The 72,089-nt window shown below is 43.4% G+C and overlaps 2 long non-coding RNA genes across 4 annotated transcripts; both read left to right on the top strand.

The window, feature by feature from the left end:
- Nucleotides 1-28,302: 28,302 nt before the first annotated feature.
- LOC127907391 (uncharacterized) lies at nt 28,303-29,407 on the top strand. 2 transcript variants are annotated; one of them, XR_008064320.1, is made up of 4 exons: nt 28,303-28,459; nt 28,796-28,891; nt 29,036-29,131; nt 29,324-29,407. It is a non-coding gene; the product is annotated as an uncharacterized LOC127907391 (long non-coding RNA). The 2 variants fall into 2 exon arrangements; XR_008064321.1 differs by lacking the exon at nt 29,036-29,131.
- A 9,344-nt stretch (nt 29,408-38,751) lies between these two features.
- Nucleotides 38,752-41,024, top strand: LOC127907390 (uncharacterized). Of its 2 annotated transcripts, none has more exons than XR_008064318.1 (3): nt 38,752-39,485; nt 40,022-40,063; nt 40,156-41,024. It is a non-coding gene; the product is annotated as an uncharacterized LOC127907390 (long non-coding RNA). The 2 variants fall into 2 exon arrangements; XR_008064319.1 differs by lacking the exon at nt 40,022-40,063 and adding an exon at nt 39,921-39,962.
- Nucleotides 41,025-72,089: the final 31,065 nt, after the last annotated feature.

The raw sequence follows: 72,089 nt of genomic DNA, 5'->3' as shown, positions 1-72,089 counted from the left end.
AGGACAAGAAGGTAGAGACAACAATACATCACGCGAAACAGCCACAACTGTCAGAAAGAGTGTCCATGATTGAGTCTTTGAATGAAGAGATTGAGATAAAACTGTCTAGTTTGAGTGTTTGTTTCAGCTCGTTCCAGTCGCTAGCTGCAGCGAACTGAAAAGAGGAGCGACCCAGGGATGTGTGTACTTTGGGGACCTTTAACAGAATGTGACTGGCAGAACGGGTGTTGTATGTGGAGGATGAGGGCAGTAGATATCTCAGATAGGGAGGAGTGAGGCCTAAGAGGGTTTTATAAATAAGCATCAACCAGTATGTTTTGCGACCTGTATACAGAGATGACCAGTTTACAGAGGAGTATAGAGTGCAGTGATGTGTCCTATAAGGAGCATTGGTGGCAAATCTGATGGCCGAATGGTAAAGAACATCTAGCCGTTCCAGAGCACCCTTACCTTCCGATCTATAAATTATGTCTCCGTAATCTAGTATGGGGCGAAAGAGGAGTTGATTACGATAGAGTTGTTGTTGTATTCGAGTGCCTGATTTCGGGGACTGTCAGCTTAAGCAGTTTTAAACTTAAATGCACTCATTATAACTTAAATGTCAAACACTTGAATTCAAAAATTTTGTAAATTCATTGAAAATACACTTGGAGTTGTTTTTAAGTTGAAGCATGGAATATATATATATTTTTTTTACAAAACTCGGCTTGTAATCAACTTCACTATAAGTATACAGTGTATTCATGGGTTTCTTAACATTTTATTGTGTTGCAAAGTGGGATTAAAATGTATTTCATTGTAATTTGTTGTCAAAGTGGAAGAAAAATGTAATATATATTTTTGTTTAGATTAATACAATTTTTATAACTAAAATATAGTTGTTGAATCAATAAGCATTCCGACCCTTTGTTTAAGCCTAAATTAGTTCAGGAGTACAATTCAACTTAACAAATCACCTAATATGTTACATGAACTCACTCTGTGGGAAATAATAGGGGTTGACATGATGTTCGAATGACTGAATAAATATTCCTCTGTCCCCCATACATACATACATCTGTAAAGTCCCTCAGTCTAGTAGTGAATGACCACTCCTTCCTCTGTCCCCCCTACATACCACATCTGTAAAGTCCCTCAGTCTAGTAGTGAATGACTAACCCTTCCTCTGTCCCCCCTACATACCACATCTGTAAAGTCCCTCAGTCTAGTAGTGAATAACTAACCCTTCCTCTGTCCCCCATACATACCACATCTGTAAAGTCCCTCAGTCTAGTAGTGAATGACTAACCCTTCCTCTGTCCCCCATACATACACACATCTGTAAAGTCCCTCAGTCTAGTAGTGAATGACTAACCCTTCCTCTGTCCCCCTACATACCACATCTGTAAAGTCCCTCAGTCTAGTAGTGAATGACTAACCCTTCCTCTGTCCCCCATACATACCACATCTGTAAAGTCCCTCAGTCTAGTAGTGAATGACTAACCCTTCCTCTGTCCCCCATACATACCACATCTGTAAAGTCCCTCAGTCTAGTAGTGAATGACTAACCCTTCCTCTGTCCCCCCTACATACCACATCTGTAAAGTCCCTCAGTCTAGTAGTGAATGACTAACCCTTCCTCTGTCCCCCCTACATACCACATCTGTAAAGTCCCTCAGTCTAGTAGTGAATGACTAACCCTTCCTCTGTCCCCCATACATACCACATCTGTAAAGTCCCTCAGTCTAGTAGTGAATGACTAACCCTTCCTCTGTCCCCCCTACATACCACATCTGTAAAGTCCCTCAGTCTAGTAGTGAATGACTAACCCTTCCTCTGTCCCCCATACATACCACATCTGTAAAGTCCCTCAGTCTGGTAGTGAATGACTAACCCTTCCTCTGTCCCCCATACATACCACATCTGTAAAGTCCCTCAGTCTAGTAGTGAATGACTAACCCTTCCTCTGTCCCCCCTACATACCACATCTGTAAAGTCCCTCAGTCTAGTAGTGAATGACTAACCCTTCCTCTGTCCCCCCTACATACCACATCTGTAAAGTCCTTCAGTCTAGTAGTGAATGACCACTCCTTCCTCTGTCCCCCCTACATACCACATCTGTAAAGTCCCTCAGTCTAGTAGTGAATGACTAACCCTTCCTCTGTCCCCCCTACATACCACATCTGTAAAGTCCCTCAGTCTAGTAGTGAATGACTAACCCTTCCTCTGTCCCCCCTACATACCACATCTGTAAAGTCCCTCAGTCTAGTAGTGAATGACTAACCCTTCCTCTGTCCCCCTACATACCACATCTGTAAAGTCCCTCAGTCTAGTAGTGAATGACTAACCCTTCCTCTGTCCCCCATACATACCACATCTGTAAAGTCCCTCAGTCTAGTAGTGAATGACTAACCCTTCCTCTGTCCCCCTTCCATCTGAAGTCCCCAGTCTGGTAGTGAATGACTAACCCTTCCTCTGTCCCCCTACATACCACATCTGTAAAGTCCCTCAGTCTAGTAGTGAATGACTAACCCTTCCTCTGTCCCCCTACATACCACATCTGTAAAGTCCCTCAGTCTAGTAGTGAACCCTTCCTCTGTCCCCCTACATACCACATCTGTGAAGTCCCTTCCTCTGTAACCCCCCTGTACATACCACATCTGTAAAGTCCCTCAGTCTGGTAGTGAATGACTAACCCTTCCTCTGTCCCCCATACATACAACATCTGTAAAGTCCCTCAGTCTAGTAGTGAATGACTAACCCTTCCTCTGTCCCCCATACATACCACATCTGTAAAGTCCCCCATACATACCACATCTGTCCCTCAGTCTAGTAGTGAATGACTAACCCTTCCTCTGTCCCCCCTACATACCACATCTGTAAAGTCCCTCAGTCTAGTAGTGAATGACTAACCCTTCCTCTGTCCCCCCTACATACCACATCTGTAAAGTCCCTCAGTCTGGTAGTGAATGACTAACCCTTCCTCTGTCCCCCCTACATACCACATCTGTAAAGTCCCTCAGTCTAGTAGTGAATGACTAACCCTTCCTCTGTCCCCCATACACACAACATTTGTAAGGACCCTCAGACAAGTCTAGAATTTCAAACACAGATTCAACTACAAAGACCAAAGCTTCATTAAGAAGGCCAGTGATTGGTAGATGGGTAACAATATCAAATCCGACATTGAATATCTCTTTAAGCATGGTCAAGTTAATAATTATGCTGTGGATGATGTATTAAAACCACCCAGACACATCAAAGATGGCCGTCCTTCTGTGCTGAGCTGCCGACCAGGAAGTAAACTGCTCAGGGATGTTACCACTGTGATTTTAAAATATTTGCTTGGCGGGAGGAAACTGAGCTCGGATCAACAACATTGTAGGGAAAATAATAATACAAATATACTGAATAAAAATATTCAAAGTAATGCATCTTGTATGCAACAAGGCACTAAAGTAATACTACATACTAAATCAACAAAAGCAAATTGTTATGGTTTGGGGGCAGATCCAAAACTAAATCTGTAAGTGCCTTCTTCTTCTTGTATGCAAATGTGACGTAGAAGTCCGTCACTGGCCGCGGGCAGCATTTGGTTCTTTAACGCACACACATATTCATCACTCCTCCCTGCGCCATTATAAGATAAGTTAACAATGTGGGTCGACACACAAATTAACTTCTGTCTTGGTGCATGCATTTCACACTTGTCAGTGTTCATATTTGAGAGATACAATAATTATGATACTTATCAATGTTGTGGATGAGCGCATTGTTTGTTTGTTCTGTTCCTCTCTCTCCATCTCTGTAGCTTCCGGGTATGCTGGAAAAGGACCCGAGCTAAGGGAATTGGGTTGGCTTTATAGTGCCTGTCCCAAATGGCTCAGTAATGCATATGGGCATATTGAAAGATATTGTCAGTAGTGATGTAATGTTGTAAATGTTATGTTGTGATATTGTTTAAAACCGTGTTGCAATGTATATCCTTTAGTATGTTTAGTTCATGGAAAATGTAGGTTTGTATTGTTAATTGATTAATTAACCAGGGTTAATTGTTCTGAGGGGAGGGGCTAGCCCTACAAAAGGAGCCACTCTTTCAGTCATAGAGGGCATATTTTGGATTGAGCTGTGGATGGGGCAGCATTGTTTTTAAGCTGTCCCATAAGGTAGACGTTGATGGCAGTACTGTTGTTTTTTTGTTCCGAAATTCACTTGTAAATAAACACCTTTGCACAGAAGAACTTTTGCGATTCCGCCATCTTTTTATTTTGATAGAGGTTAGGTTATCCAGTTTAGCCTTCTGGCCTACTCTACGTGACAGCAACAAGGCACTAAAGTAATACTACATACTACATCAACAAAAGCAAATTGTTATGGTTTGGGGGCAGATCCAAAACTAAATCTGTAAGTACCTTCTTACTGTCCAGCCTGGTGGTGGCTGCATCATGCTTGACATGGTTAAATACCGGGGAGTTTTTCAGGATGAAAAGAAAACATGATAGAGCTAAGCAAAAAATAGGTAAAATCCTAGAGAAACACCTGCTTCAGTCTGCTTTCCAATCAGACACTGGGAGAGGAATTCACCTTTCAGCGGGACAATAACCTACAAGGCCAATTCTACACTGAAGTTGCTTATCGAGAAGACAGTGGATTTTCCTGAGTGTCCAAGTTACAGTTTTGATTTAAATCTGCTTGAAAAGCATTGGCAAAACTGTGTAGCCATAAGTCCCAACATCTTGACAGAACAATGAATAAAATAAAATATGGATAATACAATCCAGGTGTTTCTGAGAAATATACCATAACATATACTCCATGGATCTGTTGTGGCGGAATGCAAACTGTAGTGGGTCAAGGGTCAAGGGTCAAGGGTGTAGAGTGTTGGTGGAGCTGACATGATCCTAAGAAGCGGGTTTGAATGAACCCGTTTGCGCTTCGACTTCGCTCCGGCCGATAATGTAGCGTTTCTCAATACAAGACCCACAACTGTGGGACTGTGCCGTCGACTTCAACAGCTGTTACGACACAGTCGAGTAAAACGCCTTGAATAACTTCACTGATTACATATTTTCTTATCGCAACCCAAATTATTTTGTTTTGTACGTCCCGAATTCAACATTCCTGTGTCGCCTCCCACTGGAGGCATCAGCATTGGTTATGCTCTCATTTGCCCTCATGCAGCTTGGTTGGTTCTGTTCAGATGAGACGAGACGGATTTACTGAGACCACACAGGAGAGAAGAGCCTGATCCCTTCAAGATGTTCACGTCCAGCTACAACCGTTTCCATCTTGTTCTAGACTCTTTTCCACCGGTAGCTGTCGAACATCCGTCAAAGCAGCAATAGGATCTCCATAGTAACTAGGGATACCTGGGTTTAACAGCAGGTGAGTGTTTTTTAACACTACCTAAAGCACTTTTTATATTATTTTACCTTTATTTAACTAGGCAAGTCAGTTAAAGAACAAATTCTTATTTACAATGACGGCCTAGGAACAGTGGGTTGACTGCCTTGTTCAGGGGGCACAATGACAGATTTGTACCTTGTCAGCTTGGGGGATCCGATCTTACAACCTTTCGGATACTAGTCCAACGCTCTGTAACCACTAGACTACGCTGCCCCCCAAAAAGAGAGGAGCTTCTTAAATGTTTACTTGACTTCTTTGTAATTATATCTGAAGATAGTTCCATTATATAGCCAGTATATGAGATAGCTAAGGTTAGGTTAGGCACTTACGAATCTGTTAGTCATGTGTCTGTGTCGCTGGGTTACGTGAGGTGAGTCCACGGCTCAGCTACCTAACCTCTGACCCCTGTCTCAGGTGTCAACCTCAGTCCCGACGGGTCAGTTTGGTCATAAAAGGTAACTTTCCAACAGAGCACTCTCTCTCTCTCGTTGTTTCCATGTCATTTCAAGCAAAATAATCAGTGTGAAAACTGTTTGGCTTTGCAAAAAGTAATCAAATTAAGGGAATTTAGTATTTTTTTCAACCAACTTTTAACCCAAATCCAATGACAAGGTACATTTTATTTGTTGATTTAACGTTGATTTCACGTTTGTTGAAAGCTAACCAAATGTAAATCAAAACCAGATGTTGAACTGACACCTCTTCCCAGTGGGGTAGTTGTCGTCATCCAATCAAAATGATACGATCACCATCTGATGGAGATACGTTGTGTCTACACATTGTGATAAAATGTGTCTCTATTCTGCCCACTGCGTCTGCATTGGTGACCAGATTCCTCTTATCTTCCCACTGCGTCTGCATTGGTGACCAGATTCCTCTTATCTTCCCACTGCGTCTGCATTGGTGACCAGATTCCTCTTATCTTCCCACTGCGTCTGCATTGGTGACCAGATTCCTGGGTCTCTGGCCCCCTCCCAGTTAGGGGGAGTGATGAGCTCTACAGCAGAGTCTCACAACTCAATCGCTGGTTGAAAACTGTTTTTTCACATTTTATTCTCAGCATTCATACAGACTTCCCCTCAGTAAATATTAATCTCAGCATTCATACAGACTTCCCCTCAGTAAATATTAATCTCAGCATTCATACAGACTTCCCCTCAGTAAATATTAATCTCAGCATTCATACAGACTTCCCCTCAGTAAATATTAATCTCAGCATTCATACAGACTTCCCCTCAGTAAATATTAATCTCAGCATTCATACAGACTTCCCCTCAGTAAATATTAATCTCAGCATTCATACAGACTTCCCCTCATTAAATATTAATCTCAGCATTCATACAGACTTCCCCTCAGTAAATATTAATCTCAGCAATCATACAGACTTCCCATCAGTAAATATTAATCTCAGCAATCATACAGACTTCCCCTCAGTAAAATTATTAATACAGACTTCCCCTCAGTAAATATTAATCTCAGCATTCATACAGACTTCCCTCTTCAGCATTCCAGACTTCCCCTTAAATATTAATCTCAGCATTCATACAGACTTCCCTCATTAAATATTAATCTCAGACTTCCCTCATTCATACAGACTTCCCCTCAGTAAATATTAATCTCAGCATTCATACAGACTTCCCCTCAGTAAATATTAATCTCAGCATTCATACAGACTTCCCCTCATTAAATATTAATCTCAGCATTCATACAGACTTCCCCTCATTAAATATTAATCTCAGCATTCATACGGACTTCCCCTCTTCTTCCCCTCAGTAAATATTAATCTCAGCAATCATACAGACTTCCCCTCAGTAAATATTAATCTCAGCATTCATACAGACTTCCCCTCAGTAAATATTAATCTCAGCATTCATACAGACTTCCCCTCAGTAAATATTAATCTCAGCATTCATACAGACTTCCCCTCAGTAAATATTAATCTCAGCATTCATACAGACTTCCCCTCATTAAATATTAATCTCAGCATTCATACGGACTTCCCTTCATTAAATATTAATCTCAGCATTCATACAGACTTCCCCTCATTAAATATTAATCTCAGCATTCATACAGACTTCCCCTCAGTAAATATTCATCTCAGCATTCATACAGACTCCCCCCTCATGCATAGTCTGATTGTTATATTTACACTCTAGCTGACTGTGCTGGAAATCCATTTCAATTCTGGAAAAGGGTTGTACTTCTTCTACTCTTCCTTTACCAATGAATGTAGAGTCTGGTCCTATTACTGATGACATTGATATAATGAATTAATTTAATCAACATTTTATTTCTGCAGGCTCTCTCTTCGATAGAATTCAAAAACCTAATCACTGTGACAATGTACTGGACGTGGATGGAGGAATTTTACCGAATCACTTTTGAAAATGTCGGCCATTTTGTCGGTATTTCCTTTCTGTAATTCACAGACAGTGAAGTCCTTGATGTGTTGTTGGGGCCGACAATTTGGATCCAGGTCTTCTCAAGTGTACAGCTTATTGTTGGTTCAATAACCCCCACATCTTTCATTGAACATTGTTATCAGGAAATATTCCTTAAGTGTTGAAATCAGCTGTTTTTTGGCCAATACATAAGCGAGGTGATTGTTGTGATCAAGATAACCATCTAAGATTCTTGAATCCTCGGTGAATGTGCAACATCGTTCTCTTTTTATCTGTGAACTGTATTTTAACTTAGGCCGCCCCATCCCGCATGCGGGATCGTGACTACAGCCTCAAGCTCATTACCATAACGCAACATTAGCGATTTCTAAAAATTGCAAATGAAATGAAATAAATATGCCTGCCCTCAAGCTTATCCTTTTCTTAACAATCCTGTCGTCTCAGATTTTCAAAATATGCTTTAGAACCAGAGAAAATCAATAATTTGTGTAAGAGTGGTGATAGCTAGCTTAGCATTTAGCGTTAGCATTTAGCACGCAACATTCACAAAAACCAGCAAAGGGATCAAATAAAATAATTTACCTTTGAAGAACTTCATATGTTTCAATGAGGAGACTCTCAGTTACATAGCAGATGTCCAGTTTTTCCTGAAAGATGCTTGTGTAGGACACAACGTTCCGTTTTGTTACTATGCATTTGGCTACCGAAACTAACCGAAAATTCAGTCACCTAAACGTCGAACTTTTTTCCGAATTAACTCCATAATATCGACTGAAACATGGAAAACGTTGTTTGAATCAATCCTCAAGGTGTTTTGTCATATATCTCTTCATTGAAATGCCGTCCCTGGAAGCCTGCATTCTTCTCTGATTCGGATGGAAAAATACTGGTACCTGACTTTTGCGCACCAATTTCCACGCAGACACCGTGCGGGACACTTGGTAATTGTAGGCTCTTATGGTCAATCTTCCAATGATATGCCTACAAATACGTCACAATGCTGCAGACACCTGGGGGAAACGATAGGAAGTGTCCGTTCATTCCTGTCGCATTCACAGCCATATAAGGCGATCATGGAAAACGTAGCTTCAGAAATCCTGTTCATTTCCTGGGCGCTCAAACATTTTGGTTTTGCCTGAAGCTTTTGTTCAACTGCACTCACAGTGAAAATCTTTGCAGTTCTGGAAACGTCAGAGTGTCTTCTTTCCAAAACTATCAATTCCAAGCATAGTCGAGCATCTTTTCGTGACAAAATATTGCGCTAAAAACGGGCACGTCTTTTTATCCAAAAATGAAATACTGCCCCTATAGGTCTAACAGGTTTTAAACGTACTTCAATCAGAGTTTAAACCAGGGGGCGCAGTACAGCAACCACGTCAGTCGTAAATTATATTGGATGTTTGAGATTAATTGTGCTGCCCTAGTTATAGATTTGTCAAAAGCTTTTGATACTGTTGATCATTCTATCTTATTGATTAAGTTGGCTGCGTTGGTTGTCTGCGTTGGTTGTCTGCGTTGGTTGTCTGCGTTGGTTGTCTGCGTTGGTTGTCTGCGTTGGTTGTCTGCGTTGGTTGTCTGCGTTAGTTGTCTGCGTTAGTTGCCTGTGTTAGGCCTTGGTACTGATGCCTGTTTGTGGTTTCACAATTATCTTAGTGACAAGCTATTATGAAAGATGGGGGTTAAATCCGAATTTCTTGCAACACTTAAAGGGGTACACCAGGGTTGGATATTGGGGCCATTGTTGTTCACGTTTTATATAAATGACATTATAAATACTGTTAACATCTGTAGCACTCATGTCAGATGACACAGTTATTTATTCCTGTGCCTCTTCAGTGCATTTGTGACTTTCAGCAGGATTTTGACTCAATACAAAAAAAATTAACTTACTGATGTTAAATTACAGTTAATTGCAAATTAAACCAAGTTTATGCTGTTCTGTAGGTCGTGTGATGTTGAACCTGAGGAATTGTGTATCAGCACCCCAAAATGGAGCCCAAATTTAGCAAGTTTCTCACTATAAGTACTTAGGTATTTGATGACGAGTTGTCTTTTAAAACTTGACAAAGAAGCTGAGATCTATGATTGTTTTTTACATTTTTATATAGAAATAAATCCTGCCTCAGTTTGGAAAATAGAAGGACATTTGTTCAAACAAGGCTTCTCCCTGTAATAGACTACGGTGACATTATTTATATGGACCCGGGCAGCCTCTGTTTTGAACCCATTGGACTCAGTCATTCCATCATTGTCGTCTTTATAACATGTGGGATGGACCTCTCTGTCTGTAAGAAGATAACTGCACTCTCTTTTATTTATTTACAAAGCAGTCTTGCATAAACTTCCTCTGTACGTAATTGATTCATTTTAAGACGTACAAATGACCAAACCTGATAGATAACTTTAGAGATCCCTTTGGTCTCCAATTATTTATTTTATTTTACCTTTATTTAACCAGGCATGTCAGTTAAGAACAAATTCTTATTTTCAATGACCGCCTTGGAACAGTGGGTTAACTGCCTTGTTCAGGGGGCGCAACGACAGATTTGTACCTTGTCAGCTCGGGGATTCGAACTTGCAACCTTTCGGTTACTAGTCCAACGCTCTAACCACTAGGCTACCCTGCCGCCCCGGGAAATCTGCTTTTAGTTTTTTTTGCCCCTGGAACAATATGCAGAATTGTCATTAGATATTCTGGTGCTTTTCACGGCATTTTACATGATTGATTGGAGACCTTTATGTTACAGAATGCGATTGCTTTTCTTAAATATATTAAATGTTGTGCATTCTGGAAAGTATTTCTTGACTTTTTCCACATTTTGTTACGTTACAGCCTTATTCTAAAATTGATTAAATACATTTTTTTCATCACCAATCTACACACAAAAGTGAAAGCAGGTTTTTAGAAATATTTGCAAATTTAGAATTTTAAAAAACTAAACAGAAAAAAACAGATTGAAATAAGTATTCAGACCCTTTGCTATGAGACTTGAAATTTAGTTCAGGTGCATCCTGTTTCCATTGAGATTTTTGTACAACTTGATTGGAATCCACCTTTGGTAAATTCAATTGATTGGACATGACTTGGAAAGGCACACACCTGTCTATATAAGGTCACACAGTTGACTGCGCAAGTCAGAGCAAAAACCAAGCCATGAGGTTGAAGGAATTGCCGTAGAGCTCTGAGACAGGATTGTGTCGAGTAACAGATCTGGGGAAGGGTACCAAAACATTTCTGCAGCATTGAAGGTCCCCAAGAACAGAGTGGCCTTCATCATTCATAAATGGAAGAAGTTTGGAACCACCAAAAACTCTTCATGGAGCCATACCGCCCGGCCAAACTGAGCAATCGGGGGAGAAGGGCCTTGGTCAGGGAGGTGACCAAGAACCGGATAGTCACTCTGACAGAGCTACAGAGTTCCTCTGTGGAGACTCCATCAATCAGGCCTTTATGGTAGAGTAGCCATACAGAAGCCACTCCTCAGTAAAGGGCACCTAAAGATTCTTAGACCATGAGAAACCAGATTCTCTGGTCTGATGAAACCAATATTGAACTCTTTGGCCTGAATGCCAAGCGTCACGTCTGGAGGAAATCTGGCACCATCCCAGCCTCATGCCGTGGGGATGTTTTTCAGCGTTAGGTACAGGGAGATTAGTCAGGATCAAAGGAAAGATGAACAGAGCAAAGTACAGAGAGATCCTTGATTAAAACCTGCTCCAGAGTACTCAGGACTTCAGACTGGGGTGAAGGTTCACCTTCCAACAGGTCAACGACCCTAAGCACACAGCTAAGACAATGCAGGAATGGCTTTGGGACAACTCTCTGAATGTCCTTGAGTGGCCCAGCCAGATCCTGGACTTGAACCCGATCTAACATCTCTGGAGAGACCTGAAAATAGCTGTGCAGTAACGCTCCCCATCCAACCTGACAGAACTTGAGAGGATCTGCAGAGAAGAATGGGAGAAACTCCCCAAATACAGGTGTGCCAAGCTTGTAGTGTCCAGCGCTGTAACCACTAGGCTACGCTGCCGCCCCAACTGGCTGCTTGAAGTGGTTTTAAACGGGTAGGTGGTTCAGTCAGTTACTGGCTGGTAGCCGGCCGGAAGACTGATCCATAGAGGCAGTACTGAGTAGTGTTTCTGATTTCCCAAATTCCGAGATCCCACTTGATATGAGGGGATTTGACTGTTGCGTGCATACCATGATGAAAAGGCAGGAAACATCTGGAGCACACATCTGAGTGGAAACAAGATGACAATCAGACAGGTTTCCCCTCAGAGAAATGCACCTGCTCTACTCCCTCTGTCCATCCACCGCAAGCACACAGAAATCCTTCCTACATTGGGTCCCATTTCTTCTGAATGGTCAAAAATAGGTCTGAGTAACTTTATCCCTCCACAAAGTTGTTTTCTGTCTCTTTTACCTTGAGGATTGGTTTTGTTGGTCACTGTGAAAGCATTCTCTTTTATGATAGTGTGTTTTATTATGGTGTGTTTTATTATAGTGTGTTTTATTATAGTGTGTTTTATTATAGTGTGTTTTATTATAGTGTGTTTTATTATAGTGTGTTTTATTATAGTGTGTTTTATTATGGTGTGTTTTATTATAGTGTGTTTTATTATAGTGTGTTTTATTATGGTGTGTTTTATTATGGTGTGTTTTATTATAGTGTGTTTTATTATAGTGTGTTTTATTATAGTGTGTTTTATTATAGTGTGTTTTATTATGCTGTGTTTTATTATAGTGTGTTTTATTATGCTGTGTTTTATTATGTGTTTTATTATAGTGTGTTTTATTATAGTGTGTTTTATTATAGTGTGTTTTATTATAGTGTGTTTTATTATAGTGTGTTTTATTATAGTGTGTTTTATTATAGTGTGTTTTATTATAGTGTGTTTTATTATAGTGTGTTTTATTATAGTGTGTTTTATTATAGTGTGTTTTATTATAGTGTGTTTTATTATAGTGTGTTTTATTATGGTGTGTTTTATTATAGTGTGTTTTATTATGGTGTGTTTTATTATTGTGTGTTTTATTATAGTGTGTTTTATTATAGTGTGTTTTATTATAGTGTGTTTTATTATTGTGTGTTTTATTATAGTGTGTTTTATTATGGTGTGTTTTATTATGGTGTTTTATTATAGTGTGTTTTATTATAGTGTGTTTTATTATAGTGTGTTTTATTATAGTGTGTTTTATTATAGTGTGTTTTATTATAGTGTGTTTTATTATTGTTTTATTATGGTGTGTTTTATTATGTGTGTTTTATTATGGTGTGTTTTATTATGGTGTGTTTTATTATAGTGTGTTTTATTATAGTGTGTTTTATTATAGTGTGTTTTATTATAGTGTGTTTTATTATAGTGTGTTTTATTATGTGTTTTATTATAGTGTGTTTTATTATAGTGTGTTTTATTATAGTGTGTTTTATTATAGTGTGTTTTATTATAGTGTGTTTTATTATAGTGTGTTTTATTATAGTGTGTTTTATTATGGTGTGTTTTATTATAGTGTGTTTTATTATAGTGTGTTTTATTATAGTGTGTTTTATTATAGTGTGTTTTATTATAGTGTGTTTTATTATAGTGTGTTTTATTATGGTGTGTTTTATTATAGTGTGTTTTATTATAGTGTGTTTTATTATGGTGTGTTTTATTATGGTGTGTTTTATTATAGTGTGTTTTATTATAGTGTGTTTTATTATGGTGTGTTTTATTATAGTGTGTTTTATTATAGTGTGTTTTATTATAGTGTGTTTTATTATAGTGTGTTTTATTATAGTGTGTTTTATTATAGTGTGTTTTATTATAGTGTGTTTTATTATTGTGTGTTTTATTATAGTGTGTTTTATTATAGTGTGTTTTATTATAGTGTGTTTTATTATAGTGTGTTTTATTATAGTGTGTTTTATTATAGTGTGTTTTATTATAGTGTGTTTTATTATAGTGTGTTTTATTATAGTGTGTTTTATTATAGTGTGTTTTTTATTATAGTGTGTTTTATTATGGTGTGTTTTATTATGGTGTGTTTTATTATGGTGTGTTTTATTATGGTGTGTTTTATTATAGTGTGTTTTATTATAGTGTGTTTTATTATAGTGTGTTTTATTATAGTGTGTTTTATTATAGTGTGTTTTATTATAGTGTGTTTTATTTATTATGGTGTGTTTTATTATAGTGTGTTTTATTATAGTGTGTTTTATTATAGTGTGTTTTATTATAGTGTGTTTTATTATAGTGTGTTTTATTATGGTTTATTATGGTGTTTTATTATAGTGTGTTTTATTATAGTGTGTTTTATTATAGTGTGTTTTATTATGGTGTGTTTTATTATGGTGTGTTTTATTATAGAGTGTTTTATTATAGTGTGTTTTATTATAGTGTGTTTTATTATAGTGTGTTTTATTATAGTGTGTTTTATTATAGTGTGTTTTATTATAGTGTGTTTTATTATAGTGTGTTTTATTATAGTGTGTTTTATTATGGTGTCTAATTAAAGTCTCCACAAGCCAACACCACTCCGGCACCCAACGAACTCTATGGGGCCATAAACAAACTAGGATTTCTGGTGGGCGGAGACTTTCATTCGGGGATACTTAAAACCGTCCTACCTCACTTCTACCAACACGTCTCTGTTCCACTAGGGGTGATACAACTCTAAACCACTTTCATTCTACCCACAGAAACTCTAAACCCCTTCTATTCTTCCAACAGAAATTCACACAAGGCCTTCCCTCGTCCTCCCTTAAGCAAATCTGACCACGACTTGTTGTGTGAAAGCCCCTGTTCTCCAGATGAAAGCCCCTGTTCTCCAGATGAAAGCCCCTGTTCTCCAGATGAAAGCCCCTGTTCTCCAGATGAAAGCCCCTGTTCTCCAGATGAAAGCCCCTGTTCTCCAGATGAAAGCCCCTGTTCTCCAGATGAAAGCCCCTGTTCTCCAGATGAAAGCCCCTGTTCTCCAGATGAAAGCCCCTGTTCTCCAGATGAAAGCCCCTGTTCTCCAGATGAAAGCCCCTGTTCTCCAGATGAAAGCCCCTGTTCTCCAGATGAAAGCCCCTGTTCTCCAGATGAAAGCCCCTGTTCTCCAGATGAAAGCCCCTGTTCTCCAGATGAAAGCCCCTGTTCTCCAGATGAAAGCCCCTGTTCTCCAGATGAAAGCCCCTGTTCTCCAGATGAAAGCCCCTGTTCTCCAGATGAAAGCCCCTGTTCTCCAGATGAAAGCCCCTGTTCTCCAGATGAAAGCCCCTGTTCTCCAGATGAAAGCCCCTGTTCTCCAGATGAAAGCCCCTGTTCTCCAGATGAAAGCCCCTGTTCTCCAGATGAAAGCCCCTGTTCTCCAGATGAAAGCCCCTGTTCTCCAGATGAAAGCCCCTGTTCTCCAGATGAAAGCCCCTGTTCTCCAGATGAAAGCCCCTGTTCTCCAGATGAAAGCCCCTGTTTTCCCAGATTACTCTGTGATCCCCATGGCCAATGTGAGCAAAATGTTTAAACAGGTTAACAAGCAGACGGAATACCAGGGTGCATTCTCAAAGAACTGTCGTACACGTCCCAAACATGCTCAATGGGTGACATGTCTGGTGAGTATGCAGGCCATGGACGAATCTCGTCACAGTATCTCTGTGCATTCAAATTGCCAACAATAAAATGCAATTGTGTTCGTTGTCCGTAGCTTACGCCTGCCCATACCATAACCCCACTGCCACCATGGGGCACTCTGTTCACAACGTTGACATCAACAAACCGCTCCCCCCTAATATATCACCAGATACACCATCTGCCATGTCTGCCATACCCCCTCCCCTGTACAGTTGAAACCAGTATTCATCTGTAAAGAGCACACCTCTCCAGCGTGCTCGTGGCCATCGAAGGTGAGCATCTGCCCACTGCCGAACTGCAGTCAGGTCAAGACCCTGGTGAGGACGACGATCACGCAGATGAGCTTCCCTGAGACAGTTTCTGACAGTTTGTGCAAAAATGATTCTGTTGTGCAACCCACAGTTTCATCAGCTGTACGGGTGGCTGATCCTGCAGGTGAAGAAGCAGGATGTGGAGGTCCTGGGCTGGATACAGGTGGTCAGCGGGACGTACTGCCAAATTCTCAAAAACGACATTGGAGGCAGCTTATGGTAAACAAATGAATATTACATTTTTTGGCAACAGCTCTGGGGGACATTCTTGCAGAGAACATGGGGGTAATTTTAGCAGTAACTGTATAAAGTTACCGTGAAACCAAGGTAAGCCATTTTTCTCAGTTCTATGCTATGAGCAGTTACTGCCTTTTTGCTGGATAGGGCAGTGTAGTAAGTAGTATAGTATGAGGGTATAATGTAGTATAGTATAGTTTAGTATTATAATATAGTATAGTATGTGTGTATAGTGCTGTATAATATAGCATATTGTATAGTATGCGGGTGTAGTATAGTATTGTATAGTTTTTTACCTTTATGTAACTAGGCAAGTCAGTTAAGAACAAATTCTTATTTTCAATGACGGCCTAGGAACAGTGGGTTAACTGCCTGTTCAGGGGCAGAACAACATAGTATAGTATAGTAGTATAGTAGTGAGGTATAGTATAGTATATAATAATATAGTATATTAGCTAAGTATAGTGGTATAGTATGGTAGCATGGTATCATAAATAAAATCAAATCAAAATCAAATCAAATTTATTTATATAGCCCTTCGTACATCAGCTGATATCTCAAAGTGCTGTACAGAAACCCAGCCTAAAACCCCAAACAGCAAGCAATGCAGGTGTAGAAGCACGGTGGCTAGGAAAAACTCCCTAGAAAGGCCAAAACCTAGGAAGAAACCTAGAGAGGAACCAGGCTATGTGGGGTGGCCAGTCCTCTTCTGGCTGTGCCGGGTGGAGATTATAACAGAACATGGTCAAGATGTTCAAATGTTCATAAATGACCAGCATGGTCGAATAATAACAAGGCAGAACAGTTGAAACTGGAGCAGCAGCATGGCCAGGTGGACTGGGGACAGCAAGGAGTCATCATGTCAGGTAGTCCTGGGGCACGGTCCTAGGGCTCAGGTCCTCCGAGAGAGAGAAAGAAAGAAAGAGAGAATTAGAGGGAGCATATGTGGGGTGGCCCGTCCTCTTCTGGCTGTGCCGGGTGGAGATTATAACAGAACATGGCCAAGATGTTCAAATGTTCATAAATGACCAGCATGGTCGAATAATAGTAAGGCAGAACAGTTGAAACTGGAGCAGCAGTATGGCCAGGTGGACTGGGGACAGCAAGGAGTCATCATGTCAGGTAGTCCTGGGGCATGGTCCTAGGGCTCAGTTGTGGTATAGTATAATAGTATAGTAGTGAGGTATAGTATAGTATATAATAATATAGTATATTAGCTAAGTTAAGCTAAGCTAAGTATAAGTATAGTGGTATGGTAGCATGGTATTCGTAAAGTGTGGTATAGTATAGTATTGTAGTATAGTATATAATAATATAGTATAGTAAGTAGTATGGTATCGTAAAGAGTAGTCCAGTATAGTGGTATAGTATTGTAGTATAGTATATAATAATATAGTATAGTACTATGGCATTGTAAAGTGTAGTATAGTATTGTAGTATATTATAATATAGTATAGTAGCATAGTGGATATCACTATAAGAGAGGACTAGTAAATTACAAAGACCTGTAATTAAACACAGATCATGGTCTGTATAGATAATAGTATAGCATAGTATATTATAGTAGTTTTGTATTGTAGCATAGTACATGGTACACTATAGTATAGTAGTATAGCACAGTGTAGTAGTATAGTATAGTAGTGTAGTATATGAGGATTTATAATCTGATCTGTGGATATTACTATGAGAGAGAAATAGCAAGTTACAAAAACCTGGACCTAACACGTACCGCACACGCACGCACGCACGCACGCACGCACGCACGCACGCACGCACGCACGCACGCACGCACGCACGCACGCACGCACGCACGCACGCACGCACGCACGCACACACACACACACACACACACACACACACACACACACACACACACACACACACACACACACACACACACACACACACACACACACACACACACACACACACATGAGGGGCCCCTAAACTAAAATAACTGTAAATGAGTAACCTGATGTGCAGCTAGTTCCCAACCCAACAGGCTGGGGACCTCCATACTACTGCTATGAACTGTCCCGTGACATACCGCTACAAACGTTTTCAAACCAGCAATGACGAACGCTTGATTGAAGGAATTACAGAAAGGTTGTTTGGTGTGCAGCTCACACAGAGAGACTGCAAATCACACAGAGAGACTGCAGCTCACACAGAGAGACTGCAGCTCGCACAGAGAGACTGCAGCTCACACAGAGAGACTGCAGCTCGCACAGAGAGACTGCAGCTCGCACAGAGAGACTGCAGTTCGCACAGAGAGACTGCAGCTCACACAGAGAGACTGCAAATCACACAGAGAGACTGCAAATCACACAGAGAGACTGCAGCTCACACAGAGAGACTGCAAATCACACAGAGAGACTGCAGCTCACACAGAGAGACTGCAGCTCACACAGAGAGACTGCAGCTCACACAGAGAGACTGCAGCTCACACAGAGACTGCAAATCACACAGAGAGACTGCAGCTCACACAGAGACTGCAAATCACACAGAGAGACTGCAGCTCACACAGAGAGACTGCAGCTCGCACAGAGAGACTGCAGCTCACACAGAGACTGCAGCTCACACAGAGAGACTGCAGCTCGCACAGAGAGACTGCAGCTCACACAGAGAGACTGCAGCTCGCACAGAGAGACTGCAGCTCGCACAGAGAGACTGCAGCTCACACAGAGAGACTGCAACTCACACAGAGAGACTGCATCTCGCACAGAGTCTGCAGCTCACACAGAGAGACTGCATCTCGCACAGAGAGACTGCAGCTCACACAGAGAGACTGCAGCTCACACAGAGAGACTGCATCTCGCACAGAGAGACTGCAGCTCACACAGAGAGACTGCAGCTCACACAGAGACATTGGGGTGTTCTGTGGAGCCGTCGCGGGGCAGCATCTGTCCACGAAACAAAAGGATTTGAGGATCTAAGACACTTCTGACAGGGAGCTAATGAGTAATTGAAGTGAACTAATCCAATAATATATCAAATAGACCATTTTAACTCACAAACTGAAAGCTCACGAAGGGGCTGGATGCCACACGGAATTGGAAACACATTTTGACAATAGAGAGCAAAGGCAGGCTGAGGAGAAGAGAGGAGAGTGGTGCGGCCAGTCGGTGGCGGAAACCAGTTTGACCAATAATAAGTGGAGTCTGCTCGCTACCTGTCCAATGCTGCACAATACAGCTAACAGGCCGGACTCACTTGTTCCACTATTACGTTTTTTCCCTCCGCAGGATGTAGCCACTTGGGTGGAGAGGTAAACACTAGTCTCCTGTTTACGTTCTCGTCTCTCTCCTCATGTTGTTTTCTAGCTTGTTGAACATTTGGTCACAAAGCAGCTCTAATGTGAATCAGAGGTCACATTTTGGGGAAATGACGGTATTGTTTTCATTTCCTACCGGTTTATGTTCTTCATCATCGCTCGTTCGTTACAAACTATTTTAACAATTATCCATCTCATTCTCATGGAAAAAAACTGTCCAGGTGACAGAGAGTTATATCTTACTGGAGAGTTAATGTGGTGCTTCAGTGTTCCAGCTGGCCCGTTAGTGTTGAGTGGTTAATGTGGTTCTTCAGTGGTCCAGCTGGCCTGGTAGTGTTGAGTGGTTAATGTGGTTCTTCAGTGGTCCAGCTGGCCTGGTAGTGTTGACCGGTTAATGTGGTTCTTCAGTGGTCCAGCTGGCCTGGTAGTGTTGAGTGGTTAATGTGGTTCTTCAGTGGTCCAGCTGGCCTGGTAGTGTTGAGTGGTTAATGTGGTTCTTCAGTGGTCCAGCTGGCCTGGTAGTGTTGAGTGGTTAATGTGGTTCTTCAGTGGTCCAGCTGGCCTGGTAGTGTTGAGTGGTTAATGTGGTTCTTCAGTGGTCCAGCTGGCCTGGTAGTGTTGAGTGGTTAATGTGGTTCTTCAGTGGTCCAGCTGGCCTGGTAGTGTTGACCGGTTAATGTGGTTCTTCAGTGGTCCAGCTGGCCTGGTAGTGTTGACCGGTTAATGTGGTTCTTCAGTGGTCCAGCTGGCCTGGTAGTGTTGACCGGTTAATGTGGTTCTTCAGTGGTCCAGCTGGCCTGGTAGTGTTGACCGGTTAATGTGGTTCTTCAGTGGTCCAGCTGGCCTGGTAGTGTTGACCGTTTAATGTGGTGCTTCCGTGGTTAAAATAGTTAAATTACGAGCCTAGTTTATTTAGCCACGGAAAAAGTTAGCGAACTAGCTAGCCATGATTGGCTGAGATAATGAGTGGGCTGGACATGCCGAGAAATTAGGTTGGATTGGTCTGCCTTGTAGCACCTTCTGTTTATAACATGAGCTGATCAATATATGTAGGTAATCATTTCTAACTCTGCATTTTTGAAAGATATCACGTAGTAGATCTGCATAAGTCTTGCTCTCCACTTTCTGGAGGACCGAGTTTTGAAATCAGTGGAATTAGAGTATGATAGCTAAGGAGATGGAGAAAATCCTGGAGTGTGATTGTAAATATGCAGACGGGGTCGAAAAGAGAACACACAGTCTCCGGATTACATCTTCAAACTAAGGGCAACCATGGCATCCATGACAGAGAAGGAGAATTGTCCATCCATGTATTCGGGTAAGATAGTCTAGCTAGCTACATTTTCAGATTCGACATGTTGTCTAATTTTGTCTGAAAGTCGTTTTCATTGTACTGTTAGTTAGCTAGCTAATGTTAGCTGGCTGGCTCGCTAGCTAGCATTATGTATATGAGCTGTGTAGTATTATTATTCGTGTCTCAGAGCCATTTGCATTGCTAGTTATAGCCTAATGTTAGCTAGCTAACATTGAACCTGGTTGGTTAGCTACCTGCAGATTCATGCAGTGTAGTAATGTTATGAGTTGGGATTATGGTTCATTGTTTAGCTAGCTCGCTACATGTCTAAACAAAAGACTTCACTATGCAAGTAACCATTTCAATAGAATGTTCATGATGTCACTGCGACAACTGTTGATAGACGTAGCTGGTAAATTTGCTCTGGCTATCTGCTCCAATTTCAGAGCACTCTCATCTGAGTGTGCTAGAGTGCAGAATAAATTCTGAATTTATGAATGCTTAACACTTGTTGAAACCGGCCGGTGTCAGTAAATGTTGACAAAAAAAAGCATAATTAAATTGTTGCCAGCAGCACAGTTGAAGTCACCAATGCTCTGGATAACATGAAAACAGCCCACCAGCTCTGCTAGTGCGAGTAAAATGGTTAGAGTGAGCTGTTCTCTCATTTGTACTGGAAGTAGCTTAAAGTTGTTTGAGCTTTTTCAAAATCCAAAGTCAAAACTGCTGTCCCTCAAATAGAGAACGGAGAACATCCACGTAGAAATGAACATCAGCTGTCTCAATATGGCTCCCAATGTTTTTACATAGTAAACTGGATCCTACATAGTAAAATAGATCCTTGAGGAACTGCAGATCTATGATGTCAGACTTAACAACCGTCTGCCTTAACACTCTAGGTTCTACTTCACAAGTAGTTTACAAACCAGAGTATGACCAGTGATCCCAACACGCTCCAGTCTCTGTACCAAGACAGTATGGTCCACAGTGTCTATGAGTACAGATACACAAGACTAGCTTCTTATCCAGTCTCTGCACCAAGACAGTATGGTCCACAGTGTCTATGAGTACAGATACACAAGACTAGCTTCTTATCCAGTCTCTGCACCAAGACAGTATGGTCCACAGTGTCTATGAGTACAGATACACAAGACTAGCTTCTTATCCAGTCTCTGCACCAAGACAGTATGGTCCACAGTGTCTATGAGTACAGATACACAAGACTAGCTTCTTATCCAGTCTCTGCACCAAGACAGTATGGTCCACAGTGTCTATGAGTACAGATACACAAGACTAGCTTCTTATCCAGTCTCTGCACCAAGACAGTATGGTCCACAGTGTCTATGAGTACAGATACACAAGACTAGCTTCTTATCCAGCACTGCACCAAGACAGTATGGTCCACAGTGTCTATGAGTACAGATACACAAGACTAGCTTCTTATCCAGCACTGCACCAAGACAGTATGGTCCACAGTGTCTATGAGTACAGATACACAAGACTAGCTTCTTATCCAGCACTGCACCAAGACAGTATGGTCCACAGTGTCTATGAGTACAGATACACAAGACTAGCTTCTTATCCAGCACTGCACCAAGACAGTATGGTCCACAGTGTCTATGAGTACAGATACACAAGACTAGCTTCTTGTCCAGCACTGCACCAAATAGGTTACGTTGGTACTTGTACTCGTTATACTTTTCTGAAGAGTCTTGTCACTTCCTGACCGCTCTGAGGATCTAAAGACTGGTAACTCTGCTCACTCAAAAGAAGCTTTCTGATGTGACTCTGCCAGAGTGGAAACAGACAGTGTGAAAACCACTCAATGGGCACTACAGACCCTGACTCCTTCTGTGTTCTGTTTTAAACCCCTCCTACTTGCTGAGAAGTGCTGACACTAAAGACTAAAGTGATAGGGGTTGGGGGTTCTCTTGACACTCACACCTCACCATTGTAACATGGTAAAATGTGTCTCTCCCCCCACCCTTCTCCCTTTGCTGCTACTTTCAGATTTGCCCATTGAAAACACATTTTGAAAGATGCTCAAAAGTCTACGATATGAACATGTTTTTATTTTCTAAGAATATGTCAAATTAAATAATAAAACACAACAAGGACACGTCAAATTAAATAATAAAATACAACAACGACACGTCAAATTAAATAATAAAATACAACGACGACACGTCAAATTAAATAATAAAATACAACAACGACACGTCAAATTAAATAATAAAATACAACGACGACACGTCAAATTAAATAATAAAATACAACAACGACACGTCAAATTAAATAATAAAATACAACGACGACACGTCAAATTAAATAATAAAATACAACGACGACACGTCAAATTAAATAATAAAATACAACAACGACACGTCAAATTAAATAATAAAATACAACGACGACACGTCAAATTAAATAATAAAATACAACGACGACACGTCAAATTAAATAATAAAATACAACGACGACACGTCAAATTAAATAATAAAATACAACAACGACACGTCAAATTAAATAATAAAATACAACAACGACACGTCAAATTAAATAATAAAACACAACAAGGACACGTCAAATTAAATAATAAAATACAACGACGACACGTCAAATTAAATAATAAAACACAACAACGACGACACGTCAAATTAAATAATAAAATACAACGACGACACGTCAAATTAAATAATAAAATACAACAAGGACACGTCAAATTAAATAATAAAATACAACAACGACACGTCAAATTAAATAATAAAATACAACAACGACACGTCAAATTAAATAATAAAATACAACGACGTCTACACGTCAAATTAAATAATAAAATACAACGAACACGTCAAATTAAATAATAAAATACAACGACGACACGTCAAATTAAATAATAAAATACAACAACGACACGTCAAATTAAATAATAAAATACAACAACGACACGTCAAATTAAATAATAAAACACAACAACGACACGTCAAATTAAATAATAAAATACAACGACGACACGTCAAATTAAATAATAAAATACAACAACGACACGTCAAATTAAATAATAAAATACAACAACGACACGTCAAATTAAATAATAAAATACAACGACGACACGTCAAATTAAATAATAAAATACAACGACGACACGTCAAATTAAATAATAAAATACAACGACGACACGTCAAATTAAATAATAAAATACAACAACGACACGTCAAATTAAATAATAAAATACAACGACGACACGTCAAATTAAATAATAAAAATACAACAACGACACGTCAAATTAAATAATAAAATACAACAATGACGCAGCTCAAATTAAATGATAAAATACAACGACGATTTACGCGTCAAATTAAATAATAAAATACAACAACGACACGTCAAATTAAATAATAAAATACAACAACGATATGTCAAATTAAATAATAATATGATCAACTACAACAGGTCATCAGGGGTTATAGTCTACAACAGGTCATCAACTACAACAGGTCATCAACTACAACAGGTCATCAACTACAACAGGTCATCAGGGGGTTATCGTCTACAACAGGTCATCAGGGGGTTATTGTCTACAACAGGTCATCAGGGGGTTATCGTCTACAACAGGTCATCAGGGGTTATCGTCTACAACAGGTCATTAGGGGTTATCGTCTACAACAGGTCATCAACTACAACAGGTCATCAGGGGCTTATCGTCTACAACAGGTCATCAGGGGTTATCTTCCTACAACAGGTCATCAGGGGCTTATCGTCTACAACAGGTCATCAACTACAACAGGTCATCAGGGGGTTATCTTCTACAACAGGTCATCAGGGGCTTATCGTCTACAACAGGTCATCAACTACAACAGGTCATCAGGGGTTATCGTCTACAACAGGTCATCAGGGGTTATCGTCTACAACAGGTCATTAGGGGGTTATCACCTACAACAGGTCATCAGGGGGTTATCGTCTACAACAGGTCATCAACTACAACAGGTCATCAGGGGGTTATCGTCTACAACAGGTCATCAGGGGGTTATCGTCTACAACAGGTCATCAACTACAACAGGTCATCAGGGGCTTATCGTCTACAACAGGTCATCAGGGGGTTATCGTCTACAACAGGTCATCAACTACAACAGGTCATCAGGGGGTTATCGTCTACAACAGGTCATCAGGGGCTTATCGTCAACAACAGGTCATCAACTACAACAGGTCATCAGGGGGTTATCATTTCTCTACAACAGGTCATCAGGGGGTTATCGTCTACAACAGGTCATTAGGGGTTATCACCTACAACAGGTCATCAGGGGTTATCGTCTACAACAGGTCATCAACTACAACAGGTCATCAGGGGTTATCGTCTACAACAGGTCATCAGGGGGTTATCGTCTACAACAGGTCATCAACTACAACAGGTCATCAGGGGGTTATCGTCTACAACAGGTCATCAGGGGGTTATCGTCTACAACAGGTCATCAACTACAACAGGTCATCAGGGGTTATTGTCTACAACAGGTCATCAGGGGGTTATCGTCTACAACAGGTCATCAACTACAACAGGTCATCAGAGGATTGATTTTCCCAGAAGCTAGCAAGCCAGCGAGGCAAAGTAAAATATCACAAATAGTGCTAGATAAAGCCAGAAGATCACGCTACTTTTTGATATAGCTATAGCCACCCACTGTAAAGTTTTTCCAAGGTCCCGACATGAGTGTTAACTATTCTGCTCAGTGGTGTAAAGTAAATGTATAGAAGTATATATTACCCTCTATATCTGGCAAGGTGCAGGCGTCTTCTTTGTTTTAAGCCCATAACCATGTGTGTGAGGTGTATACTTTTATTTCAAAGTAGATATGTTTAAGAATACCATTGAACACTTTTTGTGACCCTGATTTAGCCCACTGCAGTAGAAGGTTAACGAACTCTGTGTGACCCTGATTGAGCTCACTGCAGTAGAAGGTTAACGAACTCTGTGTGACCCTGATTTAGCTCACTGCAGTAGAAGGTTAACGAACTCTGTGTGACCCTGATTTAGCTCACTGCAGTAGAAGGTTAACGAACTCTGTGTGACCCTGATTTAGCTCACTGCAGTAGAAGGTTAAAGAACTCTGTGTGACCCTGATTTAGCTCACTGCAGTAGAAGGTTAACGAACTCTGTGTGACCCTGATTTAGCTCACTGCAGTAGAAGGTTAAAGAACTCTGTGTGACCCTGATTTAGCTCACTGCAGTAGAAGGTTAACGAACTCTGTGTGACCCTGATTTAGCTCACTGCAGTAGAAGGTTAACGAACTCTGTGTGACCCTGATTTAGCTCACTACAGTAAAAGGTTAAGACCACATTTTTTTTAACCTTTATTTAACCAGGCAAGTCAGTTAAGAACAAATTCTTATTTTCAATGACGGCCTAGGAACAGCAGGTTAACTGCCTGTTCAGGGGCAGAACGACAGATGTGTACCTTGTCAGCTCAGGGGTCTGAACTTGCAACCTTCCGGTTACTAGTCCAAGCTCTAACCACTAGGCTACCCTGCCGCCCCAGGAGTAAACACAAATTGTTCCATTCTTGTGCATAGAAATGAGAAAACCCTGAATATATTTTAGCAGGTTGTTGCCTGCAGGTGCTTTCAGTGCATAAACTTTAAGCTTTTAAGCTTCAAGCTCTGTCAAGTTGATTGCTAGACAGACCTTTTCAAGTTTTGCCATAGATTTTCAGTCCGATTTAAGTCAAAACTGTAACTCAGGAACATTCGATGTTGTCTTGTTAAGCAACTCCAGTTTACATCTGGCCTTGTGTTTTAGGTTGTCCTGCTGAAAGGCGAAATAATCTCCCAGTGTCTAGTGGGATGAAACAGAATGAACCAGCTTTTCCTCTAGGATGTTGCCAGTGCTTAGCTCCATTCGGTTTATTTTTTATTCTAAAAACCTAATGGATCCCCATTAGTTTCTGCCGAGGCAGCAGCTACTCTTCCTGGGGTTTATTATGGATCCCCATTAGTTCCTGCAGCAGTTACTCTTCCTGGGGTTTATTATGGATCACCATTAGTTCCTGCCGAGGCAGCAGCTACTCTTCCTGGGGTTTATTATGGATCCCCATTAGTTTCTGCCGAGGCAGCAGCTACTCTTCCTGGGGTTTATTATGGATGCCCATTAGTTTCTGCCGAGTAGTAAAGATTGAAAAATGTAAGGGGCCTAGACAGCTGCCCTGGGTAATGCCTGACTCTACCTGGATTATGTTGGAGAGACTTCCATTAAAGAACTCCCTCTGTGTTTTGTTAGACGGGTATCTCTCGATCCACAATATAGCAAGAAATATATTATACATTTCTCTCAGCCAATCATCAGTCATTTGTGTAAGTGCCGTACATGTTGAATGCCTTTCCCTAAAAGCATGCTGAAAATCTGTTGTCAATTTGTTTACTGTGAAATAGCATTGTATCTGGTCAAACACATTTTTTTCTCGAAGCTTTACAAAGGGTTGGTAACAGGCTGAATGGTCGGCTTTTTGAGTCAGTAAAGGGTTCTTTGCTATTCTTGGGAAGCGGGATGACTTTCGCTTCCATCCAGGCCTGAGGGCACACACATTCCTGTCGGCTTAGATTGAAGAGATGGCCAATAGGAGTGGCAAGATCACCCGTTATCATCCCCAGTTATTTTCCATCCAAGTTGTCAGACCCCTGTGGCTTGTCATTGTTGATAGACAACAATAATGTTTTCACCTCACTTTGAAGAATTCAAAATTGCAATGCTTGTCTTTCAGAATTTGGTCAGTTATAAGTGTAGGTTCAGAAGTAGAAGAGAAGGTAGGTGGGCATGGATTCCCCAGTAGTTTGTGTAAGTTCACTACTTGTTGGTCATGGATTCCCCAATAGTTTGTGTAAGTTCACTACTTGTTGGTCATGGATTCCCCAGTAGTTTGTGTAAGTTCACTACTTGCTGGGCATGGATTCCAAAGTAGTTTGTGTAAGTTCACTACTCGTTGGTCATGGATTCCCCAGTAGTCTGTGTAAGTTCACTACTCGTTGGTCATGGATTCCCCAATAGTTTGTGTAAGTTCACTACTTGTTGGTCATGGATTCCCCAATAGTTTGTGTAAGTTCACTACTTGTTGGTCATGGATTCCCCAGTAGTTTGTGTAAGTTCACTACTTGTTGGTCATGGATTCCCCAATAGTTTGTGTAAGTTCACTACTTGTTGGTCATGGATTCCCCAGTAGTTTGTGTAAGTTCACTACTTGCTGGGCATGGATTCCAAAGTAGTTTGTGTAAGTTTTCTATTTGTTTGCTAAGAGTAGCCACTACGCCCCTGTAATTCTCTGAAAGCAAACAGTTGCTATATTGAAAGTAAAGGATTAGTTTACAAACAAGTGTAAAGAGTGTGCTGAGAGTATGGAAGCAAGTACAGGGAGTGAGTGTTTAATAAATAAATGGTACATAAAACAAGAAATACAAACAGCGCAGTGACATGAAAACAGAGTCAATAACACCTGAGGAAAGAACCAAGGGGAGGGACAGATAGAGGGAAGATAATCAAGGAGGTGATGGAGTCCAGGTGAGTGACAGATAGAGGGAAGATAATCAAGGAGGTGATGGAGTCCAGGTGAGTGACAGATAGAGGGAAGATAATCAAGGAGGTGATGGAGTCCAGGTGAGTGACAGATAGAGGGAAGATAATCAAGGAAGATGATGGAGTCCAGGTGAGTGACAGATAGAGGGAAGATAATCAAGGAAGATGATGCAGTCCAGGTGAGTGACAGGAATAGAGAAGATAATCAAGGAGGCGATGGAGTCCAGGTGAGTGACAGATATAGAGAAGATAATCAAGGAGGTGATGGAGTCCAGATGAGTGACAGATATAGAGAAGATAATCAAGGAGGTGATGGAGTCCAGGTGAGTGACAGATATAGAGAAGATAATCAAGGAGGTGATGGAGTCCAGGTGAGTGACAGATATAGAGAAGATAATCAAGGAGGTGATGGAGTCCAGATGAGTGACAGATATAGAGAAGATAATCAAGAAGGTGATGGAGTCCAGGTGAGTGACAGATACAGAGAAGACAATCAAGGAGGTGATGGAGTCCAGGTGAGTGACAGATATAGAGAAGATAATCAAGGAGGTGATGGAGTCCAGGTGAGTGACAGATATAGAGAAGATAACCAAGGAGGTGATGGAGTCCAGATGAGTGACAGATATAGAGAAGCTAATCAAGGAGGTGATGGAGTCCAGGTGAGTGACAGATATAGAGAAGATAATCAAGGAGGTGATGGAGTCCAGATGAGTGACAGATATAGAGAAGCTAATCAAGGAGGTGATGGAGTCCAGGTGAGTGACAGATATAGAGAAGATAATCAAGGAGGTGATGGAGTCCAGGTGAGTGACAGATATAGAGAAGATAATCAAGGAGGTGATGGAGTCCAGATGAGTGACAGATATAGAGAAGACAATCAAGGAGGTGATGGAGTCCAGGTGAGTGACAGATATAGAGAAGATAATCAAGGAGGTGATGGAGTCCAGATGAGTGACAGATATAGAGAAGCTAATCAAGGAGGTGATGGAGTCCAGGTGAGTGACAGATATAGAGAAGATAATCAAGGAGGTGATGGAGTCCAGGTGAGTGACAGATATAGAGAAGATAATCAAGGAGGTGATGGAGTCCAGATGAGTGACAGATATAGAGAAGCTAATCAAGGAGGTGATGGAGTCCAGGTGAGTGACAGATATAGAGAAGATAATCAAGGAGGTGATGGAGTCCAGATGAGTGACAGATATAGAGAAGATAATCAAGGAGGTGATGGAGTCCAGATGAGTGACAGATATAGAGAAGATAATCAAGGAGGTGATGGAGTCCAGGTGAGTGACAGATATAGAGAAGATAATCAAGGAGGTGATGGAGTCCAGGTGAGTGACAGATACAGAGAAGATAATCAAGGAGGTGATGGAGTCCAGGTGAGTGACAGATACAGAGAAGATAATCAAGGAGGTGATGGAGTCCAGGTGAGTGACAGATACAGAGAAGATAATCAAGGATGTAATGGAGTCCAGGTGAGTGACAGATACAGAGAAGATAATCAAGGATGTAATGGAGTCCAGGTGAGTGTGATGAGGCGCTGGTGCGCGTGACGATGGTGACAGGTGTGCGCAATAATCAGCAGCCAAGAGGCCGGAGAAGGACCACACGTGACAGCGAGCAGCTTGAACGAGCAGCATATAGAACAAAATGTCCAAACGTTCATTACAGGGATAGCTAGCCTCCATATTCCCTGTAATAACTGATCTCTTTAAGTGAGCTATATTCCGTTTCTTTATATCCTTAAAAACTCCCTAGTCCTTCCCTGTGACAAGCACACCCATAACATGATGCAGCCATCGCCATGCTTAAAAATATGAAGAGTGGTATTCATTGATGTGTTGTGTTGGATTTGCCCCAAACATATTCAGTACAAAAAAGTACATTTCTTTGCCAGATGTTTTGCAGTATTACTTAAGTTCCTTGTTTCAAACAGGATGCATGTTTTGGAATATTTGTATTCTGTACATGCTTCCTTCTTTTCATTCTGTCATTTAGGTTAGTATTGTGGAGTAACTACAATGTTGATCCATCCTCAGTTTTCTCCTATCACAGCCATTAAACTGTAACTGTTTTAAAGTCACCATTTGCCTCATGGTGAAACCTCTGAGCAGTTTCCTTTCTCTCCGGGAACTGAGTTAGGAAGGACGCCTGTATGTATGTAGTGACTGGGTGTACACCATCCAAAGCATAATTAATGGCTTCACCATGATGAAAGGCATATTCAGCGTCTGCTTTATTTTTATTAATTTATTATTACTTTTTTTTTTTTACATATCTACCAATAGGTGCCCTTCTTTGCGAGGCATGGGACATGGGAGTCGTTATAGCCAGAAGATGTCTGGTGGCATGACTAGCAAAGATTTCAGAATGAATGACGATCATATTTTAAGGTTGTAAAAACAGTCGCAGCTGAGAGCACTCAGACACCAAGCGTCTCCTCTATCAAATCAGGTTAGGGTGAACATAATGTTCTCATCTGCTTTTTAGGAACTGTGTTTCAATATGAAAACAAAATAGTGATGTAATACTCCAAGGATTTATGTATGAGCAGACGATTAATAACACATTTTGTTGTTCTGTGATTGTCACTGTATTTAGGGAAACTAGAGGAAGGACCTCTGGAACTGTTGTAACTTAAGACCTATTTCATAACCGTTTTCCAGTTTCTGACACTTTGGACTGGATTGAATCAATTCTGTCAACAATCTACACAAAATACTCCGTAATGTCAAAGTGGAAGAACAATGCTAACATTTGTAAAATCAACAACAAAAAAAAACAAAAAACACTAATATGTATTTATTATATAAATATTAAACCCCGTGAGTCAATACACGTTAGAGTTACCTTTACAGCTGTGAGGCTTTCTGGGTAAGACTCTAAGAGTTTTCCACACCTGGATTGTGGAACATTTGCCCATTATTCTTTTCAAAATTATTCAAGCTCAAGCTTCAAGTTGGTTGTTGATCATTGCTGGACAACCATAGATTTTCAAGCAGATTTAAGTCAAAACTGTAACTTGGACTTTTAAGCAATTCCAGTGTAGATTTGGTCTTGTGTTTTAGGTTATTGTCCTGCTGAAAGGTGAATTAATCTCCCAGTGTTTGGTGGAAACCCGAATGAACCAGCCTTTCCTCAAGGATTTTGCTAAGCTCCATTCCGTTTCTGTTTAACCTGAAATCATCCCCAGTTCTTAAAAATCAAAGTCTAATTGTGAAATCCCTGAGCCATTTCCTTCCTCTCCGGTAACTGAGTTAGGAAGGACACCAGTATCTTTGTAGTGTCTGGGTGTATAAATACACCATCAAAAGTGTCATTAATAACTTCCCCATGCTCAAAGGGATATTCAATGTCTGCTTTAAAAAAAATGTCCAATCTACCAATAGGTGCCCTTATTTGCGAGGCATTGGAAAACCTCCTTGGCCTTTCCGGTTGAATCTGTGTTTAAAATTCACTCGACTGAGGAACCTTACAGATAATCATTCAAAAATCATATTAAACACTGCAGAGTGAGTCCATGCAACTTCTTATGTTACTTGTAAGACACATAAGACACACTTATTTGGGCTTGCGTTAATTGACACAAGACATTTCAGCTTTTAGTTTTTGATTAGTTTGTAAAAATGTCAAAATACATCTTTCCACTTTGACATTATGGGGTATTGTGTGTAGGCCAATGACAAACAATATCTGCTTAAATTCAAATGAAGGGATGTGAATACTTTCTGTATCTTTCTGCATCAGGAGAGTTAGAGGGTATAATCATCATTCAGGCGGTTATGATCGTTAGTCTGAGAATCTTGGTCTGATTGGTCTGTTGCTCAAGATGTTGTTCATGGAGGTAAATGAACGCTGTCCAATCAAAAGTTGATTAGACCAGGTACAAGGAAGAGGACCAGAAGTTTTTAAGATGAATATGATTAAGAATAGTAAGTCTGGTCTCTCAGTCACGCCATCCTAAAAAGTATTTTTGCTTTAACATAATTTCAAAATCAAATCAAATGTTATTAGTCACATACAACAGATGTTACAGTGAAATGCTTACTTACGAGCCCCTGACCAACAATGCAGTTTAAAAAAATTACAGATAAGAATAAGAGATAAAAGTAACAAGTAAATAAAGAGCAGCAGTGACATAACAATAGTGACACTATATACAGGGTATTACGGTACAGAGTCAATGTGGAGGCTATATACAGGGTATTACGGTACAGAGTCAATGTGGAGGCTATATACAGGGTATTACGGTACAGAGTCAATGTGGAGGCTATATACAGGGGGTACCGGTACAGAGTCAATGTGGAGGCTATATACAGGGGTACCGGTACAGAGTCAATGTGGAGGCTATATACAGGGGGTACCGGTACAGAGTCAATGTGGAGGCTATATACAGGGTATTACGGTACAGAGTCAATGTGGAGGCTATATACAGGGGGTACCGGTACAGAGTCAATGTGGAGGCTATATACAGGGTATTACGGTACAGAGTCAATGTGGAGGCTATATACAGGGTATTACGGTACAGAGTCAATGTGGAGGCTATATACAGGGGGTACCGGTACAGAGTCAATGTGGAGGCTATATACAGGGGGTACCGGTACAGAGTCAATGTGGAGGCTATATACAGGGTATTACGGTACAGAGTCAATTTGGAGGCTATATACAGGGGGTACCGGTACAGAGTCAATTTGGAGGCTATATACAGGGTATTACGGTACAGAGTCAATTTGGAGGCTATATACAGGGTATTACGGTACAGAGTCAATTTGGAGGCTATATACAGGGTGTTACGGTACAGAGTCAATTTGGAGGCTATATACAGGGTATTACGGTACAGAGTCAATGTGGAGGCTATATACAGGGTATTACGGTACAGAGTCAATGTGGAGGCTATATACAGGGTATTACGGTACAGAGTCAATGTGGAGGCTATATACAGGGTATTACGGTACAGAGTCAATGTGGAGGCTATATACAGGGGGTACCGGTACAGAGTCAATGTGGAGGCTATATACAGGGTATTACGGTACAGAGTCAATGTGGAGGCTATATACAGGGTATTACGGTACAGAGTCAATGTGGAGGCTATATACAGGGTATTACGGTACAGAGTCAATGTGGAGGCTATATACAGGGTATTACGGTACAGAGTCAATGTGGAGGCTATATACAGGGTATTACGGTACAGAGTCAATGTGGAGGCTATATACAGGGTATTACGGTACAGAGTCAATGTGGAGGCTATATACAGGGTATTACGGTACAGAGTCAGTGTGGAGGCTATATACAGGGTATTACGGTACAGAGTCAATGTGGAGGCTATATACAGGGTATTACGGTACAGAGTCAATGTGGAGGCTATATACAGGGTATTACGGTACAGAGTCAATGTGGAGGCTATATACAGGGTATTACGGTACAGAGTCAATGTGGAGGCTATATACAGGGTATTACGGTACAGAGTCAATGTGGAGGCTTTATACAGGGTATTACGGTACAGAGTCAATGTGGAGGCTATATACAGGGTATTACGGTACAGAGTCAATGTGGAAGCTATATACAGGGTATTACGGTACAGAGTCAATTTGGAGGCTATATACAGGGTGTTACGGTACAGAGTCAATGTGGAGGCTATATACAGGGTATTACGGTACAGAGTCAATGTGGAGGCTATATACAGGGGGTGCCGGTACAGAGTCGATGTGGAGGCTATATACATGGTATTACGGTACAGAGTCAATGTGGAAGCTATATACAGGGTATTACGGTACAGAGTCAATTTGGAGGCTATATACAGGGTGTTACGGTACAGAGTCAATGTGGAGGCTATATACAGGGTATTACGGTACAGAGTCAATGTGGAGGCTATATACAGGGGGTACCGGTACAGAGTCGATGTGGAGGCTATATACATGGTATTACGGTACAGAGTCAATGTGGAAGCTATATACAGGGTATTACGGTACAGAGTCAATTTGGAGGCTATATACAGGGTGTTACGGTACAGAGTCAATGTGGAGGCTATATACAGGGTATTATGGTACAGAGTCAATGTGGAGGCTTTATACAGGGTATTACGGTACAGAGTCAATGTGGAGGCTTTATACAGGGTATTACGGTACAGAGTCAATGTGGAGGCTATATACAGGGTATTACGGTACAGAGTCAATGTGGAGGCTATATACAGGGTATTACGGTATAGAGTCAATGTGGAGGCTATATACAGGGTATTACGGTACAGAGTCAATGTGGAGGCTATATACAGGGTATTACGGTATAGAGTCAATGTGGAGGCTATATACAGGGTATTACGGTACAGAGTCAATGTGGAGGCTATATACAGGTTATTACGGTACAGAGTCAATGTGGAGGCTATATACAGGGTATTACGGTACAGAGTCAACGTGGAGGCTATATACAGGGGTACCGGTACAGAGTCAATGTGGAGGCTATATACAGGGGTACCGGTACAGAGTCAATGTGGAGGCTATATACAGGGGGTACCAGTACAGAGTCAATGTGGAGGCTATATACAGGGGGCACCGGTACAGAGTCAATGTGGAGGCTATATACAGGGTGTTACGGTACAGAGTCAACGTGGAGGCTATATACAGGGTGTTACGGTACAGAGTCAATGTGGAGAGCGTGATCACACAGCCTTCCGGAACAGCTGGTGCTCTCATTCATGTTTCAGTTCTATTTGCCTCGAAGTGAGCATAGAAGTAGTTGGCTCGTCTGGTAGGCTCGTGTCACTGGGCAGCTCTAGGCTGTGCTTCCTTTTGTAGTCTGTAATGGCTTGCAAGGTCTGCCACATCCAACGAGCGTTGGATAGAAATTAAGTTTCCCTGCATTAAAGTCCCAGACTACTTGGACCGCTGCCACTATGTGAGCGTTTTCTTATTGGCTTGTGGTGTAATACAGCTCATTTAATGCTGTCCTAGACAGCCTTTGACTGTGATGGTATACAAACAGCTACAAAGAATACAGATGAAAACTCTCTCAGTAGGTAGTGTGGTCTACAGTTTATCATGAGATACTCTACCTCAGGCGAGCAATAGCTCGAGACTTCCTTAGATATCGTTCAACAGCTGTTATTTACAAAAATACATAGACCGCCGCCCCTTGTCTTACCAGACGCCACTGTTCTATCCTGCCAGTACATCGTATAACCAGCCAGCTGTATGTTGATGTTGTCATCGTTCAGCCACGACTCTGTGAAGCATAAGATGTGACAGTTTTTAATGGCCCGTTGGTAGTTTAATCTTCCTCGTAACTCGACAATTTTATTGTCCAAAGATTGCACGTTTGCTAGCAGAATGGGTGGAAGTGGGGGTTTATTTGATCGCCTACAAATTCTCAGAAGGCAGCCCGCCCTTCACCCCCCCTCTCTCCGCCTCCTCTTCACGCAGATCACAGGGATCGGGCCTGTTCCGGAGGAAGCAGTATTTCCTTTCGTGTCCGGCTCGTCAGAGTCATGAAAGGAAAAAGAGGATTCTGCTAGTCTTGTGGTGGGTAATCGCAGTCCTGATGTCATTTTTGGCCTTTCCTTTTAGATCTCAGTGATGTCCGTTATTAATCGTGTGCTGCTGTCACAATCTATTCTGGTCCAACAGCTCTGCTTCCCTCCTTCCCCCATCAGCATTAGAAGGCTCATTTTTAAAACTACTAACACATCTTGTGTGGCCTGCATTTCTCACAGCCTCTCTAGTTACTCTGGTTACGGGCTCCAGTGCTGGGAGTACCTAGAGGGAATGGGAAAAACAGCTGAGAACCTCTGTGGTTTGACAGCCGTCCAGATCCTCTCAGTCTCACTGTCCACTGGCCAAATTTAAGTACAACAGTTTGCTTTCGTAATGTACCTAGGGCCACACTTTTAAAATGTTTCATATTCAGCAGAGTCAAGCTCCGATGTGAGAATGTGTTTCCGACCAAAATGGGGGGGTAAATGTTTTTATGAAAAGTGTGTTCATTTGGTTAAATTGATTAAGACTGTAAATTACACTGGGTAAATGTTGAATTTTAGCCTGGTGGAATCTGGACTTGTTTTCATCATGTCCGAGGGGAATTTTACCCTGGTCAGGCTCTCACACGCTGAATGATACACCCTATGACAGCTTCCGGTGTACTGATGGGGGTGGGTCTGATAATAAATGTAGTTCTACTTCCTACCGAGAAGGATGTGATACTGATCACTATATGTTTTTCCATTGGATGTTCCTATAGGCAGGTTCATTGCTAAAATACCAACAGACCAAACTTGTGTGGGGCTGTACTTTGTGCTCTGGCACCCGCCCCTCCCCCAAGGTGGGCTTTTTTTTGTGAGGCAGACACTAAAAACACAATCCATATTGGCAAAACTGAAAGAACTGACCAGAATGCAGTGGGGTCAAGTCAACACAAATTCGACAATGGAGCATTTTTTGATGTTTTAAGTTTGATGTATTAATTTTCTACATGGTGACATTCAACATGTTTCGACTGGATAATTATTATAATAATTATTATTAATAAACCTTTATTTTGACAGGGAAGTCTTACTCACGAGGGTCTCTCTCTTTTTTCAGACGGGCCCTGCATACATTTCCAAAACATATATACAACATACAGTATAGAAAATTACAAAAACATATTCAGAAAAACAGACACATTTATCAACATGGAGGTCTCTGATCATTACTCTGAACTGAACAAATGGGACCGGACCATCTAATTTCAGAGATCTTTGTGGACCAGAACATCTAATCTCAGAGATCTCTGTGGACCAGAACATCTAATCTCAGAGATCTCTGTGGACCAGAACATCTAATCTCAGAGATCTCTGTGGACCAGAACATCTAATCTCAGAGATCTCTGTGGACCAGAACATCTAATCTCAGAGATCTATGTGGACCAGAACATCTAATCTCAGAGATCTCTGTGGATCAGAACATCTAATCTCAGAGATCTCTGTGGACCAGAACATCTAATCTCAGAGATCTTTGTGGAACAGAACATCTAATCTCAGAGATCTTTGTGGACCAGAACATCTAATCTCAGAGATCTCTGTGGACCAGAACATCTAATCTCAGAGATCTCTGTGGACCAGAACATCTAATCTCAGAGATATCTGTGGACCAGAACATCTAATCTCAGAGATCTCTGTGGACCAGAACATCTAATCTCAGAGATCTCTGTGGACCAGAACATCTAATCTCAGAGATCTCTGTGGACCAGAACATCTAATCTCAGAGATCTTTGTGGAACAGAACATCTAATCTCAGAGATCTTTGTGGACCAGAACATCTAATCTCAGAGATCTCTGTGGACCAGAACATCTAATCTCAGAGATCTCTGTGGACCAGAACATCTAATCTCAGAGATCTCTGTGGACCAGAACATCTAATCTCAGAGATCTCTGTGGACCAGAACATCTAATCTCAGAGATCTCTGTGGACCAGAACATCTAATCTCAGAGATCTCTGTGGACCAGAACATCTAATCTCAGAGATCTCTGTGGACCAGAACATCTAATCTCAGAGATCTCTGTGGACCAGAACATCTAATCTCAGAGATCTTTGTGGATCAGAACATCTAATCTCAGAGATCTCTGTGGACCAGAACATCTAATCTCAGAGATCTCTGTGGACCAGAACATCTAATCTCAGAGATCTCTGTGGACCAGAACATCTAATCTCAGAGATCTCTGTGGACCAGAACATCTAATCTCAGAGATCTCTGTGGACCAGAACATCTAATCTCAGAGATCTCTGTGGATCAGAACATCTAATCTCAGAGATCTCTGTGGATCAGAACATCTAATCTCAGAGATCTCTGCTCCACATAAAGGATATTAAAAAACTAGAAGCAGCGGTACCTTTTACAGCTTCTGGCAAACATTTGTGGCCAATTGGCTCAAATTGTCTCAAACATGCAAATCAGTTTTGTGGCAAACTGTTGTGGTAAATTTACGACGAGCTCATATTTTTTTTATTGCAAATGTGTCATTTGGCAAATTTGCAGCAACTTGTGAACTTCTGGCAAACAATTCTGGGAAAACTTGTGGCGAACATTCTGTTTTCTGCAAATTTGCTAGACATTGAATATGCAAATTAATGAAATGTAATTAAAAACCAAATCACATAAGTTTAGATGAACTTACTTCTCAGAGAAAAAAAACTAAACCATTAAAATGAGTAAATGTACTAAACATGTATTCAATGTCTTAAAAGATAAAAAATTATATAGTTTACGTAATCTTTTTATGTTGCTACAACATTTACATAAGAGAAATGTGTACATGGGGATGTTGACCTTAGGATGTTTAAAGGGGCAAGTGCAGAATTATTTACATGAGCCAAGTGATAACTGAGCAATAGCTTTCAACCAATGGAAGTTTAAAAGATAATTAAATCATTTTTTATAATTTAAACAAAAACTGAATCAAAACCAGTTAAGAACTATTGCCTGAGGCAACTTTGGAGATGGCTTGTTGAATGATAGCACTGAAACAATCTGAAAATTCGGAGAGTGAAAACATGTTATTTTGGCATTTTGAACAAAGGTAGAAATAATAGATAACACTTGTATTTAAAATAAATTGTTGTGACAGAATGAAAGTGCAGCGGACCCCTTTAGCCCAGCTTTTACCAAAAATGTGATATTTATATATATATATCAAACAAATAAAGTATATAAAGATTTATGTGCAACAGTAGTTGAACTAAAGGCAATCAAGCACACACCATACAGTAGGCATAAATCAGGCAGAAAATGCATTAAAACAAACTAAAAGTCCCATTTAGCAGAGCTATAAATAAGAGCCTTAAGAGCATAATTAGTATTGGAATATGAATGGGAAAGGTGGATACCTCCTCAGTTGTACAACCTAATACATTCAACTGAAATGTGTCTTCTGCATTTAACCCAACCCCTCTGAGTCAGAGAGGTGTGTCTTCCACGTTTAACCCAACCCCTCTGAATCAGAGAGGTGTGTCTTCCACGTTTAACCCAACCCCTCTGAATCAGAGAGGCGTGTCTTCCACGTTTAACCCAACCCCTCTGAATCAGAGAGGTGTGTCTTCCACGTTTAACCCAACCCCTCTGAATCAGAGAGGTGTGTCTTCCACGTTTAACCCAACCCCTCTGAATCAGAGAGGTGTGTCTTCCACGTTTAACCCAACCCCTCTGAATCAGAGAGGTGTGTCTTCCACGTTTAACCCAACCCCTCTGAATCAGAGAGGTGTGTCTTCCACGTTTAACCCAACCCCTCTGAATCAGAGAGGTGTGTCTTCCACGTTTAACCCAACCCCTCTGAATCAGAGAGGTGTGTCTTCCACGTTTAACCCAACCCCTCTGAATCAGAGAGGTGTGTCTTCCACGTTTAACCCAACCCCTCTGAATCAGAGAGGTGTGTCTTCCACGTTTAACCCAACCCCTCTGAATCAGAGAGGTGTGTCTTCCACGTTTCAACCCCTCTGAATCAGAGAGGTGTGTCTTCCACGTTTAACCCAACCCTCTTCAGAGAGGTGTGTCTTCCACAACCCAACCCCTCTGAAGGCGTGTCTTCAGAGAGGTGTGTCTTCCACGTTTAACCAACCCCTCTGAAAGAGGTGTGTCTTCCCGTTTAACCCAACCCCTCTGAATCAGAGAGGTGTGTCTTCCACGTTTAACCCAACCCCTCTGAGTCAGAGAGGTGTGTCTTCCAACCCAACCCTCTGAATCAGAGGCGTGTCTTCCACGTTTAACCCAACCCCTCTGAGTCAGAGAGGTGTGTCTTCCACGTTTAACCCAACCCCTCCAGGTGTGTCTTCCACGTTTAACCCAACCCCTCTGAATCAGAGAGGCGTGTCTTCCACGTTTAACCCAACCCCTCTGAATCAGAGAGGTGTGTCTTCCACGTTTAACCCAACCCCTCTGAATCAGAGAGGTGTGTCTTCCACTTCTCATCAGAGGTGTGTCTTAACACAACCCCTCTGAATCAGAGAGGTGTGTCTTCCACGTTTAACCCAACCCCTCTGAATCAGAGAGGTGTGTCTTCCACAGGTGTGTCTTCCCCATTTAACCCCCTCTGAATCAGAGAGGTGTGTCTTCCACGTTTAACCCAACCCCTCTGAATAGAGGTGTGTCTTCCACGTTTAACCCAACCCCTCTGAATCAGAGAGGTGTGTCTTCCACGTTTAACCCAACCCCTCTGAATCAGAGAGGTGTGTCTTCCACGTTTAACCCAACCCCTCTGAATCAGAGAGACACTCACGGCTCATCCATCCGTTGATCTATTACTTCACAGGAACACAAACACTGTGCTTCCTCCTGTCACTTCTCACACTACATAAACTAACAGATACTTATTCACTATTGTTCATTTGGAAATAAGATACATGTTTGCAACGGTCGTACTGCGGGGGATTCTGTCTCTGGCAGCTGATACGGTCTGTAGGAAAGTCCATATCAACACACATAATAGGACTAGAAGCACACATCTTGTACACCAAGCAGTGTACCTCGCTGCAATGCCCGCGAGTGGCAGCAGCGGTCTAAGACACTGTATCTCAGTGAGGTGTCACTACAGACCCTGGTTCGATTCCAGGCTTTATCACAACCGATCGTTGATTGGGAGTTTTTTTATCCTTGAAGCCCTCGATCCAGTTCTCGGTTTAAAATAGAGAAGTCCTGAGCAATCTGTAGTAAAGCAGACCAACAATTACTTTTCCATTACAGTTACTCATTAGTCTGGCTAACACCTTAACTCTCAAAGTCATCCTGACATCTGGAATGTCTCTTTGATATAGTCGGCACAATGTGTCAATAATGACGGGGGCTGTGCTTTTCCTGGTTGGCTCTCCTGTTCACGATTCAACCCAATGATTCAAGATTCAACCCAATGATTCACGATTCAACCCAATGATTCACGATTCAACCCAACGATTCAAGATTCAACCCAATGATTCAAGATTCAACCCAATGATTCACGATTCAACCCAATGATTCAAGATTCAACCCAATGATTGATTCAACCCAATGATTCAAGATTCAACCCAATGATTCAAGATTCAACCCAATGATTCACGACAAATGATTCAATGATTCACGATTCAACCCAATGATTCAAGATTCAACCCAATGATTCAAGATTCAACCCAATGATTCACGATTCAACCCAATGATTCACGATTCAACCCAATGATTCAAGATTCAACCCAATGATTCAAGATTCAACCCAATGATTCACGATTCAACCCAATGATTCACGATTCAACCCAATGATTCAAGATTCAACCCAATGATTCAAGATTCAACCCAATGATTCAAGATTCAACCCAATGATTCACGATTCAACCCAATGATTCAAGATTCAACCCAATGATTCACGATTCAACCCAATGATTCAAGATTCAACCCAATGATTCACGATTCAACCCAATGATTCAAGATTCAACCCAATGATTCACGATTCAACTAATTTTACCCACATTTCTAAATGTCATACTATGAGGAGGGAACGGTTGGTAAGACAGGTCAAGTGGTTGAACAAAGTCAAGGGAGTGAGGAAAGAGCTAAATGAATAAGGGTGGCAGTAGCTTCGAGGTTAGAAAGGCAGACCGAGTACTGGCGAGAGGAAGCCAAAGAGTTACCAGCTACAATATCTCTGTATACTACCTACTGCTGTTGTGCCCTTGAGCAAGCCTCTTTACCCCTAAGGAGCTGCTCGAAGCCTGTGATGTGTGAGGTTGGTCACTCAAATCAAATTTAATTTGTCCCATACACATGGTTAGCAGATGTTATTGCGAGTGTAGTGACATTCCTGTGCTTCTAGTCCCAACATTATTATCTGGCAAGTAATCTAAGAAATTCACAACAACTACCTCATACACACGAATGTAAAGGGATAAATAACAATATGTACATATAAATATATGGACGAGCGATGGCCGTGCGGCATAGTCAAGATGCAGTAGATGGTGTAGAATACAGTATACACGTATGAGATGAGTAATGTAGGGTGTGTAAACATGATTAAAGTGGTGAATTTTAGCAGTAATAAAGCAGTAATAAATTCATGAACTTCTTTGAGGAAATGATCATGATCATTAGAAAGTAAATTACGGACTCCTCTTTAAGTCTGCGTATTCCTTCAAAGCTCAGTTGTCCTGAGTCTGCACAAGGACCTAGGATCAAGGGAGACACTCAAGTGTTTTAGTACTATATCTCTTGACACAATGATGAAAATAATCATGGCCTCTAAACCTTCAAGTTGCATACTGGACCCCATTCCAACGAAACTACTGAAAGAGCTGCTTCCTGTGCTTGGTCCTCCTATGTTGAACCGCTCTCTATCCACCGGATGTGTACCAAACTCACTAAAAGTGGCAGTAATAAAGCCTATCTTGAAAAAGCCAAACCTTGACCCAGAAAATATAAAAAACTATCGGCCTATAACGAATCTCCCATTCCTCTCAAAATGTTTAAAAAAAGCTGTTGAGCAGAAACTCACTGCTTCCTGAAGACAAACAATGTATAGAAAATACTTCAGTCTGGTTTTAGACCCCATCATAGCACTGAGACTGCACTTGTGAAGGTGGTAAATGACCTTTTAATGGCATCAGACCGAGGCTCTGTGTCTGTCCTCGTGCACCTAGACCTTAGTGCTGCTTTTGATACCATCAATCACCACATTCTTTTGGAGAGATTGGAAACCCAAATTGGTCTACACAGAGAAGTTCTGGCCTGGTTTTGATCTTATCTGTCGGAAAGATATCAGTTTGTCTCTGTGAATGGTTTGTCCTCTGACAAAACAACTGTAAATTTCGGTGTTCCTCAAGGTTCCGTTTTAGTACCACTATTGTTTTCATTATATATTTTAACTCTTGGGAATTTCATTCGAAAACATAATGTTAACTTTCAATGCTAGGCGGATGATGACACACAGCTATACATTTCGATTAAACATGGTGAAGCCCCAATATTGCCCTCGCTGGAAGCCTGTGTTTCAGACATAAGGAAGTGGATGGCCCACATGTGCTCTCTCTAATTATCTCTTTCTTTCTCTCTCTCGGAGGACCTGAGCCCTAGGACCATGCCCCAGGACTACCTGACATGATGACTCCTTGCTGTCCCCAGTCCACCAGGCCGTGCTGCTGCTCCAGTTTCAACTGTTCTGCCTAATTATTATTCGACCATGCTGGTCATTTATGAACATTTGAACATCTTGGCCATGTTCTGTTATAATCTCCACCCGGCACAGCCAGAAGAGGACTGGCCACCCCACATAGCCTGGTTCCTCTCTGGGTTTCTTCCTAGGTTTTGGCCTTTTTAGGGAGTTTTTCCTAGCCACCGTGCTTCTACACCTGCATTGCTTGCTGTTTGGGGTTTTAGGCTGGGTTTCTGTACAGCACTTTGAGATATCAGCTGATGTACGAAGGGCGATATAAATACATTTGATTTGATTTTGGCTGCAAATGTTTTACTTTTAAACTCGGAGAAAACAGAGATGCTTTTTCTAGGTCCCGAGAAACAAAGAGATCTTCTGTTGAATCTGACAATTAATCTTAATGGTTGTACAGTCGTCTCAAATAAAACAGTGAAGGACCTCGGCGTTACTTTGGTCTCTCTTTTGACGAACATATCAAGACTGTTTCAAGGACAGCTTTTTTCCATTTACGTAACATTGCAAAAATCAGAAATGTTCTGTCCAAAAATGATGCAGAAAAATGTATCCATGCTTTTGTTACTTCTAGGGTAGACTACTGCAATGCTTTACTTTCCGGCTACCCGGATAAAGCACTGAATAAACTTCAGTTAGTGCTAAAAACGGCTGCTAGAATCCTGACTAGAACCAAAGAATTTGATCATTTTACTTCAGTGCCTCCCCACACTTGCTTCCTGTAAAGGCAAGGGCTGATTTAAAGGTTTTACTGCTAACCTACAAAGCATTACCTGGGCTTGGTCCTGCTGTACATACCTACACGTACGCTACGGTCACAAGACGCAGGCCTCCTAATTGTCCCAAGAATATCTAAGCAAACAGCTGGAGGCAGGGCTTTCTCCTATAGAGCTCCATTTTTATGGAATGGTGCATATTGAAGATATTTCAACTGTCCACATTTACTTTTCGGCATTTACTTTTGTATTGTTGTCTCTACCTTCTTGGCCTTTGTATTGTTGTCTCTACCTTCTTGGCCTTTGAATTGTTGTCTCTACCTTCTTGGCCTGTGTATTGTTGTCTCTACCTTCTTGGCCTTTGAATTGTTGTCTCTACCTTCTTGGCCTTTGTATTGTTGTCTCTACCTTCTTGGCCTTTGTATTGTTGTCTCTACCTTCTTGGCCTTTGTATTGTTGTCTCTACCTTCTTGGCCTTTGAATTGTTGTCTCTACCTTCTTGGCCTTTGTATTGTTGTCTCTACCTTCTTGGCCTTTGTATTGTTGTCTCTACCTTCTTGGCCTTTGTATTGTTGTCTCTACCTTCTTGGCCTTTGTATTGTTGTCTCTACCTTCTTGGCATTTGAATTGTTGTCTCTACCTTCTTGGCCTTTGAATTGTTGTCTCTACCTTCTTGGCCTTTGAATTGTTGTCTCTACCTTCTTGGCCTTTGAATTGTTGTCTCTACCTTCTTGGCCTTTGTATTGTTGTCTCTACCTTCTTGGCCTTTGAATTGTTGTCTCTACCTTCTTGGCCTTTGAATTGGTGTCTCTACCTTCTTGGCCTTTGTATTGTTGTCTCTACCTTCTTGGCCTTTGTATTGTTGTCTCTACCTTCTTGGCCTTTGAATTGTTGTCTCTACCTTCTTGCTACCATGTTGTGTTTCTACCATGTTGTGTTGCTACCATGTTGTGTCACTACCATGTTGTGCCGCTACCATTTTGTCATATTGTGTTGCTGCCATCCCATGTTGTTATCTTAGGTCTCTCTTTATGTTGTGTTGTCTCTCTTGTCGTAATGTATGTTTTGTCCTATATTTATTTTTAATTGTTAATCCAAGCCCCCCGTCCCCGCAGGAGGCCTTCTGCCTTTTGGTAGACCATTGTAAATAAGAATTTGTTCTTAACTGACTTATTAAATAAAACACAAACAAAAAAAATACTTTACTACCGAAGGACAAAAAGTTTAACAGCAATATTTAATATACCACCCAATAACTCTGTTTTTGATATACCACCCAAACACTCTTCCTATACAGTATACTTTGAAATCACATAGTGAGATAGAGAGTGACTGGTAACTCCAGTGGGGGCCATAGCCAGTTTGGCCATGGCAGATTCTAAGGGCCTCGTTTGGTTTGCAATACTCAATCGTTCAAGAGGAAAGACGGATAGAAAAATCATTCAAGAGGGTCAACTGACGGGAAGAAATGTTCAAGACGAATGACGGACGGGAAGAACGTTCAAGAGGAATGATGGACAGGAAGAACGTTCAAGAGGAACAACTGACAGGAATAACGTTCAAGAGGAATGATGGACAGGAAGAACATTCAAGAGGAATGATGGACGGGAAGAACGTTCAAGAGGAACAACTGACAGGAAGAACATTCAAGAGGAACAACTGACAGGAAGAATGTTCAAGAGGCACAACTGACAGGAAGAACGTTCAAGAGGAACAACTGACAGGAATAACGTTCAAGAGGCATGACGGACGGGAAGAACGTTCAAGAGGAATGATGGACGGGAAGAACGTTCAAGAGGAACAACTGACAGGAAGAACGTTCAAGAGGAACAACTGACGGGAAGAACGTTCAAGAGGAATGATGGACAGGAAGAACGTTCAAGAGGAATGATGGACAGGAAGAACGTTCAAGAGGATTGATGGACAGGAAGAACGTTCAAGAGAAATGATGGACAGGAAGAACGTTCAAGAGGAATGATGGACAGGAAGAACGTTCAAGAGGAACAACTGACAGGAAGAACGTTCAGGAGGAATGATGGACAGGAAGAACGTTCAAGAGGAACAACTGACAGGAAGAACGTTCAAGAGGAATGACGGACGGGAAGAACGTTCAAGAGGAATGATGGACAGGAAGAACGTTCAAGAGGAATGATGGACAGGAAGAACGTTCAAGAGGATTGATGGACAGGAAGAACGTTCAAGAGGAATGATGGACAGGAAGAACGTTCAAGAGGAACAACTGACAGGAAGAACGTTCAAGAGGAATGACGGACGGGAAGAACGTTCAAGAGGAATGATGGACAGGAAGAACGTTCAAGAAGAATGATGGACAGGAAGAACGTTCAAGAGGAACAACTGACAGGAAGAACGTTCAAGAGGAATGATGGACAGGAAGAACGTTCAAGAGGAACAACTGACAGGAAGAACGTTCAAGAGGAATGACGGACGGGAAGAACGTTCAAGAGGAATGATGGACAGGAAGAACGTTCAAGAGGAATGATGGACGGGAAGATCGTTCAAGAGGACCAACTGACAGGAATAACGTTCAAGAGGAACAACTGACAGGAATAACGTTCAAGAGGAACAACTGACAGGAAGAACGTTCAAGAAGAACAACTGACAGGAAGAATGTTCAAGAGGAATGATGGACAGGAAGAACGTTCAAGAGGAACAACTGACAGGAAGAACGTGCAAGAGGACCAACTGACAGGAAGAACGTTCAAGAGGAATGATGGACAGGAAGAACGTTCAAGAGGAACAACTGACAGGAAGAACGTTCAAGAGGAACAACTGACAGGAAGAACGTTCAAGAGGAACAACTGACAGGAAGAACGTTCAAGAGGCATGATGGACAGGAAGAACGTTCAAGAGGAATGATGGACATGAAGAACGTTCAAGAGGAACAACTGACAGGAAGAACGTTCAAGAGGAATGATGGACATGAAGAACGTTCAAGAGGAATGATGGACATGAAGAACGTTCAAGAGGAACAACTGACAGGAAGAACATTCAAGAGGAATGATGGGCAGGAAGAACGTTCAAGAGGAATGATGGACAGGAAGAACGTTCAAGAGGAATAACGGACAGGAAGAACGTTCAAGAGGAATGATGGACAGGAAGAACGTTCAAGAGGAATGATGGACAGGAAGAACGTTCAAGAGGAATGATGGACAGGAAGAATGTTCAAGAGGAATGATGGACAGGAAGAACGTTCAAGAATAATGATGGACAGGAAGAACGTTCAAGAGGAACAACTGACAGGAAGAACGTTCAAGAGGAACAACTGACAGGAAGAACGTTCAAGAGGAATGTTGACGGGAAGAACGTTCAAGAGGAATGATGGACAGGAAGAACGTTCAAAAGGAATGACGGACGGGAATAACGTTCAAGAGGCACAACTGACAGGAAGAACGTTCAAGAGGAACAACTGACAGGAAGAACGTTCAAGAAGAACAACTGACAGGAATAATGTTCAAGAGGAATGATGGACAGGAAGAACGTTCAAGAGGAACAACTGACAGGAAGAACGTGCAAGAGGACCAACTGACAGGAAGAACGTTCAAGAGGAATGATGGACAGGAAGAACGTTCAAGAGGAACAACTGACAGGAAGAACGTTCAAGAGGAACAACTGACAGGAAGAACGTTCAAGAGGAACAACTGACAGGAAGAACGTTCAAGAGGAATGATGGACATGAAGAACGTTCAAGAGGAACAACTGACAGGAAGAACATTCAAGAGGAATGATGGGCAGGAAGAACGTTCAAGAGGAATGATGGACAGGAAGAACGTTCAAGAGGAATGATGGACAGGAAGAACGTTCAAGAGGATTGATGGACAGGAAGAACGTTCAAGAGGAATGATGGACAGGAAGAACGTTCAAGAGGAATGATGGACAGGAAGAACGTTCAAGAGGAATGATGGACAGGAAGAACGTTCAAGAATAATGATGGACAGGAAGAACGTTCAAGAGGAACAACTGACAGGAAGAACGTTCAAGAGGAACAACTGACAGGAAGAACGTTCAAAAGGAATGACGGACGGGAATAACGTTCAAGAGGCACAACTGACAGGAAGAACGTTCAAGAGGAACAACTGACAGGAAGAACGTTCAAAAGGAATGACGGACGGGAAGAACGTTCAAGAGGAAACAACTGACAGGAAGAACGTTCAAGAGGATCGATGAACAGGAAGAACGTTCAAAAGGAATGAAGGACAGGAAGAACGTTCAAGAGGAACGATGGACAGGAAGAACGTTCAAAAGGAATGAAGGACGGGAAGAACGTTCAAGAGGAATGACGGACGGGAAGAACTTTCAAGAGGAATGATGGACAGGAAGAACGTTCAACAGGAACAACTGACAGGAAGAACGTTCAAGAGGAAACAACTGACAGGAAGAACGTTCAAGAGGAACAACTGACAGGAAGAACGTTCAAGAGGAACAACTGACAGGAAGAACGTTCAAGAGGAAACAACTGACAGGAAGAACGTTCAAGAGGAACAACTTACAGGAAGACTGTTCAAGAGGCATGAAGGACGGGAAGAACGTTCAAGAGGAATGACGGACGGGAAGAACGTTCAAGAGGAATGATGGACTGGAAGAACGTTCAAGAGGAATGATGGACGGGAAGAGCGTTCAAGAGGAACAACTGACAGGAAGAACGTTCAACAGGAACAACTGACAGGAAGAACGTTCAAGAGGAACAACTGACAGGAAGAACGTTCAAGAGGAATGATGGACAGGAAGAACGTTCAAGAGGAACAACTGACAGTAAGAACGTTCAAAAGGAATGACGGACGGGAAGAACATTCAAGAGGAATGACGGACGGGAAGAACGTTCAAGAGGAATGATGGACGGGAAGAAATTTCAAGAGGAATGATGGACGGGAAGAAATTTCAAGAGGAATGATGGACGGGAAGAAATTTCAAGAGGAATGATGGACAGGAAGAACGTTCAAGAGGAACAACTGACAGGAATAACGTTCAAGAGGAATGAAGGACGGGAAGAACGTTCAAGAGGAATGATGGACAGGAAGATGCTTCAAGAGGAACAACTGACAGGAAGAACGTTCAAGAGGAACAACTGACAGGAATAACGTTCAAGAGGAATGAAGGACGGGAAGAACGTTCAAGAGGAATGATGGACAGGAAGACTGTTCAAGAGGCCCAACTGACAGGAAGAACGTTCAAGAGGAACAACTGACAGGAAGACCGTTCAAGAGGAACAACTGACAGGAAGAACGTTCAAGAGGTAACAACTGACAGGAAGAACGTTCAAGAGGAACAACTTACAGGAAGACTGTTCAAGAGGCATGAAGGACAGGAAGAACGTTCAAGAGGAATGATGGAGGAAGAACGTTCAAGAGGAATGATGGACTGGAAGAACGTTCAAGAGGAATGATGGACGGGAAGAGCGTTCAAGAGGAACAACTGACAGGAAGAACGTTCAAGAGGAACAATTGACAGGAAGAACGTTCAAGAGGAATGATGGACAGGAAGAACGTTCAAGAGGAACAACTGACAGTAAGAACGTTCAAAAGGAACAACGGACAGGAAGAACGTTCAAGAGGAATGACGGACGGGAAGAACGTTCAAGAGGAATGATGGACAGGAAGAAATTTCAAGAGGAATGATGGACAGGAAGAAATTTCAAGAGGAATGATGGACGGAAGAAATTTCAAGAGGAATGATGGACAGGAAGAACGTTCAAGAGGAACAACTGACAGGAATAACGTTCAAGAGGAATGAAGGACAGGAAGAACGTTCAAGAGGAATGATGGACAGGAAGATGCTTCAAGAGGAACAACTGACAGGAAGAACGTTCAAGAGGACCAACTGACAGGAATAACGTTCAAGAGGAATGAAGGACAGGAAGAACGTTCAACAGGAACAACTGACAGGAAGAACGTTCAAGAGGAAACAACTGACAGGAAGAACGTTCAAGAGGAACAACTGACAGGAAGAACGTTCAAGAGGAACAACTGACAGGAAGAACGTTCAAGAGGAAACAACTGACAGGAAGAACGTTCAAGAGGAACAACTTACAGGAAGACTGTTCAAGAGGCATGAAGGACGGGAAGAACGTTCAAGAGGAATGACGGACGGGAAGAACGTTCAAGAGGAATGATGGACTGGAAGAACGTTCAAGAGGAATGATGGACGGGAAGAGCGTTCAAGAGGAACAACTGACAGGAAGAACGTTCAACAGGAACAACTGACAGGAAGAACGTTCAAGAGGAACAACTGACAGGAAGAACGTTCAAGAGGAATGATGGACAGGAAGAACGTTCAAGAGGAACAACTGACAGGAAGAACGTTCAAAAGGAATGACGGACGGGAAGAACATTCAAGAGGAATGACGGACAGGAAGAACGTTCAAGAGGAATGATGGACGGGAAGAAATTTCAAGAGGAATGATGGACAGGAAGAAATTTCAAGAGGAATGATGGACAGGAAGAAATTTCAAGAGGAATGATGGACAGGAAGAACGTTCAAGAGGAACAACTGACAGGAAGAACGTTCAAGAGGAATGAAGGACAGGAAGAACGTTCAAGAGGAATGATGGACAGGAAGATGCTTCAAGAGGAACAACTGACAGGAATAACGTTCAAGAGGAATGAAGGACGGGAAGAACGTTCAAGAGGAATGATGGACAGGAAGACTGTTCAAGAGGCCCAACTGACAGGAAGAACGTTCAAGAGGAACAACTGACAGGAAGACCGTTCAAGAGGAATGATGGACAGGAAGAACGTTCAAGAGGAATGATGGACAGGAAGAACGTTCAAGAGGAACAACTGACAGGAAGAACGTTCAAGAGGACCAACTGACAGGAAGAACGTTCAAGAGGAACAACTGACAGGAAGACCGTTCAAGAGGAATGATGGACAGGAAGAACGTTCAAGAGGAATGATGGACGGGAAGAACATTCAAGAGGAACAACTGACAGGAAGAACGTTCAAGAGGATTGATGGACGGGAAGAAATTTCAAGAGGATTGATGGACAGGAAGAACGTTCAAGAGTACCAACTGACAGGAAGAACGTTCAAGAGGACCAACTGACAGGAATAACGTTCAAGAGGTACAACTGACAGGAAGAACGTTCAAGAGGACCAACTGACAGGAAGAACGTTCAAGAGGAACAACTGACAGGAAGAACGTTCAAGAGGAATGATGGACAGGAAGACTGTTCAAGAGGAACAACTGACAGGAAGAACGTTCAAGAGGAACAACTGACAGGAAGAACGTTCAAGAGGAACAACTGACAGGAAGAACGTTCAAGAGGAACAACTGACAGGAAGAACGTTCAAGAGGAACAACTGACAGGAAGAACGTTCAAGAGGAACAACTGACAGGAATAACGTTCAAGAGGCATGACGGACAGGAAGAACGTTCAAGAGGAATGATGGACAGGAAGAACGTTCAAGAGGAATGATGGACAGGAAGAACGTTCAAGAGAAATGATGGACAGGAAGAATGTTCAAGAGGAATGATGGACAGGAAGAACGTTCAAGAAGAATGATGGACAGGAAGAACGTTCAAGAGGAACAACTGACAGGAAGAACGTTCAAGAGGAATGATGGACAGGAAGAACGTTCAAGAGGAACAACTGACAGGAAGAATGTTCAAGAGGAATGACGGACGGGAAGAACGTTCAAGAGGAATGATGGACAGGAAGAACGTTCAAGAGGAATGATGGACAGGAAGAACGTTCAAGAGGATTGATGGACAGGAAGAACGTTCAAGAGGAATGATGGACAGGAAGAACGTTCAAGAGGAACAACTGACAGGAAGAACGTTCAAGAGGGATGACGGACGGGAAGAACGTTCAAGAGGAATGATGGACAGGAAGAACGTTCAAGAAGAATGATGGACAGGAAGAACGTTCAAGAGGAACAACTGACAGGAAGAACGTTCAAGAGGAATGATGGACAGGAAGAACGTTCAAGAGGAACAACTGACAGGAAGAACGTTCAAGAGGACCAACTGACAGGAAGAACGTTCAAGAGGAACAACTGACAGGAAGAACGTTCAAGAGGAACAACTGACAGGAAGAACGTTCAAGAGGAATGATGGACAGGAAGACTGTTCAAGAGGAACAACTGACAGGAAGAACGTTCAAGAGGAACAACTGACAGGAAGAACGTTCAAGAGGAACAAATGACAGGAAGAACGTTCAAGAGGAATGATGGACAGGAAGACTGTTCAAGAGGAACAACTGACAGGAAGAACGTTCAAGAGGAATGATGGACGGGAAGAACGTTCAAGAGGAACAACTGACAGGAAGAACGTTCAAGAGGATTGATGGACGGGAAGAAATTTCAAGAGGAATGATGGACAGGAAGAACGTTCAAGAGGAACAACTGACAGGAAGAACGTTCAAGAGGACCAAGTGACAGGAATAACGTTCAAGAGGAACAACTGACAGGAAGAACGTTCAAGAGGAACAACTGACAGGAAGAACGTTCAAGAGGAATGATGGACAGGAAGACTGTTCAAGAGGAACAACTGACAGGAAGAACGTTCAAGAGGAACAACTGACAGGAAGAACGCGTTCAAGAGGAACAACTGACAGGAAGAACGTTCAAGAGGAACAACTGACAGGAAGAACGTTCAAGAGGACCAACTGACAGGAAGAACGTTCAAGAGGAACAACTGACAGGAAGAACGTTCAAGAGGAATGATGGACAGGAAGACTGTTCAAGAGGAACAACTGACAGGAAGACTGTTCAAGAGGAATGATGGACAGGAAGACTGTTCAAGAGGAACAACTGACAGGAAGAACGTTCAAGAGGACCAACTGACAGGAAGAACGTTCAAGAGGAATGATGGACAGGAAGAACGTTCAAGAGGAACAACTGACAGGAAGAACGTTCAAGAGGAATGATGGACAGGAAGAACGTTCAAGAGGAACAACTGACAGGAAGAACGTTCAAGAGGACCAAGTGACAGGAATAACGTTCAAGAGGAACAACTGACAGGAAGAACGTTCAAGAGGAACAACTGACAGGAAGAACGTTCAAGAGGAATGATGGACAGGAAGACTGTTCAAGAGGAACAACTGACAGGAAGAACGTTCAAGAGGAACAACTGACAGGAAGAACGTTCAAGAGGAACAACTGACAGGAAGAACGTTCAAGAGGAACAACTGACAGGAAGAACGTTCAAGAGGACCAACTGACAGGAAGAACGTTCAAGAGGAACAACTGACAGGAAGAACGTTCAAGAGGAATGATGGACAGGAAGACTGTTCAAGAGGAACAACTGACAGGAAGACTGTTCAAGAGGAATGATGGACAGGAAGACTGTTCAAGAGGAACAACTGACAGGAAGAACGTTCAAGAGGACCAACTGACAGGAAGAACGTTCAAGAGGAATGATGGACAGGAAGAACGTTCAAGAGGAACAACTGACAGGAAGAACGTTCAAGAGGAATGATGGACAGGAAGAACGTTCAAGAGGAACAACTGACAGGAAGAACGTTCAAGAGGAATGATGGACAGGAAGACTGTTCAAGAGGAACAACTGACAGGAAGAACGTTCAAGAGGACCAACTGACAGGAAGAACGTTCAAGAGGAACAACTGACAGGAAGAATGTTCAAGAGGAACAACTGACAGGAAGAACATTCAAGAGGATTGATGGACAGGAAGAACGTTCAAGAGGAATGATGGACAGGAAGAACATTCAAGAGGAATGACGGACGGGAAGAATGTTCAAGAGGAACAACTGACAGGAAGAACGTTCAAGAGGAACAACTGACAGGAAGAACGTTCAAGAGGAATGATGGACAGGAAGAACGTTCAAGAGGATTGATGGACGGGAAGAACGTTCAAGAGGAATGACGGACGGGAAGAACATTCAAGAGGAATGACAGACAGGAAGAACATTCAAGAGGAAAAACTGACAGGAAGAACATTCAAGAGGAATGATGGACGGGAAGAACGTTCAAGAGGAATGACGGACGGGAAGAACATTCAAGAGGAATGACAGACAGGAAGAACATTCAAGAGGAATGACGGACGGGAAGAACGTTCAAGAGGAATGATGGACAGGAAGAACGTTCAAGAGGAATGACAGACAGGAAGAACATTCAAGAGGAATGACGGACAGGAAGAACGTTCAAGAGGAATGACAGACAGGAAGAACGTTCAAGAGGAAAAACGGATGAAAACATTTTTCAAGAAGAACAACGGACAGAAACAACAAACTCCCAAAGAGTTCTAAAATGTGTTTATTTCATCGCCCAATTGGCAAAGGGTTTAAACAAGCGTGCTATGATGAAGTGCTCACACTCGGTGCGTTCAACGATTTCATTATCTCAGGAAGTTTATTCAGGGCTGTATAAATTACACACTTAATATGTAATATCTCTCTCTGTGACAATTCCTTATTGATCTTGAAGCTGACTTTCGTTTTCAAACCTGCAAAGCTGAATATTTTACAAAGGATATGTACATTTATAAAGAAGGCCTTATCATCTCTTGGGTAATTCTCATATTCATATAATATTTTTGCGACACCTGCTCGTCGAACATCTCATTCAAAAATCATGGGCATTAATATGGAGTTGGTCCCCCTTTGCTGCTATAACAGCCTCCACTCTTCTGGGAAGGCATAAATATGGAGTTGGTCCCCCTTTGCTGCTATAACAGCGATGTGTTCGATGGGGTTGAGGTCAGGGCTCTGTGCAGGCAAGTCAAGTTCTTCCACACAGGCCTCAACAAACCATTTCTGTATGGACCTCGCTTTGTGCACGGGGGAATTGTCGTGTTGAAACAGGAATGGGCCTTCACCAAACTGTTGCCACAAAGTTGGAAGTTCATAATAGTCTTGAAGGTCATTGTCTGCTGTAGCGTTCAGATTTCCCCTCACTGGAACTAAGGGGCCTGAACCATGAAAAACAGCCCCAGATTCCTCCTCCACCAAAATGTACAGTTAGTACTATTGGGGCAGGTAGTGTTCTCCTGGCATCCGTCAAACCCAGATTCATCGATTGCACTGCCAGATGGTGAAGCGTCATTCATCACTCCAGATAACGCATTTCCACTGCTCCAGAGTCCATTGGCTGCGAGCTTTACACCCCTCCAGCCAACGATTGGCAATGCGCATTGTGATCTTAGGCTTGTGTGTGGCTGCTCAGCCATGGAAACCCATTTCATGAAGCTTTGGAACTCGGTAGTGAGTGTTGCAACTGACGACAGACAATTTTTCAGCACTCTGCAGTCCAGTTCTGTGAGCTTGTGTGGCCTACCTCTTCACGGCTGAGCAGTTGTTGCTCCGAGACGTTTTGACTTCACAATAACAGCGCTTACAGTTTTCCCGGGGCAGCTCTAGCAGGGCTGAAATTTGACGAACTGACTTGGAAAGGTGGCTTGGAAAAGGTGACATCCTATGATGGTGCCACGTTGAAAGTGTACATCTGTCAGCACAGGTGTGGCTGAAATGAGCCGAATCCACAAATTTGAAAGGGTGTCCACATACTTTTGGCCGTGCAGTGTAGGTGATCCTTCAATTGCAGTAATTCAAGTTCTGTATCGAACGAAGCACAACACAGCCCTAAAAAAATGCCAAAAATGTGTCTGTTGGCTGCCAGCCAAGGCAAAGGATGTATAACTAATGCAAGATGTATGGGAGTCCCTGAGCTCTGCAAGCCTTCAACTGAACAGGGATATTTACCCTGTCAGAGAACAGAGACCCATAGCTATCTCAGGTTTCATCTTATCGTTTTGTTGCCCATTATCATTCCACTACTGCACGCATAAGAGGTTGGCAGTCTCAAAGTTAGAGAAGTGGGCTGTTAATCAGAAGGTTGCCTTTTCAAATCCCAGGACTGACTGTATCGGAATGTAACAACAGTTAGATGTTTTGAAGGACAGCAAAGTCATCTATTAATTCATATAATTTATGTCTCTGTCTGACCAGAAGCTGAGAGGAGTCAATAGAAGGCCATGCTAAGAGCCACCGTCAGTGCATTAGCATATTTCTGAGAGGAGTCAATAGAAGGCCATGCTAAGAGTCACCGTCAGTGCATTAGCATATTTCTGAGAGGAGTCAATAGAAGGCCATGATAAGAGTCACCGTCAGTGCATTAGCATATTTCTGAGAGGAGTCAATAGAAGGCCATGCTAAGAGCCACCGTCAGTGCATTAGCATATTTCTGAGAGGAGTCAATAGAAGGCCATGCTAAGAGCCACCGTCATAGCATTAGCATATTTCTGAGAGGAGTCAATAGAAGGCCATGCTAAGAGTCACCGTCAGTGCATTAGCATATTTCTGAGAGGAGTCAATAGAAGGCCATGCTAAGAGCCACCGTCAGTGCATTAGCATATTTCTGAGAGGAGTCAATAGAAGGCCATGCTAAGAGCCACCGTCAGTGCAATAGCATATATCTGAGAGGAGTCAATAGAAGGCCATGCTAAGAGCCACCGTCAGTGCATTAGCATATTTCTGAGAGGAGTCAATAGAAGGCCATGCTAAGAGTCACCGTCAGTGCATTAGCATATTTCTGAGAGGAGTCAATAGAAGGCCATGCTAAGAGTCACCGTCAGTGCATTAGCATATTTCTGAGAGGAGTCAATAGAAGGCCATGCTAAGAGCCACCGTCAGTGCATTAGCATATTTCTGAGAGGAGTCAATAGAAGGCCATGCTAAGAGTCACCGTCAGTGCATTAGCATATTTCTGAGAGGAGTCAATAGAAGGCCATGCTAAGAGTCACCGTCAGTGCATTAGCATATTTCTGAGAGGAGTCAATAGAAGGCCATGCTAAGAGCCACCGTCAGTGCATTAGCATATTTCTGAGAGGAGTCAATAGAAGGCCATGCTAAGAGCCACCGTCAGTGCATTAGCATATTTCTGAGAGGAGTCAATAGAAGGCCATGCTAAGAGCCACCGTCAGTGCATTAGCATATTTCTGAGAGGAGTCAATAGAAGGCCATGCTAAGAGCCACCGTCAGCGCATTAGCATATTTCTGAGAGGAGTCAATAGAAGGCCATGCTAAGAGCCACCGTCAGTACATTAGCATATTTCTGAGAGGAGTCAATAGAAGGCCATGCTAAGAGCCACCGTCAGTGCATTAGCATATTTCTGAGAGGAGTCAATAGAAGGCCATGCTAAGAGCCACCGTCAGTGCATTAGCATATTTCTGAGAGGAGTCAATAGAAGGCCATGCTAAGAGTCACCGTCAGTGCATTAGCATATTTCTGAGAGGAGTCAATAGAAGGCCATGCTAAGAGTCACCGTCAGTGCATTAGCATATTTCTGAGAGGAGTCAATAGAAGGCCATGCTAAGAGTCACCGTCAGTGCATTAGCATATTTCTGAGAGGAGTCAATAGAAGGCCATGCTAAGAGCCACCGTCAGTGCATTAGCATATTTCCGAGAGGAGTCAATAGAAGGCCATGCTAAGAGTCACCGTCAGCGCATTAGCATATTTCTGAGAGGAGTCAATAGAAGGCCATGCTAAGAGTCACCGTCAGTGCATTAGCATATTTCTGAGAGGAGTCAATAGAAGGCCATGCTAAGAGCCACCGTCAGTGCATTAGCATATTTCCGAGAGGAGTCAATAGAAGGCCATGCTAAGAGCCACCGTCAGTGCATTAGCATATTTCTGACAGACACCGGTGGCCTACCAGTCAGACATAAAATCTTGTAGTCAGTCATTTTCAATGTTTCCAGGCCCTTTTCCAACCAGCGGTGAACAAATTAGTAGAATCCTCCTCTGTCTTTCACTTTCAATGACAGAGAACCAGTCACTCTCTTCCAATATCCACAGCAGAATAAAAACACGGCTGAGGTTCTTTTTTTTTTTTTTAGTTTTCTTTCAGTGTTTACAAGGTGTTCTCAATAAAAAAATAGACCCTCATTATAGAGTGAACTGGGTACTAATGGACTAATGGAAATGTTTCCAGTAGGTACATTGACACTGAGAAAAGCATTGTTCATCGATAGCTAGCTCCTTCAGACAAGCTACATGACACAATATTTTATATTCTCTTCTCTTCTATTTTATTTTCGGAGACAGACAAAGGAACAACGCAACCTCCACTGTTGTGATGTTTCGGGTAATTTAACACAAAGGTAATGATTAGCATTTTACAAGAGAGAAGACTTCCAACAATAGCGCTTATATCGCTTTTCAACCACATGGTGACTCTTCTATGTTAGCTTCCCTTGAGGTGTCACTGCAGTCAAATGTGATGTTATGCTTCCGCACATAGGGCTTTAACTGACCGTGTTTGTCTATGGAGATTGCATGGCTGTGTGCTCGGTTTTATACGGTTGAATTAGCCGAATTCACTGATTTGAAGGGGTGTCCATATACTTTTGTATATATAGTGTATGTTAAAACGGAACCATGACGAGCATCCAAACACCCCTTTGACAGACATTTACATTTAGTATTATTGTTATTATTATTTACATTTACATTTACATTTAGTATTATTGTTATTATTATTTACATTTACATTTAAGTCATTTAGCAGACGCTCTTATCCAGAGCGACTTACAAATTGGTGCATTCACCTTATGACATCCAGTGGAACAGTCACTTTACAATAGTTATATACAATGGCCAAGTGATAACCAATTATCATGGTATTTCCTGTTCTTAAGTTCCTCTAACAAGAGGAGAAATGCCAGAGTCATAAAATGAACGGTCACTCACTGCATTGTAAAACCGTCTACTGTAAGGTACAGGAATGTCCAGGTTAAAGACGTACTCTGCTGTTTGTGGCCTAGGAATTCGAACAGCGCAGGTCACTACTCGGGCCGGGCTGAAACACAGCTGCCGAAACACAGCGAACAGGTTCAACCTCATAGTTCGCAGTCCTTTGATTAAAAAGAATCCAAGGAATTTTTCCAGCGAGGTTTGTTACCATTTGCCAGATGTGAAATGAAAAGGGTGACTTTGAATGGGCTGGGCTTTTGCATGCCTTGGAAGGAAAGACCACTGAGCTACAGGCTGTTGTGAGGACAGAAGATCTGAAGGGCCTGTAGACGTTGACTTTGATTCTCTGATCGTTTACAGCATGTCAGCCTGTCCTTTCCTCAATACAAGCCTGTCCTTTCCTCAATACAAGCCTGTCCTTTCCTCAATACAAGCCTGTCCTTTCCTCAATACAAGCCTGTCCTTTCCTCAATACAAGCCTGTCCTTTCCTCAATACAAGCCTGTCCTTTCCTCAATACAAGCCTGTCCTTTCCTCAATACAAGCCTGCCCTTTCCTCAATACAAGCCTGTCCTTTCCTCAATACAAGCCTGCCCTTTCCTCAATACAAGCCTGTCCTTTCCTCAATACAAGCTTGTCCTTTCCTCAATACAAGCCTGTCCTTTCCTCAATACAAGCCTGTCCTTTCCTCAATACAAGCTTGTCCTTTCCTCAATACAAGCCTGTCCTTTCCTCAATACAAGCCTGTCCTTTCCTCAATACAAGCCTGTCCTTTCCTCAATACAGGCCTGTCCTTTCCTCAATACAAGCCTGTCCTTTCCTCAATACAAGCCTGCCCTTTCCTCAATACAAGCCTGTCCTTTCCTCAATACAAGCCTGTCCTTTCCTCAATTACAAGCTTGTCCTTTCCTCAATACAAGCCTGTCCTTTCCTCAATACAAGCCCGTCCTTTCCTCAATACAAGCCTGCCCTTTCCTCAATACAAGCCTGCCCTTTCCTCAATACAAGCCTGTCCATTCCTCAATACAAGCATGTCCTTTCCTCAATACAAGCATGTCCTTTCCTCAATACAAGCATGTCCTTTCCTCAATACAAGCCTGTCCATTCCTCAATACAAGCCTGCCCTTTCCTCAATACAGGCCTGTCCTTTACTCAATACAAGCCAGTCCTTTCCTCAATACAAGCCAGTCCTTTCCTCAATACAAGCCAGTCCTTTCCTCAATACAAGCCAGTCCATTCCTCAATACAAGCCTGTCCTTTCCTCAATACAAGCCTGTCCGTTACTCAATACAAGCCAGCCCTTTCCTCAATACAAGCCAGTCCATTCCTCAATACAAGCCAGTCCTTTCCTCAATACAAGCCAGTCCTTTCCTCAATACAAGCCTGTCCTTTCCTCAATACAAGCCAGCCCTTTCCTCAATACAAGCCAGTCCTTTCCTCAATACAAGCCTGCCCTTTCCTCAATACAAGCCTGTCCTTTCCCTCAATACAAGCCTGCCCTTTCCTCAATTACAAGCTTGTCCTTTCCTCAATACAAGCCTGTCCTTTCCTCAATACAAGCCCGTCCTTTCCTCAATACAAGCCTGCCCTTTCCTCAATACAAGCCTGCCCTTTCCTCAATACAAGCCTGTCCATTCCTCAATACAAGCATGTCCTTTCCTCAATACAAGCATGTCCTTTCCTCAATACAAGCATGTCCTTTCCTCAATACAAGCCTGTCCATTCCTCAATACAAGCCTGCCCTTTCCTCAATACAGGCCTGTCCTTTCCTCAATACAAGCCAGTCCTTTCCTCAATACAAGCCAGTCCTTTCCTCAATACAAGCCAGTCCTTTCCTCAATACAAGCCAGTCCTTTCCTCAATACAAGCCAGTCCATTCCTCAATACAAGCCTGTCCTTTCCTCAATACAAGCCTGTCCGTTCCTCAATACAAGCCAGCCCTTTCCTCAATACAAGCCAGTCCATTCCTCAATACAAGCCAGTCCTTTCCTCAATACAAGCCAGTCCTTTCCTCAATACAAGCCTGTCCTTTCCTCAATACAAGCCAGCCCTTTCCTCAATACAAGCCAGTCCTTTCCTCAATACAAGCCTGTCCTTTCCTCAATACAAGCCAGCCCTTTCCTCAATACAAGCTTGTCCTTTCCTCAATACAAGCCTGTCCATTCCTCAATACAAGCCAGTCCTTTCCTCAATACAAGCCAGTCCTTTCCTCAATACAAGCCAGTCCATTCCTCAATACAAGCCAGTCCTTTCCTCAATACAAGCCAGTCCTTTCCTCAATACAAGCCTGTCCTTTCCTCAATACAAGCCAGCCCTTTCCTCAATACAAGCCTGCCCTTTCCTCAATACAAGCCAGCCCTTTCCTCAATACAAGCCTGCCCTTTCCTCAATACAAGCCAGCCCTTTCCTCAATACAAGCCAGTCCTTTCCTCAATACAAGCCTGTCCTTTCCTCAATACAAGCCTGCCCTTTGCTCAATACAAGCCTGCCCTTTCCTCAATACAAGCCAGTCCTTTCCTCAATACAAGCCTGTCCTTTCCTCAATACAAGCCAGTCCTTTCCTCAATACAAGCCAGTCCTTTCCTCAATACAAGCCAGTCCTTTCCTCAATACAAGCCTGTCCTTTCCTCAATACAAGCCAGCCCTTTCCTCAATACAAGCCAGTCCTTTCCTCAATACAAGCCTGTCCTTTCCTCAATACAAGCCAGCCCTTTCCTCAATACAAGCTTGTCCTTTCCTCAATACAAGCCTGTCCATTCCTCAATACAAGCCAGTCCTTTCCTCAATACAAGCCAGTCCATTCCTCAATACAAGCCAGTCCTTTCCTCAATACAAGCCAGTCCTTTCCTCAATACAAGCCTGTCCTTTCCTCAATACAAGCCTGTCCTTTCCTCAATACAAGCCAGCCCTTTCCTCAATACAAGCCAGTCCATTCCTCGATACAAGCCTGTCCTTTCCTCAATACAAGCCAGCCCTTTCCTCAATACAAGCCAGTCCATTCCTCAATACAAGCCAGTCCTTTCCTCAATACAAGCCTGTCCTTTCCTCAATACAAGCCAGCCCTTTCCTCAATACAAGCCAGTCCTTTCCTCAATACAAGCCAGCCCTTTCCTCAATACAAGCCAGTCCATTCCTCAATACAAGCCAGTCCTTTCCTCAATACAAGCCTGTCCTTTCCTCAATACAAGCCAGCCCTTTCCTCAATACAAGCCAGTCCATTCCTCAATACAAGCAAGTCCTTTCCTCAATACAAGCCTGCCCTTTCCTCAATACAAGCCAGTCCTTTCCTCAATACAAGCCTGTCCTTTCCTCAATACAAGCCTGTCCATTCCTCAATACAAGCCAGTCCTTTCCTCAATACAACAGTCAACATATACAGTAGTTGAACATGTAGCTCGGACATACATACCACACATACAGTTCTAGACATTCTCCATGTTCAGAAAAGAAAAAGAAAACAGCTCCTATACAGTAAATTGGCACTGTGGCTGAATAGTCACCTGACTAAATAGTCTAGACAGAATAGTCACCTGACTACGCGACGCATATAAGGCCCTGCCCCGCCCCCCTTTCGGAAAAGCTGACCACGACTCCATTTTGTTGATCCCTGCCTACAGACAGAAACTTAAACAAGAGGCTCCCACGCTGAGGTCTGTCCAACGCTGGTCCGACCAAGCTGACTCCACACTCCAAGACTGCTTCCATCACGTGGACTGGGACATGTTTCGTATTGCGTCAGATAACAATATTGACGAATACGCTGATTCGGTGTGCGAGTTCATTAGAACGTGCGTTGAAGATGTCGTTCCCATAGCAACGATTAAAACATTCCCTAACCAGAAACCGTGGATTGATGGCAGCATTCGCGTGAAACTGAAAGCGCGAACCACTGCTTTTAATCAGGGCAAGGTGTCTGGTAACATGACCGAATATAAACAATGCAGCTATTCCCTCCTCAAGGCTATCAAACAAGCTAAGCGTCAGTACAGAGACAAAGTAGAATCTCAATTCAACGGCTCAGACACAAGAGGCATGTGGCAGGGTCTACAGTCAATCACGGACTACAAGAAGAAACCCAGCCCAGTCACGGACCAGGATGTCTTGCTCCCAGGCAGACTAAATAACTTTTTGCCCGCTTTGAGGACAATACAGTGCCACTGACACGGCCTGCAACGAAAACATGCGGTCTCTCCTTCACTGCAGCCGAGGTGAGTAAGACATTTAAACGTGTTAACCCTCGCAAGGCTGCAGGCCCAGACGGCATCCCCAGCCGCGCTCTCAGAGCATGCACAGACCAGCTGGCCGGTGTGTTTACGGACATATTCAATCAATCCCTATACCAGTCTGCTGTTCCCACATGCCTCAAGAGGGCCACCATTGTTCCTGTTCCCAAGAAAGCTAAGGGAACTGAGCTAAACGACTACCGCCCGTAGCACTCACTTCCGTCATCATGAAGTGCTTTGAGAGACTAGTCAAGGACCATATCACCTCCACCCTACCTGACACCCTAGACCCACTCCAATTTGCTTACCGCCCAAATAGGTCCACAGACGATGCAATCTCAACCACACTGCACACTGCCCTAACCCATCTGGACAAGAGGAATACCTATGTGAGAATGCTGTTCATCGACTACAGCTCGGCATTCAACACCATAGTACCCTCCAAGCTCGTCATCAAGCTCGAGACCCTGGGTCTCGACCCTGCCCTGTGCAACTGGGTACTGGACTTCCTGACGGGCCGCCCCCAGGTGGTGAGGGTAGGCAACAACATCTCCTCCCGCTGATCCTCAACGGGGCCCCCAAGGGTGCATTCTGAGCCCTCTCCTATACTCCCTGTTCACCCACGACTGTGTGGCCACGCACGCCTCCAACTCAATCATCAAGTTTGCGGATGACACAACAGTGGTAGGCTTGATTACCAACAACGACGAGACGGCCTACAGGGAGGAGGGGAGGGCCCTCGGAGTGTGGTGTCAGGAAAATAACCTCACACTCAACGTCAATAAAACTAAGGAGATGATTGTGGACTTCAGGAAACACCAGAGGGAACACCCCCCTATCCACATCGATGGAACAGTAGTGGAGAGGGTAGCAAGTTTTAAGTTCCTCGGCATACACATCACAGACAAGCTGAATTGGTCCACTCACACAGACAGCATCGTGAAGAAGGCGCAGCAGCGCCTCTTCAACCTCAGGAGGATGAAGAAATTCGTCTTGTCACCAAAAGCACTCACAAACTTCTACAGATGCACAATCAAGAGCATCCTGTCGGGCTGTATCACTGCCTGGTACGGCAACTGCTCTGCCCTCAACCGTAAGGCTCTCCAGAGGGTAGTGAGGTCTGCACAACACATCACCGGGGGCTAACTACCTGCCCTCCAGGACACCTACACCACACGATGTCACAGGAAGGCCATAAAGATCATCAAGGACATCAACCACCCCAGCCACTTCCTGTTCACCCCGCTATCATCCAGAAGGTGAGGTCAGTACAGGTGCATCAAAACTGGGACTGAGAGACTGAAAAACAGCTTCTATCTCAAGGCCATCAGACTGTTAAACAGCCACCACTAACATTGAGTGGCTGCTGCCAACACACTGACATTGACACTGACTCAACTCCAGCCACTTTAATAATGGGAGTTGATGGGAAATGATGTAAATATATCACTAGCCACTTTAAACAATGCTACCTTATATAATGTTACTTACCCTACATTATTCATCTCATATGCATACGTATATACTGTACTCTATATCATTGACTGCATCCTTATGTAATACATGTATCACTAGCCACTTTAACTATGCCACTTTGTTTACATACTCATCTCATATGTATATACTGTACTCGATACCATCTACTGTATCTTGCCTATGCTGCCCTGTACCATCACTCATTCATATATCCTTATGTACATATTCTTTATCCCCTTACACTGTGTATAAGACAGTAGTTTTGGAATTGTTAGTTAGATTACTTGTTGGTTATTACTGCATTGTCGGAACTAGAAGCACAAGCATTTCGCTACACTCGCATTAACATCTGTTAACCATGTGTATGTGACAAATAAAATTGGATTTGATTTGATTTAGTCTAGACAGAATTGTCAACTGGCTTAAGTACAGTAATCTGAATAGTCAAAACATGGGAGCATTTAACATGAGCTCTTATACAGTGTCAATTCACTGCAACACCAAGGTGATCCAACAGCTTCATTGTGGATGGATTGATGGACTGGGTTGGGGGAGGGGGGACTGGGTCGGAGGGGGACTGGGTCGGGGGAGGGGGGGGACTGGGTCAGAGGAGGGGACTGGGTCGTGATTATGAGCCCAACTCTCCCTGATGGAATCCTGACAGTCACAGTATCGTGAGAGTCTCTGTTAGGCCCCCCTGTTTGTTTAACTATCGTGTCCTGCTTGCCCAGCAATTTCAGCCTTGCGTTTATTTTCCAAAGGGTATCGGGAGAGTTCTTGGTGGGGTAAGATCTGGCCCCAACGAGTGCCTGGGGAGGCTTCTTCCTCAGATCAGAGAGATCAACAGAAGATGCATTTGGCTGATATGCCTAGAATATGATAGTCTAGTGTGGAATGCTGCAGGACACAGAGCAGAGGATATCTGATGCAGAGGGGGATGTAGACAGTGAAATCAAAGCATCCAGGCTAGGTCTACTAAACCTAATATTGAGAAAAAAATAATGGTTTTGGAACTATGTCAACAGTACCTAGGTCTGATCCTGTAGGTTCCTTAGTTGAGATGCATTAAAGTAGATCCTAAAATTGTAAGACATAAGACATAGGTTGTTATCCATCTGGTCTGTTGTATACCATGACCGCGTGTTCCGTCAAGCACGGAATGTTGTCCTCAGACTCTTAAACCAAAAAAAAAAGGAGAATGAACAGATCCAGTCTGTGACTTTAGTTACTCAGAAGAGCTGCCCGGCAATTAAACTGTAAACTTCTACATTTCCCGGGCCATGATGCAATTTGTTTTTGGAAAAAAATGTTCTTTTGAAAAAAAAAAAGTGTTCTAGAACAAGTTTAAAGTTGAAGACTTCCTCCTCCTCTAATGCCCCCTACCTACAGCTTCCTCCTCCTCTAATGCCCCCTACCTACAGCTTCCTCCTCCTCTAATGCCCCCTACCTACAGCTTCCTCCTCCTCTAATGCCCCCTATCTACAGCTTCCTCCTCCTCTAATGCCCCCTACCTACAGCTTCCTCCTCCTCTAATGCCCCCTACCTACAGCTTCCTCCTCCTCTAATGCCCCCTACCTACAGCTTCCTCCTCCTCTAATGCCCCCTACCTACAGCTTCCTCCTCCTCTAATGCCCCCTACCTACAGCTTCCTCCTCCTCCAATGCCCCCTACCTACAGCTTCCTCCTCCTCCAATGCCCCCTACCTACAGCTTCCTCCTCCTCCAATGCCCCCTACCTACAGCTTCCTCCTCCTCCAATGCCCCCTACCTACAGCTTCCTCCTCCTCCAATGCCCCCTACCTACAGCTTCCTCCTCCTCCAATGCCCCCTACCTACAGCTTCCTCCTCCTCTAATGCCCCCTACCTACAGCTTCCTCCTCCTCTAATGCCCCCTACCTACAGCTTCCTCCTCCTCCAATGCCCCCTACCTACAGCTTCCTCCTCCTCTAATACCCCCTACCTACAGCTTCCTCCTCCTCCAATGCCCCCTACCTACAGCTTCCTCCTCCTCCAATGCCCCCTACCTACAGCTTCCTCCTCCTCTAATGCCCCCTACCTACAGCTTCCTCCTCCTCTAATGCCCCCTACCCACAGCTTCCTCCTCCTCTAATGCCCCCTACCTACAGCTTCCTCCTCCTCCAATGCCCCCGACCTACAGCTTCCTCCTCCTCTAATGCCCCCGACCTACAGTATACTATTATAACAAAGTGTAGAGAAGAGAACCCACTAACTTGTAAGCATCCCGTTGGATAGTCCAGCTATGATTTAGTGAACAAATGTTTTTGATGAATGAAACAATAGGAAATAACCCAGTAAAAGGGGAAACGTCCTACGGGACCGTGACACAACATCCTGACGTTCTAGGCACGTCCTAAAGACACATGTTTGTTTTTAACGGTAATTAAACAACATGTAAATTGTAAATCCGATCACCACAGTGACTCTTCACACTAAGTGGCTCGTAAAACCTGTACAATAATTATTGTAATTGTTACAAGATACAACTTCAGTAAGCGCCGCGTAAATGGAAATGAGTGTCTTATCACTGAAGAACAGAATTAACTGGTTCATCTCCATTGCGTGCTATTAAAAGGCAATTACGGAACAACAATGTAAAAAACACAATGGAAAGTGTTACCAAATCAAATCAAATTAAATGTTATTGGTCACATACACATCGTTAGCAGGTGTTAATGCGAGTGGAGCGAGAATGCTACGTACGTTCTGGGTACATACAGTATACCAAATGTGCAGAAAAGCAGATAAGTGCAGTGTTGTAATTGACAGAAGCTACTCTAACGTGCAGAAACAAACAGCCCTGCTAGTCCCCAGATGGTAGGCGTTAGCTGAAGACGCTACTATGGGGATTTCAATGGGAATTGTCCATTGGAGAACGCATTGTGTGTGTATATATGTGTGTTGTGCATGTGTTAATCCCTCCTCTGTGCAGTGAAAGGGATAATAAAATGTCCACTTTCATCTGCAGTCGAAATATTTTATACTCATATCGGTGCTTAAGGCCAAAGGAAGTATTTGTGGGACATATGACACATGGCTGTACGTACAGAGAAAGCGGGTTCATTTTAGGATTATTTTCATACTTTGTAATTGAGCCCCAAAGTCCTGTGGTTTCATGTGATGCTGTGGGGGGGTGCATATCAGGGCAACCCTAGAAGCGCAGCCATGCCAACGTGGACATTCCAATAGGTAGATGTTCTCTGACCCTTTAACGCACAACACAAGTCTTATCGTTTGAGATACATTAATTTCTTTACTATAAGTAACTTATATCATGAGGATGTCATTTGTTTAAAGTGCGGTTAACAAAAGGAACTGTAGTGGTCTGGGTGTAGCTGGTGCAGAGGAGTCAGGACAGCAGAGATGTGTCCCTGTAGTGGTCTGGCTGTAGCTGGTGCAGAGGAGTCAGGACAACAGAAATGTGTCCCTGTAGTGGTCTGGGTGTAGCTGGTGCAAAGGAGTCAGGACAGCAGAGATGTGTCCCTGTAGTGGTCTGGGTGTAGCTGGTGCAGAGGAGTCAGGACAGCAGAGATGTGTCCCTGTAGTGGTCTGGGTGTAGTTGGTGCAGAGGAGTCAGGACAGCAGAGATGTGTCCCTGTAGTGGTCTGGGTGTAGTTGGTGCAGAGGAGTCAGGACAGCAGAGATGTGTCCCTGTAGTGGTCTGGGTGTAGCTGGTGCAGAGGAGTCAGGACAGCAGAGATGTGTCCCTGTAGTGGTCTGGGTGTAGCTGGTGCAGAGGAGTCAGGACAGCAGAGATGTGTCCCTGTAGTGGTCTGGGTGTAGCTGGTGCAGAGGAGTCAGGACAGCAGAGATGTGTCCCTGTAGTGGTCTGGGTGTAGCTGGTGCAGAGGAGTCAGGACAACAGAGATGTGTCCCTGTAGTGGTCTGGCTGTAGCTGGTACAGAGGAGTCAGGACAACAGAGATGTGTCCCTGTAGTGGTCTGGGTGTAGCTGGTGCAGAGGAGTCAGGACAACAGAGATGTGTCCCTGTAGTGGTCTGGGTGTAGCTGGTGCAGAGGAGTCAGGCTCAGGACAGCAGAGATGTGTCCCTGTAGTGGTCTGGGTGTAGCTGGTGCAGAGGAGTCAGGACAGCAGAGATGTGTCCCTGTAGTGGTCTGGGTGTAGCTGGTACAGAGGAGTCAGGACAGCAGAGATGTGTCCCTGTAGTGGTCTGGGTGTAGCTGGTGCAGAGGAGTCAGGCGCAGGACAGCAGAGATGTGTCCCTGTAGTGGTCTGGGTGTAGCTGGTGCAGAGGAGTCAGGCTCAGGACAGCAGAGATGTGTCCCTGTAGTGGTCTGGGTGTAGCTGGTGCAGAGGAGTCAGGACAACAGAGATGTGTCCCTGTAGTGGTCTGGGTGTAGCTGGTGCAGAGGAGTCAGGACAGCAGAGATGTGTCCCTGTAGTGGTCTGGGTGTAGCTGGTGCAGAGGAGTCAAGCGCAGGACAGCAGAGATGTGTCCCTGTAGTGGTCTGGGTGTAGCTGGTGCAGAGGAGTCAAGCGCAGGACAGCAGAGATGTGTCCCTGTAGTGGTCTGGGTGTAGCTGGTGCAGAGGAGTCAGGACAGCAGAGATGTGTCCCTGTAGTGGTCTGGGTGTAGCTGGTGCAGAGGAGTCAGGACAGCAGAGATGTGTCCCTGTAGTGGTCTGGGTGTAGCTGGTGCAGAGGAGTCAGGACAGCAGAGATGTGTCCCTGTAGTGGTCTGGGTGTAGCTGGTGCAGAGGAGTCAGGACAGCAGAGATGTGTCCCTGTAGTGGTCTGGGTGTAGCTGGTGCAGAGGAGTCAGGACAGCAGAGATGTGTCCCTGTAGTGGTCTGGGTGTAGCTGGTGCAGAGGAGTCAGGACAGCAGAGATGTGTCCCTGTAGTGGTCTGGGTGTAGCTGGTGCAGAGGAGTCAGGACAACAGAGATGTGTCCCTGTAGTGGTCTGGCTGTAGCTGGTGCAGAGGAGTCAGGCGCAGGACAGCAGAGATGTGTCCCTGTAGTGGTCTGGGTGTAGCTGGTGCAGAGGAGTCAGGCGCAGGAGAGCAGAGATGTGTCCCTGTAGTGGTCTGGGTGTAGCTGGTGCAGAGGAGTCAGGCCAGCAGAGATGTGTCCCTGTAGTGGTCTGGGTGTAGCTGGTGCAGAGGAGTCAGGACAGCAGAGATGTGTCCCTGTAGTGGTCTGGGTGTAGCTGGTGCAGAGGAGTCAGGCTCAGGACAGCAGAGATGTGTCCCTGTAGTGGTCTGGGTGTAGCTGGTGCAGAGGAGTCAGGACAGCAGAGATGTGTCCCTGTAGTGGTCTGGGTGTAGCTGGTGCAGAGGAGTCAGGACAGCAGAGATGTGTCCCTGTAGTGGTCTGGGTGTAGCTGGTGCAGAGGAGTCAGGACAGCAGAGATGTGTCCCTGTAGTGGTCTGGGTGTAGCTGGTGCAGAGGAGTCAGGACAGCAGAGATGTGTCCCTGTAGTGGTCTGGGTGTAGCTGGTGCAGAGGAGTCAGGACAGCAGAGATGTGTCCCTGTAGTGGTCTGGGTGTAGCTGGTGCAGAGGAGTCAGGACAGCAGAGATGTGTCCCTGTAGTGGTCTGGGTGTAGCTGGTGCAGAGGAGTCAGGACAACAGAGATGTGTCCCTGTAGTGGTCTGGCTGTAGCTGGTGCAAAGGAGTCAGGACAACAGAGATGTGTCCCTGTAGTGGTCTGGGTGTAGCTGGTGCAGAGGAGTCAGGACAGCAGAGATGTGTCCCTGTAGTGGTCTGGGTGTAGCTGGTGCAGAGGAGTCAGGCTCAGGACAGCAGAGATGTGTCCCTGTAGTGGTCTGGGTGTAGCTGGTACAGAGGAGTCAGGACAACAGAGATGTGTCCCTGTAGTGGTCTGGGTGTAGCTGGTGCAGAGGAGTCAGGACAACAGAGATGTGTCCCTGTAGTGGTCTGGGTGTAGCTGGTGCAGAGGAGTCAGGCGCAGGACAGCAGAGATGTGTCCCTGTAATGGTCTGGGTGTAGCTGGTGCAGAGGAGTCAGGCTCAGGACAGCAGAGATGTGTCCCTGTAGTGGTCTGGGTGTAGCTGGTGCAGAGGAGTCAGGACAACAGAGATGTGTCCCTGTAGTGATCTGGGTGTAGCTGGTGCAGAGGAGTCAGGACAGCAGAGATGTGTCCCTGTAGTGGTCTGGGTGTAGCTGGTGCAGAGGAGTCAAGCGCAGGACAGCAGAGATGTGTCCCTGTAGTGGTCTGGGTGTAGCTGGTGCAGAGGAGTCAAGCGCAGGACAGCAGAGATGTGTCCCTGTAGTGGTCTGGGTGTAGCTGGTGCAGAGGAGTCAGGACAGCAGAGATGTGTCCCTGTAGTGGTCTGGGTGTAGCTGGTGCAGAGGAGTCAGGACAGCAGAGATGTGTCCCTGTAGTGGTCTGGGTGTAGCTGGTGCAGAGGAGTCAGGACAGCAGAGATGTGTCCCTGTAGTGGTCTGGGTGTAGCTGGTGCAGAGGAGTCAGGACAGCAGAGATGTGTCCCTGTAGTGGTCTGGGTGTAGCTGGTGCAGAGGAGTCAGGACAGCAGAGATGTGTCCCTGTAGTGGTCTGGGTGTAGCTGGTGCAGAGGAGTCAGGACAGCAGAGATGTGTCCCTGTAGTGGTCTGGGTGTAGCTGGTGCAGAGGAGTCAGGACAGCAGAGATGTGTCCCTGTAGTGGTCTGGGTGTAGCTGGTGCAGAGGAGTCAGGACAGCAGAGATGTGTCCCTGTAGTGGTCTGGGTGTAGGTGGTGCAGAGGAGTCAGGACAACAGAGATGTGTCCCTGTAGTGGTCTGGGTGTAGCTGGTGCAGAGGAGTCGGACTCAGGACAACAGAGATGTGTCCCTGTAGTGGTCTGGGTGTAGCTGGTGCAGAGGAGTCAGGACAGCAGAGATGTGTCCCTGTAGTGGTCTGGGTGTAGCTGGTGCAGAGGAGTCAGGCTCAGGACAACAGAGATGTGTCCCTGTAGTGGTCTGGGTGTAGCTGGTGCAGAGGAGTCAGGACAGCAGAGATGTGTCCCTGTAGTGGTCTGGGTGTAGCTGGTGCAGAGGAGTCAGGACAGCAGAGATGTGTCCCTGTAGTGGTCTGGGTGTAGCTGGTGCAGAGGAGTCAGGCTCAGGACAGCAGAGATGTGTCCCTGTAGTGGTCTGGGTGTAGCTGGTGCAGAGGAGTCAGGCTCAGGACAGCAGAGATGTGTCCCTGTAGTGGTCTGGGTGTAGCTGGTGCAGAGGAGTCAGGACAACAGAGATGTGTCCCTGTAGTGGTCTGGGTGTAGCTGGTGCAGAGGAGTCAGGACAACAGAGATGTGTCCCTGTAGTGGTCTGGGTGTAGCTGGTGCAGAGGAGTCAGGCTCAGGACAGCAGAGATGTGTCCCTGTAGTGGTCTGGGTGTAGCTGGTGCAGAGGAGTCAGGCGCAGGACAACAGAGATGTGTCCCTGTAGTGGTCTGGGTGTAGCTGGTGCAGAGGAGTCAGGACAGCAGAGATGTGTCCCTGTAGTGGTCTGGGTGTAGCTGGTGCAGAGGAGTCAGGACAGCAGAGATGTGTCCCTGTAGTGGTCTGGGTGTAGCTGGTGCAGAGGAGTCAGGACAGCAGAGATGTGTCCCTGTAGTGGTCTGGGTGTAGCTGGTGCAGAGGAGTCAGGACAGCAGAGATGTGTCCCTGTAGTGGTCTGGGTGTAGCTGGTGCAGAGGAGTCAGGACAGCAGAGATGTGTCCCTGTAGTGGTCTGGGTGTAGCTGGTGCAGAGGAGTCAGGACAGCAGAGATGTGTCCCTGTAGTGGTCTGGGTGTAGCTGGTGCAGAGGAGTCAGGACAACAGAGATGTG

The sequence above is a fragment of the Oncorhynchus keta genome, chromosome 14 (genome assembly GCF_023373465.1).
Source record: "Oncorhynchus keta strain PuntledgeMale-10-30-2019 chromosome 14, Oket_V2, whole genome shotgun sequence".
Classification (NCBI taxonomy): Eukaryota; Metazoa; Chordata; class Actinopteri; order Salmoniformes; family Salmonidae; genus Oncorhynchus; species Oncorhynchus keta.
The sequence above is the reverse complement of the archived record's forward strand: the minus strand, read 5'-3'. Positions and strand labels throughout refer to the sequence as shown.